This window comes from Mustelus asterias, chromosome 22 (genome assembly GCF_964213995.1).
Source record: "Mustelus asterias chromosome 22, sMusAst1.hap1.1, whole genome shotgun sequence".
Taxonomy (NCBI): Eukaryota; Metazoa; Chordata; class Chondrichthyes; order Carcharhiniformes; family Triakidae; genus Mustelus; species Mustelus asterias.
In genome coordinates, this window is record NC_135822.1 from 12,173,401 (window position 1) to 12,243,283 (window position 69,883).

The following is a 69,883-nucleotide window of genomic DNA, read 5'->3' on the forward strand; positions in this document are numbered from 1 at the left end:
CTGAAGCAGTCCATGTCCAAATACAGCAAGACATGGACAATATCCTGACTGACAAGTGACATTTAACATCTGCCTCACACAAGTACCAAGCAATGACCATCTTGAACTGAGAGAATCTAACCATTGTCCCTTTACATTCAACGCTGAATTCCCCACTATCAACATCCTGGGTGGTAACACTTAACTGGACTAGCCATATAAATACTGTGGCTACAAAAGCAAGTCATAGGCTGGGAATCCTATGGTGAGTAACTTACCTCCTGACTCCCCGAAGCCTGTCCACCATCTCCAAGGCACAAGTCAGGAGTATGATGGAATACTCTCCACTTGCCTGGGTGGGTGCAGCTCCAACAACACTCAAGAAGCTCGACACCATCAAGGACAAAGCAGCCCCGCTTGATTGGCACCTCATCCACAAACATTCACTCCCTCCACTACCGACACACAGTAGCGGTCGTGTGTACAAGATGTATTGCAAGAACTCACCAAGATTCATTAGACAGCACCTTCCAAACCCATGACTGCCACCATCTAGAAGGACAAGGGCAGCAGATACATGGGAACACCACCACCTGGAAGTTCCCTCCAAGCCACTCACCATCCTGACTTGAAAATATATCCCCATTCCTGCACTGTCGCTGAGTCAAAATCCTGGAACTCCCTCCCTAACAACACTGTGGATGTACCTACACCACATCGAATGCAGTTGGCAGCTCACCCCCACCTTCTCGAGGGCAGTTAGGGATGGGCAATAAATGCTGGTCGAGCCAGCAATGCCCACATCCCTTGAATGAAGATGGTTTCAAAGAAGTGCCAAAGGATCCAGCTGCAAACTGGGCCTGTGTTGTGATGTGAAGGAAGTAGCCTGCAGAGGCAACGTACTGGGCCCCATTCCTTACCGTCATTGTCATGTTTGTCCATGACAGCACTGCCAGAAACACTCACCACAGAGTCAGACCTCCAAAGTAAAGACAACTCTTGTTGTGTTCTGTGGCACTAACACTGTGGACAGAATAAGGACTGACGTGGGTATTGGAGGCTGTCGGCAGCAGCGTAATTGTACACCACCGCAGTCTGTGTCCTGACACATCCCCAACCCTTTGTTCAGCTTAAAGGCAGGAGACCGAGCCATGGTGCAGTGCAGAATGTGGACGGATACGACGGGGTTAAACCAAGCACTCCTTGGAATGAGTCCTTCATCTGGTGAAGCTGATGCACCGAGTTAGCTGTCTGCTAAACATCAAAAGCTGCAGGTCAGAGGTAAATTAAGTGGCCCCAAAGTTCTTGATGCCCTATTCTATCCATTTGAAACTGTGGTGGACAATGAGGCAATTCATAAGAGGAGGAGGCTCTATGCACCCTCCAATCCTCCACTATGGTGGAACCCAGTATGCAGGAGATAAGTCTTTGCAAACATCTGCTGCCAAAAGTGTAGGGTAGGTCCGGAATTTTACCTCCCACCCACCACGGGAATCGGAGCGGTTGATGGGCGGACCATGGAAAGGTCTACGATTTCGGGACAAGCAAAGCCGTAAAATCCCGCCCTTAGTGTTCAGTCCACCTCCTGCTGTAATCCTCACTATCATTGGAATCAGTATCCCATCAAGCTGAGCATCATCAAGAAACACCTATTCATCAGTCGTCAATACTCTGCTCCCACCAGTGTTCAGCTGAGTCAGTATCTGTGGAGAGAGAATAGAGCCAACATTTTGAGTCTGGATGATGTCCAAAGAGTCATCTAGACTCGAAACGTTGGCTCTATTCTCTCTCCACAGATGTTGTCAGACCGGCTGCGATTTTCCCACATTTTCTGTTTCTGTTTCAGATTCCAGCGTCTTCAGTATTTTGCTTTTATATCCATGTTCAGTTGAGGTTGTGCCAGAGCAACTTGCCTTCATTGGTTTGTGAAGTGTTTTGGAAGTTCCTGAGGTTGTGAAAGGTGCTATACCAATGCAACTCTTCCTTTCCTGGAGAGATAATGGATTGAAGGTTAGTTGATGTGAGGAGAGGGTTGAATGAGCTGATGGAGATAAATTGATCGTCTTGTTGGGCCTAATGACCCTTTCCCTTTAATGTAGTTGAAATATTAGGATTATCACCGTGGGGATGAGAAAGGCAACAAAAACTGTGGCAGAGGCAGGAATTTAGGCACTCGCAGGAGAAGGAAGTTCAGACTGGATTCTTTTTAATGCTTTGTTTTGCATCACCCCTAACGCATACGTGACCATGGAAACACTCTCTGCAGGGACCAGCCTGCATTAATGTTTTATCTTCTCCACAAACTGTTCTTGGAGACTGAACAACCCCTCCTCCGTTTTTAGACAGCATTCCCGACCCATTTCCCGATGTAACGTGTCCGTCTGGGTACGAGAGGTAACTGTGTAAAACTGACAAGAGGTCTAATCGCTGCCTGGAAACCGATGATGCTGGATAAACATGCAGCGTGAGTCTAGAATCGGATATTAACGCTGCACATCTTCCTTCCTCAGCTATGGTTTTATTTTAAGAATTAGCTGGCAGCCCAGCCTTCGGCTGAATTGAGCTTCCCACTGCTGGAGACAAACATTTGAGTTTTATTTTTCCTCCTGAAATAATTCACACACAGAAATTTCCTTTTCTGTTTTTTTTTTCCAGTTGGGGTGCACGAAGAGGATGAAAGCGTTTTGTCTGCGATGCAGGTAGGAGCTGCGCTGAATGTTTTTTAGCAGTTTTGTTCTCAGTTTCTTGCCTGCTTCTCTCCAGCAGGGGAGGAGGGCACTGGGATCCATTATAGTACGAGGTTGAACAGTCAAGTCTCAGGCTGACACCCTAGGCTTCAGGTGGGAGTAGATTCCAGTTTGTGATTCCGATGGATGTTCAGGAATCTGGAGTAGGTGACGGAGAAGGGGGGGGGGGGGGGGGGGGGCGCGGTTGGTGGGGTGGGGGGAATCTCCTCTCTGAATAGGGAGATGTGCCGACCAGGTATCACCATTACTGACGCTGGCAACATTTCTGGGGTCGGGGGAAAAGCAGGTGGTGAGGGGGGTTGGGTGTCGATACATAACATTTGGTGAGATGAAATGGTATTGACAGCACTGAAGGTGGGGGAGGGGGGAGTGCAGCGGCTGGAGGGGGGAGTGCAGGGGCTGGAGGGGGGAGTGCAGGGGCTGGAGGGGGGAGTGCAGGGGCTGGAGAGGGGAGTGCAGGGGCTGGTGGGGGGAGTGCAGGGGCTGGAGGGGGGAGTGCAGGGGCTGGAGGGGGGAGTGCAGGGGCTGGAGGGGGGAGTGCAGGGGCTGGTGGGGGGAGTGCAGGGGCTGGTGGGGGGAGTGCAGGGGCTGGAGGGGGGAGTGCAGGGGCTGGTGGGGGGAGTGCAGGGGCTGGTGGGGGGAGTGCAGGGGCTGGAGGGGGGAGTGCAGGGGCTGGAGGGGGGAGTGCAGGGGCTGGAGGGGGGAGTGCAGGGGCTGGAGGGGGGAGTGCAGGGGCTGGAGGGGGGAGTGCAGGGGCTGGAGGGGGGAGTGCAGCGGCTGGAGGGGGGAGTGCAGCAGCTGGAGGGGGGAGTGCAGGGGCTGGAGGGAGGGGGAGCAGGGAATGCCAGGCTGGGGGGATGTGGGGTGTGGGGGGAGCATGGGGCCATGGGGGGGGGGGGGGTTAGCATGGGGCCTGGGGGGAGTGTGGAACCGGAGGGGAGGTAGGGCAGGCGGGAGTGTGGGGTAGGAGGGGGTGTGGGGAGGGGTGGAGGAGAGGGGAGTGCGGGGGTGGGGTCAGAGGAGCGGGGGTATTGGGGAGGGGGAGGTGGGAGTGTGGGGACAGAAGGGGGGCAGCGGGGAGTGCGGGGCTGGAAGGTGTCTGGAGGAGGGGGAGTGTGGGGCTGGAGGGGGCTGGAGGAGGGTGGGAGTTTGGGTATGGAGGGGGGAGTGTAGGGGTGGAGGGGGGAGTGTGGGACTGGAGGGGTGGGGGGTGGGGGGAAGTGCAGGGCCGGAAGGGGGGAGTGCAGGGGAGGAGGGTGGTAGATGGACTGCAGGGCTGCAGGGAGGGGCGGGGAGGGGGGGCTGTGCAGGGCGGGGGAATGTGTCTGACCAAATCGACCTCCAGCTCCTATATAGGGTCTTGTTGAGGGCCAATGACACAGATGCCTCTGACGTATAGAGTTCTTGCTCCAGCCCCTATCCCATCCTTCCCCAATAACTATGCTGGTGCCCCATACAGTCCAATCCCAAAAGTGGAAAGATAGACCAGGAATGAGTTTGACACAAGTATTGGCCCAAAATCCTGTCTCTCTGAGACTGTCTGGTGAAGTCCCCTTAGACACAGGACAGGAAGGGCTAGGGTTGTCAGGGAGAGTTGAAGGAGAGCTGGGAGTTCACTCAGTGTCGGAGCAGAATTCGTCATGCAATTCACACCACCAACAAACAGATTCATTCATTTAATTGTGACAGCTTGCTGTGCACAAATCGTTTGCAAATTTATCCACATAACAATAATTATCTTCAAAGTAATCAATTGATGTAAGCCTATGACAACATTTCTGATAACGCACCGTGCAATTGCCACTTCTGTTTTCACCAATTGAATATGATTCCACTGGGTCAGAGAATATCCTCCATACACTGATTCCCAAGCTCCGTATACACATTCCCAAGCTCCGTACTCTGATTCCCAAGCTCCGTATACTGATTCCCAATCTCCATACACTGATTCCCAATCTCCATACACTGATTCCCAATCTCCGTACACTCATTCCCAAGCTCCGTATACACATTCCCAAGCTCCGTACACTGATTCCCAAGCTCCATACACTCATTCCCAATCTCGGTACACTCATTCCCAATCTCCGTACACTGATTCACAATCTCCGTACACTCATTCCCAAGCTCCGTACACTCATTCCCAATCTCCGTACACTCATTCCCAATCTCCGTATACTTATTCCCAAGCTCCGTACTCTGATTCCCAATCTCCGTACACTCATTCCCAAGCTCCGTACACACATTCCCAAGCTCCGTACACTGATTCCCAATCTCTGTACACTCATTCCCAAGCTCCGTACACTGATTCCCAAGCTCCGTATACTCATTCCCAAGCTCCGTACATGCATTCCCAAGCTCCGTACACTGATACCCAAGTCGCTATTCCTCAGCATTGAGCCGATCTGCCAAATATCAGCATTCTATCTGACCACAGAGTATCAAAGTTGAGCACATTCCTGTTTTTACACGTGGCACACAATCACACATACACTGTGTGTGTGCACTCCCACACACATGTGCACACAGACACACACACATAGACACAGACACATGGGTGTGCGCGCACATGCACACATGAGCATATGTACACACTGGCGCACACAGGTGCAGGCACGCATACAGATATGCGCACATTGCACACGGACATGTTCACATACAGACACACAAGATAAGTGCAGTGAGAGGTGGGAGGAGTCAGTCAGCAATTAGGGGTGGCCACTGACACTCTCTGTCCTCCAGGGACACTGAGGCTAGTTGGAGATCTCCCACTGCTATTGACTAAATCAGCACAGACTGGAGGACCAGTCTGGGACCTTCAGGTTTAATACAATATCAGATGGTATCTTATGTCTTTGAGAGAAGCTCAGAGGAACAGGACTAGGGCCATTCAGCCCCTCGAGCCTGTTCTGCCATTAAACACTTGTGTAATATGTATTACATGTTTTTAATCTGCAGGTGATGATGAGATATCGTGTCTGTGCAATATTCCTCCGTGTGGGATGAAGGGGCTCGAGGCTTCATTGGCTACCTTCTCGCTGGAACAGATTCAATCCTAGGATGCCTTTGCCCGCTCACACACTTGCACACAATCTGCTACAGGTCCCATGCGATGGGAGCTCCACGATCCGCCATGAGTGAGAACACAGACGAGCAGAGCTTGTACAACAACGCGTTGGCTTGGCTAATCTGCTCGGGCGTCTCGCTGCTGGCCAACACCTGGGGAATCCTGAGCGTCAGCGCCAAGCAGAAGAAATGGAAACCGCTGGAGTTCCTCATCTGCACGCTGGCTGGGACACACATCCTTAACGTGGGTATCCCCATCACGATGTACTCCGTCATCCAACTCCGGAGGCAACACTCGGACTATGAATGGAACGAGGGGCTGTGCAAAGTCTTTGTTTCCACTTTCTACACTCTGACGCTGGTGACGTGCTTCTCCGTGACCTCGCTGTCCTATCACCGCATGTGGATGGTACGGTGGCCCGTCAATTACAGGTAAGGGGGTGGATCCAATCAAATGGCACTCAGCGATGTGGCCAATGGGCTTTCCCATGGCTTCAGCTTCTCCGTGTGTTCCCCTGACTTTGCCCACAATCCCGTTTCCGTGTTCCTGGAATGTGCCGCACATGTACATTCCCTCCTGGTCCCTGGGACATCTGAAACCCACTGAGGCTCAGGTTCCCATTCTGGTTTTCCGATGTACTTCTCTCTTCAGCATTGACACACCAATCTGGCTATCAAAATGGAATACCGCTAACTGCACTCGCATATCACTCAATGCAGATGCTCAAGCACCAGGTTGTAGCAAAGCCACAATCTAAATGAACGATGGAACAGAGGCTGAATGGCCTATTCCTGTTCCTAAACGGGACAAGACCTATATGCATTTAAAGGGGTTTTGGAGAGATGGTTCACCCAAATCATTAAAAAAATCAGTACAGCTCAAGAGCTAAGGGCGTAGCTGTGGAAACCTTTTATAATTTGGAATCGGAATAAAGGGTTAATTCTGCCACTTGGCACTTCCAGTGGGGATCAATGCTTTGCTTGTCAGGAATGTTTCTGGGCATTTAACTGGTTGTTTCTGCACCATTTCCCGAGATACACACCTACAAAGTGGGATAGATGGGAGACGGTAGCCAGCACACACCTATATTTGATGATGAGCACAAAATTCCTCTACTAAAGGGCAAGGAAATTTGTTGAGCTTCTCAGATTCAATTTCTTCCTAACAGATCCCAAATGCAATCAGTCGACTTTCCAAATTATGATGCTGCCAGTTTAGATTTTCCATGGCACGGTGGCACAGTGGTTAGCACTGCTGCCTCACAGCTCCAGGGACCTAGGTTCGATTCCCGGCTTGGGTCACTGTCTGTGTGGAGTTAGCACATTCTCCCCGTGTCTGCGTGGATTTCTTCCGGGTGCTCCGCTTCCCTCCCCCACTCCAAAGATCATAGAATCCCTACAGAAGGAGGCCATTCGGCCCATCGAGTCTGCACTGACCACAATACCACCCAGGCCCTATTCCTGTAACCCTCATTTACCCTGCTTGACACTAGGGACAATTTAGCATGGCCAATTAGCCTAACCCACACATCTGTGGACTGTGGGAGGAAACCGGAGCACCCGGAGGAAACCCATGCAGACACGGGGAGAACGTGCATAACTCCGCACAGACAATGACCCAAGTCGGGAATCAAACCTGGGTCCCTGGTGCTGTGAGGCAGCAGTGCGAACCAGTGTGCTACCGTATCACATAGATGTGCGGGTTAAGTGCATTGGCCATGCTAAATTGCCCCTTAGTATCCCTGGATGCGTAGATTAGAAGGATTAGCGGGGCAAATGTGTGGAGTTGTTGGGATGGGGCCTGGGTAGGGTTGTTGTCAGTGCAGACTCAATGGGCTGAATGGCCTCCTTCTGCACTGTCAGGATTCTATGAGATTGATTTCAGGTTGGAACAGGAACAAGGTCTGAATGATTGGAGAGGGTATCTCGATATTGGGGGAACAGATTCCCCTGTTCCTGTGTGTGCGTGTATTGGATCAGTAAGACATAGCGAGGTCAGAATGATTGGGTAGAGAGCTAAACATCTGGTCCAGGAGCAGGAATGGAAATTCTGCCTTAGGGTTAGCACCTCAGTTTTACTTAAATATGAATAGAAAGAGTAAATCAATCGGTAAACATTTTGAGACATTTCTACGTATTCTTTGAAGAATAGAGAGGATTGATGAGGGCAATACTGTTGATGTGCTGTGCTTGGATATCCAAAAACCCCTTGATAACAAGGGCAGGGGAGTGTCATGCCTGGTTTCCTCATATGTGATTCTGTTGAATTCTGTTGGGGCGGCACAATGGCACAGTGCGCAGCACTGCTGCCTCACAGTGCCACAGACCCAGGTTCAATTTCAGCCATGGATGACTGTCTGTGTGGAGTTAGCACATTCTCCCCGTGTCTGCGTGGGTTTCCTCCGGGTGCTCCAATTTCCTCCCACAGTCCAAAGATGTGCAGGTTAGGTGGATTGGCCATGCTAAATTGCCCCCTGGTATCCTAAGATGTGAGGTTAGATGGATTAGCCATGGGGAACGTGTGGAGTTACAGGGATAGGGTGGGGGAGATGGCCTGGGTAAAACATTCTGTCAGACTTGATGGGCCAAGTGGCCTCCTTCTGCACTGTATGGATTTTATGATGTTCTTCTGAGGATGAGGATATGAGCCCATGGTTTCCATATAAATCAGGGCAGTTCCTTTGAATGATGCCCAGCTGCATCTGGGCTAGATACAATCTTGATTGCTGTAGCTTCTCTATGAGAGTTGAAGGGTGTGAGGCCCAAGTTTTTGGTTAAAAGTACAGGCTTGACTTGCTTGGTATATTTCTTCCCTTTTTGTAACCTGACTATGGTCTTCCACCGTGACATTGTCTATCTACGTGTGAGGAAGGAAAGGAAGTTGGGTTCTAGTCCTGTAGCCCATTAGGAGTTTGCACAGTGCAAATCCATTCTGCAACAGTGTGGCGGGATAATCTGTTCAATGTTGTCATTCTTCGTTAGTAAGTCTTTTACAGCATGTACTTCTTGCTCAGCCCCCTCGTTAGACTGAGTTTACTTTGTAAACTCGTGATGTGAGCAAATCCAGATGATGCTGTAAAGGATTGGAAACATTCGTTGGCAAATTGTGGTCTGTTATCAGAGACAACAATCTCTGGAATGCCGTGGAGAATGTGGAGAACATCTTCTTCAAAAAGGTAATAACGGCTTCGGGGTGAAGCCATGTTGCTATTGTACCTCTACCCAGTGAGAATAATTTACCACTGTGAGAAATACTATCTCTTTGAATACAAACAAGCCCTCGCCAGACAATCCTGAGGCCTGGATGGGAAGGAGGAGGGCGGAAGTGGCTCTTCTACTCCTTTCTGTGAATGGCACAGGTGACCTAGTCAGAGACCATCTCTTCAGTGGTGCGTGAAATACCTGGCCATCATATAGACTGTTGTGCCCTGGCTCAACACTTGCTGATAGCAAGATGTCCACAGTGAATCTTTGGAGGACTTCCAGGCAGAGAGCTCATGGTACTGCCAATCGTTCATCATATACCAGGAGGTCATAGAATCCCTACAATGCAGAAGGAGGCCATTCAGACCACCAAGTCTGCACCGACCACAATCTCACCTAGGCCCTATCCCCATAACCCCATCTATTTACCCTACTGGCCCTCCTGACACTATGTGGCCATTTAGCATAGCCAATCAACCTAATCTGCACATCTTTGGATTGTGGGAGGAAACTGGAGCACCCGGAGGAAACCCATGCAAAAACAGGGAGAACGTGCAGACTCCGCACAGACAGTGACCCGAGCTGGGAATCGAACCCGGGTCCTTGGCGCTGTGAGGTACTAACCACTGTGCCACCGTGCTGCCCCATCTACAACACTAATGTGGTGACGTTGTTCAAAGAATTGCCCCAAGACGGGATTGCTTGGAATGTACTGTGGCCATCCGTCCAGGCAGTATGTCCACTCTCCAATCTTGCTTTCGAGCCTCGCAAAGTTCTGACAACTTCTGCTCTATTTCCGAGTAGTTACGGTCGTGAAGCCTTCAACTTCCTCAGTGCAGGATTTTTTCCCTCTTGTTTGTTGACCTCACCAACTTTAATGAGCGAGTTCAGAAATATACAGGCCTTTCGTCTCAACAAAGAGTACCCTTGATTCTGAATAATGTATAATGTTTCAGAAATGTCCCTCTCTTTGTTCTTTAGTGTTGCATCAAGCTGACCTGTAACATTTAGCTGGATTCCTCCTGGACCTTGGAGTTGAATAGAGAAAGGTTGCTATTTTGTTCAGCCATAAAACTCTGTCGGATAAAATTGAGACTCCGTGTCCAATCTGAATTCAGTAGGATGCCGGTTGACTTCAATGTTAGCACTTCAGTATTGTCCTTTATTTCTCTTTATTTCTTCTAATGAAGGTGATTTCCTAGCTGTCAGTATCTTGAATTTCTTGAGTAGATTTCTCTCCGCCTTGTCAGCACAGATTTCCTGGATCTGCAGCCCACATTAAAATGGTCTGTTGTGCCACACTTATATTGGGTGGAGCATCTGTAGACCTTCTTGCTGACAAAGCGGGGGCATTGGAAGATGCCAGTTGATGCTTTTTCAAGGCGCCTCCCTGGTTGCTGGCACTCCACACCTTCGGTCTTACAACCCACAAACTGAACAAGGAGGTCATGTTAAACTTGTCTCAGACACTAGTTTGGCCTCAGTTGAAGTATTGCGCCCAGTTCCGGAGAGCGCACTTAAGGACTGATGTCAGGCCTTATGGCTAAGACCAACCTTCAGTCAGATCAAGCCCAAGATGGGGTGCAATGCCTTATCTTGTCAACTTGGGTCTTGTTTGTCTCCCTTGTGGGGACCTTGAATTGAATTCAATTGGATTTTGAATTTGGTTTTTGGAGCAAGCAAGCAATGGATTTGGGTTTGCCCAGTCCATTCTGAGCATTGGCTTTGTAACTCTAAGAATGGAGTAAAAAATTTAAAAAGATGTGAAGGCATTGGAGAGAGTGCAGAAAAAATTCCTATGAATAATTCCACGTATAAGAATCATAGAATCCTACAGTGCAGAAGGAGGCCATTCAGCCCATCGAGTCTGCACCATTCACAATCCTACCCAGGCCCTATTCCCATAACTCCATGCATTTATGCTAGCTAGTCCCCCTGACACTAAGGGACAATTTAGCATGGCCGATCCACCTAACCCGCACATCTTTGGACTGTGGGAGGAAACCGCAGCACCCGGAGGAAACCCACGCAGATACAGGGAAATGTGCAAATTCCACACAGACATAACCCAAGCTGGGAATCGAACCCGGGTCCTTGGTGCTGTGAGGCAGCAGTGCTAACCACTGTGCCACCAGTTTTAAAAGAAGGCAAAATCATGAGGGGTCTGGTCAGAACCGACAGGAAGTCACAGAATTGGTATAGCATGGGTGGCCATTCAGCCCGTCGTGTTTGCACTAGCTCTCCACATGAACAATTCACCTAGCATCATTCTCCGGTCTTCTCCCCATAACCCTGCAGATTCTTCCTTTTCAGATAACAGCCCGATACCCTTCTGAATACTTCAGTTGAAACCTGCCTGCCCCGCACTCTCCGGCAGGGCATACCAGACTTCAACCATTCACTGCATGAAAAAGATCTTCCTCATGTTATTTTTCCTTCACTTGCCAGTTACTTTTTGGGCCCTCTCTATCTTGATCCTTTCACCAGTGGGAACAGTTGCTCCCTGTCGGCTCCGACCAGACCCCTCATGATTCGATCTCGAATGCTGTATAAATATAAATATCGTAACATTATCGGAATTTCAGTGTGGGCCCCTTGTACGTTTTTAATACAAATATTGCACTGGCCAATCTACATTAAATCTTAACTAGAACAGAGAATGCTGGAAAATCTCAGCAGGTCTGGCTTCCGCCATTCTCTTCTTCCAGATTCCAGCATCCGCGATATTTTGCTAACATTAAATTGGTGTTTTTTTGTTTAAATTCATTTTGAGGTTATTATGTCACTAGCAAAGACCAGTATCTATTGCCCCGTCTCCAGTTTCCTTCGAGAAGGTGATGGTGAGCTGCCTTCTTGACCCAAGGCAGTACTGGCAGTGAAGGAACTTCACAGCGCTGTATCACAGCCAAATGTGAACATCCCAGACTCGGAACGTTGGTTCTATTCTCTCTCCACAGATGCTGTCAGACCTGCTGAGATTTTCCAGCATTTTCTGTTTTTGTTTCAGTTTCCAGCATCTGCAGTAATTTGCTTTAATCAAAGTATAACTTTTACCTTCTTTCTTTCAAAAGAATTCAATTTTTAAAAAAGTATCTGGAATTAAGAATCTACTCATGACTATGAAACCATTGTTGATTGTCGGAAAAACCCATCTGGTTCACTAATGCCCTTTCGGGAAGGAAATCTGCCATCCTTACCTGATCTGGCCTACATGTAACTCCAGAGCCACAGCAATGTGGTTGACTCTCAAATGCCCTCTGAAATAGCCAAGCAAGACACTCAGTTCAAAGGGCAATCAGGGATGGGCAATAAATCCATAGAATCCATAGAAACCCTACAGTATAGAAGGAGGCCATTCAGCCCATCGAGACCACAATCGCACCGAAGCCCTATTCCCGTTACCCTCATTTACCCTGCTAATCCCGCTGACACTAGGGACAATTTAGCACGGCCAATCAACCTAACCCGCACATCTTTGGAGTGTGGGAGGAAACCGGAGCATCCAGAGGAAACCCACGCAGACACGGGGAGAACATCCAAACTCCACACAGACAGTGACCCGAGGCCGGAATTGAACCTGGATCCCTGGCGCTGTGAGGTAGCAGTGCTAACCGCTGTGTCACCGTGTCGCCCAATGCTGGCCAACCAGTAACATCCATGTTCCACAAATGAATTTTTAAAAAAATCTAATTTCCTCTTAAATACATGGACTATTATTATTAGACCGGCAGACTACGTTCTGTGTATCTAACTTCTCCAATTTATTGGCTGTTTCCCGGTGTTTATAATTCAAATCCCAGTCCTGCGTTTGCCAGCCCAGTAAAGTGAATGGACAGAAAAACAAGCGGCTCAATCAGAATTTCTATCCCACCCTTTTAACTGTGCAAAAAACATTTGCAGTGACTGTACACAACTGTCTGTGAATAGTAAACTCCCCTTATCTCATATCATTCCATTTCTGGGTTTGAATGCTTCAGTGCGGAATCTTTTTTAAAGTTTAAAGTTTATTTATTAGGGTCACAAGTAGGCTTACTTTAACACGGGGCGGCACGATAGCACAGTGGTTAGCGCTGCTGCTTCACAGCTCCAGGGTCCCGGGTTCGATTCCTGGCTCGGGTCGCTGTCTGTGTGGAGTTTGCACATTCTCCTCGTGTCTGCGTGGGTTTCCTCCGGGTGCTCCGGTTTCCTCCCACATCCAAAGATGTGCGGGTTAGGTTGATTGGCCAGGTTAAAAATTGCCCCTTAGAATCCTGGGATGCGTAGGTTAGAGGGATTAGCGGGTAAATATGTGGGGGTAGGGCCTGGGTGGGATTGTGGTCGGTGCAGACTCGATGGGCCGAATGGCCTCCTTCTGCGCTGTAGGGTTTCTATGATTTCTATGAACACTGCAATGAAGTTCCTGTGAACATCCCTTAGTCGCCACATTCCAGCACCTGTTCGGGTACACTGAGGGAGAATTTAGCATGGCCACCGCACCTAACCAGCACGTCTTTCAGAGTGTGGGGGGGGAAACTGGAGCACCTGTAGGAAACCCACGCAGACGCGGGGAGAACGTGCAGACTCCACACAGACAGTGACCCAAGACAGGAATCGAAGCCGGGTCTCTGGTGCTGTGAGGCAGCAGTGCTAACCACTGTGCCACCGTGCCGCCCTAAAGTTTATTTATTTGTGTCACTCGTAGGCTTACATTAACTATATTAATTCTCCGGTGTGGTGCTGTGGGAGCGTCACCATTTGGAGAAGATCCTCATTGAAGTTGCAGTCAGTGTGTAAGTGGATGTTCCAGCTGCAATGGGAAGATGGTAGGGCATGTGCTGTGGAAAGGAAGGGATCAAAATAGATTAAAGGGCCTTGTTCTTTTAAGCCTATTCAATTTGGTTGGTTCTAATTATCAAAATATCCCCAGGGGTGGGTACTTAACTTCACTGCAGGGAGGAACCTTTGCTTTCGGCCTAGCTTTGTGCTTTATCTGTGGCAGTGTTGTGGGTGCAACCTGTTTCCATAGCGACCAAGCATTTATTTTTGTTTGTGCTAAGTAATCCGTAATGTGTGTGGTCAAATTCTATGTCTCTTTACTGGCAGATTGCAGACTCAACCTGATCGTTATATTCTCTTTGTCACAAGTGAGGTCTCAGTCAGACAGCTCCGCCAGCAGCAAACAGCACAATGTTTCATAGAGTATTTGTGTTGAATTAATGCAACAAATCTCCATTGAAATGAGGTTCGAAAGTTGCCCGAGGCTTTCCCTTATTCAAGGGGCAATCAGTGGGAGCGAGTGCCTCTTTTCTTTCTATGGGGCTGGGCGGAAGGTCTTCAACTCCTACAGTTTTCCCACCAGGATCACATTAACGGACAAGCTCTTTCTCAGCAGTTACTCAGGTAGAAACTTTAGGTGGTAGGGGGAGGGTGTAAGATGACTTTAATGGGAAGGAAAGTGGCGGAGAGAGAGACCACAGAATTGGTATGGTGTAAAAGGAGGCTATTCAGCCCATCTTGTCTGCACCAGCTCTCCAAATGACTTAGTGCCATTCCCCCGCCTTCTCCCCGTACCCTTGCACATTTTTTCCATTTAATGCCATCGTCGAATGCCCTCTTGAATGCCTCGAACGAACCTGCCTTCACCACACTTCCAGACAGTGCATTCCAGACCCTACTACTTGCTGTGAAAAAGCTTTTTCTTGCATCACTTTTGTTTCTTTTGTAAATCACATTGAGTCTGTGCCCTCTCATTCTTGATCCTTATACGAGTGGGAAGTTTCTCCCTACCTGCTCTATCTAGCCCCCTCATGATTTTGAACTGCTCTATCAAATCTCCTCTTAGCCTTTTTATCTCCAAGGAGAATAGTCACAACCTCTACAATCTATCTTCATCACTGAAGTTTCTCATCCCTGGAATCATTCTTGTAAACCTCTGCTGCACTCTCTCCATGAATTCACATCCTTCCTATAGTGTGGCACTCAGAATTGTAAAGAATACTCCAGTTGAGGTCTAACTAGTGTCTTGAATAAGTTCACCATAACTTTGTTGTTCTTGTACTCTATGTCCCTATTAAAAAAGCCTAGAATACTCTGGGCTTCATTAACTGCTCTCCCCACCTGTCCTGCCACCTTCAATGATCTAACATGGACATAGAAACATAGATCTATGGACATATACACCCAAGTCTCTCTGCTCCTGCACCCCCTTAAGAATTTTACCCCTTATTCTAAATTGTCTCTTCTACCAAGATGCATCACCTCATACTTCTCCGCATTGAACTTCATCTGCCATCTATCTGCCCACTCCACCAACTTGCCTATGTCCTTTTGAAGTTCTACACTGTCCTCCTCACAGTTTACAATACTTCCAAGTTTAGTATCAACAGCAAACTTCAAATATGTTCCATAGAATCATAGAATCCCTACAGTGCAGAAGGAGGCCATTGAGCCCATTGAGTCTGCACTGACAACAATCCCACCCAGGCCCTATTCCCGTAACCCTGCATATTTACCCTGCTACTCCCCCCGACACTGGGGTCAATTTAGCATGGCCAATCAACCTTACCTGCACATCTTTGGACTGTGGGAGGAAACCGGAGCACCCGGAGGAAACCCCCGCAGACACGGGGAGAAAGTGCAGACTCCACATAGACAGTGACCTGAGGCCAGAATTGAACCTGGGACCCTGGCGCTGAGAGGCAGCAGTGCTAACCACTGGGCCACCATGCCACCATGATCCCCTTCATTCTCTCTTAATTTTAAAGAAACATAACAACCTTATAAACCTCAGACATCCAAACCTGGGAGAAAAACGATTAGGGGCTTTATAAAATCGATGTGTTCTTTTTTCATTCTTTCAACACTTTTTACTATTTGTAGAAATGGTGGAGAGGGTGGGGATGTGGAACAAGGGAAGGCTGGTCGAGTTTGCAAGATGTGGAGATGCCAGCGCTGGACTGGGGTAAACACAGTAAGGAGTCTAACAACACCAGGTTAAAGTCCAACAGGTTTATTTGGTTGCAAACGCCATTAGCTTTCGGAGCGCTGCTCCTTCATCAGGTGAGTGGGAGATCACCTCAGGGAAGAGTTTGCAAGGACAGTGGAGGTGGGAGGGAGGCCTCTAGAAATATGTCCACTAGGAGCTGGCAATCCAACTCATCCTTCATGGCAACATTTCCCTTGATGTGGAGATGCCGGCATTGGACTGGGGTAAACACAGTAAGAAGTTTAACAACACCAGGTTAAAGTCCAACAGGTTTATTTGGTAGCAAAAGCCACACAAGCTTTCGGAGCTCCAAGCCCCTTCTTCAGGTGAGCATTTCCCTTCCCAATGCCAGCTCATTGTATTACCGCCCTCATCAGATCGTAGCACTTGTCCCATTGATGAGGTTGCTTCCCTCAAGTTAGCTTATATCTGAGCAACAACGCTTCTGCTCATTAACAGCTGAGATCTAACACACCCTTATTTAAGATGCTAAACTAGCCTATGAATAATTGAACGGGGAGCGTGACTCAATTCTGTTTGGCTGGGAGGAGCTATTGATGAATATTTAATTCAGACCCTGGGGCACAGTTGTAGTGAATCATTAAGTCAGTGTCTTGAAATGCTAAACCCAGGAGAGCAAGGCGAGTATAAAGTTAATTTTATTTTCAAAATTGAAGACTTTTCTGCAGGGACTAGGCCAACGCTTAGAAGAGAAAAATAATTATTAAATAGGCTTTTGTGTATCTAAACATGAACCTCATTAGGAACCTGAAACTCGCTACCAAGTGCTTGTCTGCATTTTGTTTGCTGTATGTCTCTGTTCCTCTTTAGGCTATGATTCCTTGTCTGGCTATCATTTCACTGGCTACTCATCTGTTTGAATTGACCATACCTCCCGAGGGCTGGATTTTACAGGACGCCGCAGTCCTTGCCCTCCCCCCACCTCCCCCTTTCCAGCTAAAATATCAGGGGCAGCCCACCCGCAATCGCCGCTGCCCTGCAGCGATTTAACATCACGAGCAATGTTGATTACTTTAAGTTGTGACCTCCGCTCCTTTCTCAAGGGACGGTCCTGCCTCAGAAAGCTGCTGTTCAATTAATTTGTTTGTTCGTTTATTTATTAGTGTCACAAATAGGCTTACGTTAACACTGCAATGATGTTACTATGAAAATCCCCCAGTCGCCACACTCCAGCACCTGTTCGGGTACACTGAGGGGGAATTTAGCACGGCCAATGCACCCGAACCAGCACGTCTTTCGGACTGTGGGAGGAAACCGGAGCACCCAGAGGAAACCCACACAGACACGAGGAGAACATGCAGACTCCACGCAGACAGTGACCCAAACCAGGAATGGAACCCAGGTCCCTGGCGCTGTGAGGCGGCAGTGCTAACCACTGTGCCACCGTCCCATCCCTGGATGGCCAGTGCTGCGTCTGCGGGCAGCCCCAACATGTCCAGGAGCCCACGGACATCCAGATCCCAGCGAGGTGGTGGGGACTGAGTTCAAGAGGCTTGGGACAGGGTAAAGGAGGAAGTATAATGTGGAGAAAGGGAAGTGCAAATGCCTTCAATGGGCCGAGGGGATCCAGGAAGGTGGCTCCCCCGACCTTGGCAGACACCAATCTGCTGGGGCTTCCTGTGTGGCAGAGTTTAACTTTTGGTTGTCCATTCATCATACTTCTGGATTCACCAATTTCAACTTCACCTCCATTTATAGCTCTTTCCTCAGTGAAGCTCTTCCTTGCTTCCATTCCTGCAGTTGTAAGACTCCAGTCTCCTCTCTGTGAAGGCCAGGAGGCGCAGACCTGAACATACACAATTTACCATTTCAATGCCAGTTCTGGCTTAAAAGCATCAAAGCCTATCAGACCTTGCTCTCACTGCCAAACTGTTCACTACTACAGAATCACCCTGGAATGCAAAGATTTTCCAAGTACCAGCCATCTATTTGAACCCTTCTTCCCTGGCCTCTTAGCTTCAATAGCAAGTTCTCTGAAGATAAGCTGCCTACTTGCAACCCATCTGTCTCCATTCCTCTAATACCTCTGGGGTGACATGGTGGTACAGTGGTCAGCACTGCTGTCTCACAGCACCAAGGACCTGGGTTCAATTCCTGGCTTGGGCCACTGTCTGTGCGGAGTCTGCACGTTCTCCCCGTGTCTGCGTGGGTTTCCTCCTGGTGCTCCGGTTTCCTCCCACAGACTGAAAGACGTGCTGGTTAGGTGCATTGGCCATGCTAAATTCTCCCTCAGTGTACCCGAACAGGTGCCGGGCTAAGGGATTTTCACTAACTTCATTGCAGTGTTAATGTAGCCATGATGTGGAGCTGCCAGCGTTGGACTGAGATGGGCACAGTAAGAAGTCTCACAACACCAGGTCACGAGCTTTTGGAGCACTGCTCCTTCATCACCTGGTCACCTGATGAAGGAGCAGCGCTCCGAAAGCTCGTGATACCAAATAAACCTGTTGGACTTTAACCTGGTGTTGTGAGACTTCTTACAGTGTTAATGTAAGCCTATTTGTGACACTAATAAATAAAAAAAACCTCAGGTTGTTACAATTCAAACTCAAAAGCTAATCCTAGATGAGATGTGATTGTCTGCAGTTAAATATTAAGATCAAATCCGTTCAATGTCATCGCCCTTCACCACAAGCTCTGTTCCCTCCCTCCCCACTGATTCCATTCTTCTCGCAGGCTGAACTACACTGTTCTCAAACGTGGTTTCCTATCTGACCTTGTGCTGAGCTTCCAAACCTGAAACCTTCTCCATTATTAAGACAGCCTAATTCCTCTTCCATAACATAGCTCCTCCCTCAGCTTATCCTAGAATCCCTACAGTGCAGAAGGGATTTGGCCCATCGAGTCTACACCGACCACAATTCCACCCAGGCCCTATTCCCATAACCCTGCTAATCCCCTGACACGAGGGTCAATTTATCATATCCAATCAACCTAACCCGCCCATCTTTGGACTCTGAGAGGAAACCCATGCAGACATGGGGATGATGGGCAAACTCCACACAGACAGTGACCCGAGGCCGGAATTGAACCCAGGTCCCTGGGGCTGTGAGGCAGCGGTGCTAACCACTGTGCCACCATGCCGCCCCAAACCGTATGCTGACGCCATCATCTATGTTCTTGTTACCTCCAGATTGGAATATTCTGATGCTCTGCAGGCTCTGAAATCATGAACTTATCCAACCCTCTACTGCCCATATCCCAGCACACGGCAAGTCACGCTCACCTTTCCTGCACTGTGGACTTAACTTGGCATCCAGCACACGAATGCCTCAAGTTAAAAATCCTCATCCTCCTGTTCAAATCCCTCCGTGGCCTCAATCCTCATTATACCTGTCACCTCGTCCAGCCCTGTCATCATCCAAGAATTCTCCAGTTCTGGCTGCACTTTCCCCAGATCAGTTGTCTGAACTCTGGCATTCTCTCCCTACAACTCGCGGTCTCTCTCCAGCTTTGACAAAGGGTCATCTGGACTCGAAACGTCAGCTCTTTTCTCTCCTTACAGATGCTGCCAGACCTGCTGAGATTTTCCAGCATTTTCTCTTTTGGTCTCGATCTCTCTCCTCTGTTCTGGTATTTTTGAAAACCCATCTCTTTGACCAGACATTTGATCCCTGGCCTAATGACTCCTAACTTTAGGTTCATTATCAGTATTTTGTCTGATTTGTTCCTGTGAAGTGCTTTGGGTCATTTTTCCCCATTAAAAGTGCTAATAAATGCAAGGTGGTGTTTTTGGTCTGGAAGGCTCCTGCTTCTGTTGGGCAAGCTTTGCTTCACCTCCCTCCTGATGATCTATGATTCTCTTCCCCTGCCACCCACAACAATTACTTTCCAGTATTGCACTCTTTCCCTTTGCTCAACTCCTCCGAGAAACATCAAACAGATGATCCACAGTCTGTTACTTATTTGTTGCTGGGCTGTTGTTTTTTTTTATTTATTGCCCATCCCAATTGCTGGTGTTAAGTCCTCTCCTTGGACTGTTGCAGTCTTTGTAACCATGGTATGATTTGATTTGATTTATTATTGTCACATGGATTGGGATACAGTGAAAAGTATTGTTTCTTGTGCGCTATACAGACAAAACATACCATACATAGAGAAGGAAAGGAGAGAGTGCAGAATGTAGTGTTACAGTCATAGCCAGGGTGTAGAGAAAGATCAACTTAATGCGAGGAAGGTCCATTCAAAAGCCTAATGGCAGCAGGGAAGTTGTTTTTGAGTCAGTTTGGTACGTGATCTCAGACTTTTGTATCTTTTTCCCAATGGAACTTGATTTGTTCTCACTGGAATGACGGAGGTTGAGGGGCGACCTGATAGAAGTCTACAAGATTATGAGGGGCATGGACAGAGTGGGTGGTCAGAAGCTTTTTCCCAGGGTGGAAGAGTCAATTACTAGGGGACATAGGTTTACAGTGCGAGGGGCAAAGTTTAAAGGAGATGGACGAGGCAAGATTTTTACACAGAGGATGGTGGGTGCATAGAACTCTGCGGGGGGAGGTAATGGAAGCAGATATGATAGTGACTTTTAAGGGGCATCTTGACAAATATATGAATAGGAAGGGAATAGAGAGATATGATCCCCGGAAGAGTAATGGGTTTTAGTTCAGTCGGGCAGCATGGTCGGTGCAGGCTTGGCGGGCCGAAGGGCCTGTTCTTGTGCTGTAATTTTCTTTGTTCTTTGTTCTTCGGAAGAAGGTGGAAGAGGGTATGTCCGGGGTGCGTGGGATCCTTGATTATGCTGGCTGCTTTACCAAGGCAGCAGGAAGTATAGACAGTATCAATGGATGGGAGGCTGGTTTGAGTGATGGACTGGGCTTCATTCACGATCCTTTTTAGTTTCTTGACATAGCAGGAGCCATACCAAGTTGTGATACAACCAGAAAGAATGCTTTCTATGGTGAATCTGTAGAAGTTGGTGAGAGTCATAGCTGACCTGCCAAATTGCCTTAGTCTCCTGAGAAAGTAGAGGCATTGGTGGGCTTTCTTAACTATAGTGTCCATACGGGGGGACCAGGACAGGTTGTTGGTGATCTGGACACCTAAAAAGTTGAAGCTGTCGACCATTTCTACTTTGTCCCCATTGATGTAGACAGGACCATGCCCTCCACTACACTTCCTGAAGTCGATGACTTTGTCCTTCATTTTGTTGACATTGAGGGAGAGATTATTGTTGCCGCACCAACTTACCAGATTCCCTATCTCTTTCTTCCTCTGCAGATGTGGGATGCAGATAGGCATTTTGATGTGTTGTTTTATCTACCTGTTTAGCTGCGGGAGCAAGATGCTTTGCATTACTTCAGGCCAGGGGTTTAAATGAGTATAGGAGGGATTATGATAAATTTAATGTGTTCTGTGGGAGAAGCAGGGTTGAAGGCCCTGTTTGCATTCCATGTTATTTCCATGTTCCGTCTGTAACTGACTTTTACCTTACCCACTGTTATTAAACATGGGCAACAGCATTTTGCACATGTAGGTTTACTGGGGTGGGCAGAAGTTAATAAACACAGGCATATATAGATCTGATGGGCTGAATGGCCTGTAAATTCCATACAATACAATCCTTTTATATGCAGCGCCTAGAAAATAGTGTTATTGAGCATTATGCAGTAACAATGACTGGACAGTACATTGTAAGTGGTGGTTAATCTGCATTTAGAATGGGGCAGATGTGTAACTGTTTTTATTAACTGTTCCAGGTTGAGTAACACCAAGAAGCAAGCTGTCCACACAGTGATGGGGATCTGGATGGTATCCTTTATCCTGTCTACGTTGCCTGCAGTAGGCTGGCATGACACCACAGAACGTTTCTACGCCAAGGACTGTCGCTTCATTGTCACGGAGATAGGCCTTGGTTTTGGGGTCTGCTTCCTGCTGTTGATTAGTGGGAGTGTAGTGATGGGGGTGGTATGCATTGGCATTGCCCTCTTTCAAACTTTCACCATTCAAGCCGGGAACAACGCCAATAAGAACAAGTTCAATGTACCCACAATAGTGGTGGAAGATGCGCAGGGTAACCGGAGATCATCCATCGATGGCTCGGAACCATTGAAAACCTCTCTCCAGATAACTTACCTGATCAGTGGAATAGTTTTTATCTACGACTTTTTGACCGGATTTCCTGTCTTGGTAAGTCACTGGCTATTTTTTCTGTTAATACAACAAAAAGATCGACATGCTGGGGAATGTTGCATTTGTGTGGTAAAATTGCAAACACAATTATAAAGCGTGGGTTTAAGGTTTCCCAACATGTAGCGGCCAGAAGGGCCGGAATTTTACCGGCATGCCTGTCCGAGGCTCATAAGATTGCGCCGTTCCATGAGGGCCGGTAAAATCAGGGCCAAGGAATCTTCCCCACTTGCTACCCAGGAATTATGCTGGTGAAATTAAAATAATTCAATGGGGCAAAAAGGAAATGAAGACGAGTTGTTCCATGATGTGCGGGTTAGGTTGATTGGCCAGGTTAAAAATTGCCCCTTTGAGCCCTGGGATGTGTAGGTTAGAGGGATTAGCGGGTAAATATGTGGGGGTAGGGCCTGGGTGGGATTGAGGTCGGTGCAGACTCGATGGGCCGAATGGCCTCCTTCTGCACTGTAGGGTGTCTATGTCTATGAGGGAAATCTTCTTGGGTCAATCCTACAAATTTATTTTGGAGATAGATATCAGCAACTTCACACTTCTCCCACCTCATTTGAGTTTCTTTCTGATTTGAATCATTTATTTGTTCAAGAATTTTAAATGTGCACAAACATAAAATATTTGCATCTTTATTACGAGGCGACAGGGAAAGGATGGGGCATTGGAAACAAACTGAATCACTTTCCGAATGCTGGCATGGTCGTGAGGGTTCAGATGGCCTTCTGTGCTGCAGCCATTGTGTGGGTGTATGACATAGCTAGCTATGACATCTCTCAAATACAACTCAAAGTACTTAACACAATGACGTATTCAAAAGTGCAGCGACTGCTATTCAGTGAACAGACATGGTGGCCATTTTCCACACTTGAAGTTGGCTATAAGATGAGGGACAGGTTCTTCTGTGTTTGTGACACTGGTTTAGAGAATAGTGACCTCCTTCCCCTCTTTATAATAATGCTAGGGGATCTATACCATACAAGAAAACCATGTGAACAAACAGACAGGCGGCATGGGAGCACAGTGGTTAGCACTGCTGCCTCACAGCGCCAGGGACCCAGGTTCGATTCGCAGCTTGGGTCAATGTCTGTGTGGAGTTTGCACGTTCTCCCCGTGTCTGCGTGGGTTTCCTCCCACAGTCTGAAAGACGTGCTGGTTAGATGCATTGACCCGAACAAGTGCCGGAGTTTGGCAACTAGGGGAATTTCACAATAACTTCATTGCAGTGTTAATGTGAGCCTTACTTGTGACTAATAAATAAACTTAAACTCTTTAAAGATAGGGCGTCTGTTGAATTTTTCATTTGGTGGTCACCACCTCTGACAGTGCAGCACTCCTTTAGTACTGCTCTGGAGTATTAGTCTCCATTATGTGCCCAGATCCTGGGAGTGGGAGTTAACCCCATGACCTTTTGACCAGAGCAAGAGTGTAACTAACTAAGCCATGTTTCAATAATTTTATAAGGCATGGCAGCGGATAAGTTCTTTATTCTTGTACTATCTGCAACCAAGATTATTAAAGCTTTCTCATAAATATGTTTATTTCAATAATAGGTATCTTTCAAAGAATGCAAAAGTTTGTGTGGTTATTGTGTTAGGTCAGTTGCAGTACAGTTTCAAGGCTGAAAATATGAATGACTTTTTTTTGAAATGAACATTTCCCATTTTTTATTTGATTTGATTTATTATTGTCACATGTATTCATTTACAGTGAAAAGTATTGTTTCTTGCGCGCTATACAGACAAGGCATACCATTCATAGAGAAGAAAAGGAGAGGATGCAGAATGTAGTGTTGCCATCATAGCTAGGGCCCAGAGAAAGATCAACTTAATGTGAGGTAGATACATTCAAAAATCTGATGGCAGCAGGGAAGAAGCTGTTTTTAAGTTGGTTGGTAAATGACCTCAGACTTTTGTATCTTTTTCCCGATGGAAGAAGGTGGAAGGGAGAATGTCCGGGGTGTGTGGGGTCCTTCATTATGCTGGCTGCTTTGCCGAGGCAGCGGGAAGTGTAGACAGAGTCAATGGGTGGCAATGCATTCAATTAAAAAATATTTGATGTTCTCAGCTATTCATTCATGGTCCCAGTATGGAAAGTAGTTAATTTTATTGTAAAAGTTATTTTCTGGAATTTATGAACATTTATAAAATGACTCCAGCATGAAAATAAATTAAATTACAGTTAAGTTGTCAGGCACAATTTCACTTCTTCCTGTTTGTGGGTTGTCAGTAGAGATATTTTTCTCTCTCAGCGCTGCCAAGTCCTGGAATTGCTGAGGTACGCCATGCTGGGCTTGAATAGTACGGTCGCTGAGTGATAGTGTGGCATGGGAGAGTTGAGGAATCATAGAATCATAGAATCCCTACAGTGCAGAAGGAGGCTATTCAGCCCATCGAGTCTGCACCGACCACAATCCCAGCCAGGCCCTATCCCCATGACCCCATGCATTCACCCTAGCTAATCCCCCCCCCGACACTAAGGGTCAGTTTAGCATGGCCAATCCACCTAACCCGCACATCTTTGGACTGTGGGAGGAAACCGGAGCACCTGGAGGAAACCCACACAGACACGGGGAGAGCTCCACACAGACAGTGACCCAAGCCGGGATTCAAACCTGGGTCCCTGGTGAGGCAGCAGTGCTAACCACTGTGCCACTGTGCTGCCCCCTGCCATAGACTGCCATGGCCTTGGATCATTGAGCTCTGATATGGCAGGAAAAGGTAAATGTTGTACAAATGCCAGGCATGGCTCTGAGTCAGAACGTTTCAAGTTCCAATCCAGAGACTCAAGCGCATACGCTAGGTTGACACATCAGTGCGGAACTGAGGGAATACACACTGTCAGTAACACAATCTTTCAGATGAGATGTTAAACCGAGGCCCTGCCTAACCCCTCAATTGGACGTAAAAGATCCCACTGCATTATTCAATATCGCTGAAACAGATTATCTGATCATTATCACATTGCTGTTTGAGTGATGTTGCTGTGCATAAATGGATAGTTGTGATTCACTACATTGCAACACTAACTGTACTTGCAATATATTTAATTCTCTGTAAACTGCTTTGGATGTTATGGAACATAGAATCCCTACAGTGCAGAAGGAGGCCATTCGGCCCATTGAGTCTGCACCGACGACAATTCCACCCAGGCCCTATCCCTGTAACCCCATATTTACCCTGCTAATCCCCCTGACACTGGGGTCAATTTATCATGGCCAATCAACCTAACCCGCACATCTTTGGACTGTGGGAGGAAACCGGAGCACTCGGAGGAAACCCACGCAGACAGGGGGAGAACGTACAAACTCCACACAGACAGTGACCCGAGGCCAGAACTGAACCCGGGTCCCTGACGCTGTGAAGCAGCAGTGCTAACCACTGTGCCACCGTGCCGCCCAATGAAAGATGCTACATAAATGCCAATTCCTTTGTTCGTTGAAATTAGACACGACTGGAACCTGCTCAGGTTAATTTCCATTCATACTTTCATAGTAGGTGGAGAGATTCTAAATTTAGAATAATTTCTTTGTTGAAATGGTATATGTTTCAATGTGAGAAACCGCCAACAAAAATTTCACAAGCATTAACTCGCAGTTAACAAGCTTTCAACACGCTCTTTTAGTTGGTCTTTGCACGATGGAAATCTACAGCAAGGATATTTAGCCCGTCATATTTGCGTTGGTTTGTTTCTGAAATAACTAATTACACTGGTGTGCTGACCCTGGTACAGTTTTACATTTTGTTCTGCCTCAACTATTTATCCAAGTTTTCTTCAAATAGATTCTGTGCCCTGTGGCATATTGTTCCAACAACCTTTTCTGCAGAAAAATCATATTTACAATCAGCACTTTAAGAATGGGCGATACGGGTTAATGCAGTGGTAAAGGAATTGGTAAATATTTGCAGGAGTTAAGCAGCAGTTAACGAGCTCCTGACAAATTTTACTGTTTGCCGATTTTACCTTTACATTTTTCATATATGAACATTTGCAGTGCAGTCACAGCCAAATTTGATTTTATTTAGTATTGTCACATACAGAGTGATAGAGGGATAGAGAGATAGGAGAGAGTGAAAAGTATTGTTTCTTGCGCGTTGTACAGACAAAGGGCAGCGCAGTGTCACAGTGGTTAGCACTGCTGACCACTAGGGGACCTGGGTTTGATTCCCGGCCTGGGTCACTGTCTGTGTGGAGTTTGCACGCTCTCCCTGTGTCTGCGTGGGTTTCCTCCAGGTGCTCTGGTTTCCTCCCACACTCCAAAGATGTGTGGGTTCGGTGGATTGGCCATGCTAAATTGCCCCTTAGCCTCGGGGGACTAGCTAGGGTAAATGCATGGGGTTATGGGGATAGGGCCTGGGTGGGATTGTGGTCGGTGCAGGCTTGATGGGCCGAATGGCCTCCTTCTGCACTGTAGGAATTCTATTTTTTCTATTCTTCTATTCTATGAGAAAGCATACCATTCATAGAGTACATAGGAGAGGATGAAAGGATATGGTGCAGAGTACAGTGCTGCAGTTACATATAGGGTGAAGAGAAAGATCAACTTCATATAAAGAGCATTATTCCAAAGTTTAGAAGATTTGGAGTTCAATTTTAAGAGCGTAAGAATGGGAGTAAAAGATGGAGTTGAAGGGTGTGCTGCGGACAGCTCGCAAGAAGCCTCCTCGTTCCGGAACCATCTTGTCCAAGTTGCACCCACTTTCCTAGTGTGTGATGCACAGTTAGACTGACGCTCCCCTTGGTTAAAGTCAGGGCACCCGTTGGATTGACAAATCCTTTATTCAGGCTTATAAGTTTTGTGGAGGCAGGGATTGCCACGAGTGTAGGCAATACCTGGAACGTCTGCAAATAATTATTAGTCTTCAGATCCGATGAAGGGTCACTGAGCTGAGCATTCATTGAAATTCTACCGCCCCGACTGCCACGGAATCGGAGCGGGTGAGGGGCGGACAACAGAAATGTCCGTTGAGCCCGGGTGGAAATTTCCGGTCTCACTCGAGCGAGGCTGTAGAATCCCGCCCATTAACCCTGTTTCTCTCCACAGATGCTGCCTGACCTGCTGAGATTTCTAGCATTTTTTGTTTTTAGTTCAGATTCCCGGCGTCTGCAGTATTTTGCTTTCACAGTAGTCTTTTCTATTGCTTCTGATCGTGGAGCTGCATGTCACTCTAGCTCTCACAATTAGTGCAACTCTCCTCTTCCCCCTTAGCCTCACAATCTTTGCCCCTTTTAAGAGTTTATCCAATTCCCTTTTTTTGGAAGTTCCTGTTGAATCTGCCCTTTCAGGCAGCGTCTTCCAGATCACAATAGTGCACCCCCCCCCCCCCCCCCCCACTGGTTCTTTGGTCAATCGCCTTAAATCTGTGTCCTCCCTTTACTGACCCTGCTGTCAATAGAAGCACTGTCCCCTAGTTACTCTGTCAAAGTCACTTGTAGTGTTGACATCATTGCAATATTGCACACCGACTCTGTTGTTCGGGGACCCTATCTATATTCCTCGGGCCAGTTCTGTTTTAGTGTCATTTTATTTCTGATTTACAGGATTATTTCTTAACCCCACCTCCATTTTCCCATCCAAGACCCCTCCCCTCTCCTTATGTTTCCATAATTAGAGATCACTATTTACTATGTCCTCTCGCACTTGTGCATTCTGTGTTAGTTGTCTGCGATGAATACTTCAACCATGCAAGAACAGTCCAGAGCATTGCAACATTCTTTGTGTATTTACGTGTTTGAAACAGTCTTTGTAACACAACAAAGGTGATTCCAAACCTCAGGAGTTAAAATTATGAGGAAATATTGAGGTGATTGCTTTGGAAAAGAGAGGTCACTGGGGGCTACCAAACTGGAATTTTCAAGATTAGAACAAAGACCTACACTTTTCACCCAGCGAAATTCTTCTTCTATGTTTCAAAAATCTAACATTTAAATTACAGGTGAGGAAGATGGGGGAACACAAGATCACAAGAAATAGAAGCAGGAGTAGGCCACCACGTCCTTCAAGCCTGCCCCACCATTCAATACAATCCTGTCTGATCTATGCCGGCCTCAACTCCTTTTCCGTGCAATTTCCCCAGAGCCCTCTATCCCTCGATCTATCAAATATTTATCCACCTCCACTTTAAATACTTTGAGGGTGGGATTTTCCAGCCACGCTTATTCCAAAACTGGAGAATCCCGTCTGAAGTCAACAGACCTTTGCATGGTCCGCCCCCTTGCCCGCTATGCTTCCCATGGCGGGCGAGACGGGAAAAATTCCCCCCCTTAATGATCCAGCCTCCACTATCCTTTGGGGCAGAGAATTCCTGAGATTCACCACCCACTGCGAGAAGAAATTTCCACGCACCTCAGTTTCAAATGACCTGGCCTTTATCTTGTAGCCATGTCCCCTTGTTCAAAATTCTCCACTAGTGAAAACATCTCAGCATCTACCCTGTTAAGTGCCCTCAGGATCTAATATGTTTGAATAAGGTCACCCCTCACTCTTCTAAACTCCCAGGAATACAGACCCAGATTATTTAGTCTCTCTAGTCAGGGAAGTCAGGCAAAGCTTTAACATCCAATGGTTAAGAGACCTTTAAGTTTTACAGACAGATGATTCATGCCTTCCAGGCTCAACTATTACAACGCTGGCTGATCTCCCATATTCTACCATCATTAAACTTGAGGTCATCCAAAACCTACTGCCTATATCTTAACTCATATCAAGTCCCGTTCATCACACAATCCTTTACTCTTACCTGCATTGCCTCCTGGTTAAGCAATGTCTTGACTTCAAAATGCCCTTCCTTGTTTTTAAATCCTCCTGTGGCCTTGTCCCTCCGTTTCTTTAGAACTCTGGTCTCCTTCAGCTCCACAGCTGTCTAAAGACATCTGTACTATCATATTTCCAGCTTCCTAGGCATCCTCAGTTTTAATCCATGCTGTCAGTTGCCTCTGTCCCAAGCCCCGGAATTCCCTCCCTAAACCTTGCCCTCCTACTTCACTTTGCTGCTTTAAGACAATCCTTAAAACTACCTCTTTGGCCAAACTTTTGCTCATCCAACTCTATATCTCCTCACATGGCTTGGTGCCATACCTTGTTTTATTAATGTGTCTGGTGAAGCATCTTGGGATGTTTTATTATGTTAAGAAAGCTTTATCAATATATCATGTTATAAGAGACAATTAGTTTCAAGTCTGCAGAGAGAAGGAATAAAGGGTGAGAAGGTGAATAGGTATGGTTAGAATATAATAATTGGTAAGAAGTGAAGGAGGAAGCAGTTAGCTCAGTTGACTAGACAACTAGCATGCAGATCAGATGAGTACCATTGCAAAGGGTTCGATCCTCATTTCAGCCGAGGCAGACCCGGGGCCTGCCTCCTCATCTGACCCATAGTATTGTCATGATTTGGGCAGCACAGTGGATAGCACTGCTGCCTCACAGCGCCAGGGACCCGGGTTCGATTCCGGCCTTGGGTCATTGTCGGTATGGAATTTGCACATTCTCATCGTGTCTGCATGGGTTTCCTCCGGGTGCTCCAGTTTCCTCCCACAGTCCAAAGATGTGTGAGTTAGGTGGATTGGCCATGCTAAATCGCTCCTTAGTGTCAGGGGGATTAGCAGGGTAAATACATGGGGTTACTGGGTGGGATTGCTGTCAATGCAGGCTCGATGGACTGACTGGCCTCCTTCTGCACTGTAGGGATTCTATGATTCTATGAAATAATAGCCAATAGCCTGTAGACAAAGAACTCAGGTGAAGATGATCATTGGACTGAACAAGGTCATCCTTTTCATCGATCGGCCCACCTCCCTGAGTGGATCAATTGAACACGTCGGGGCTAATGGCCTTATCTTTTTACTGCTTTTGGTTTCTGCTTCCCGTTGGCTTCTAATGATGATGGATCATCGGGTCAGTTCTGTGTTACTTTCTTTTCTGCCCTTGTTTATTTTTAGTCCTCTGACTTTTCAATGTTGCTCGTGATTTGAAGATTTGAAAAGAGTATCTGTCTGAAATGGTGTCCCACTGAAGTCATTCAGCAAATAACAATACTGCCCAATATTTGCTATACCACATGCGTACGGCATTTCTATAACCTCACTTCTTTTTAACCACGACAAAGCGTGACAAAAGAATGACATTTATTATTTAGCTTCTGCTTAAAAAAATATGTTGAATGTCATACTTGTGACTTACAGAAAACTGCGTGAAATAATTGGGGAATACCTATTAAATAGCAGTCCAATTCATATGATATAAATAGGTAAATGAAGTATATTACTTACGAATATCGGGGTTGATTCCTGATTGGGGCCAAGCTGCTATTATTTGAGAAAGCATTATTGTTCCAGAACTGAGTTCAGAACCCATGGTCCAGGAAAGAGAATATTCATCCAAGCTCCATCCCTGAGTGCCATCAAATAACCCTACCTGGGTAGGATATGTGACCATTAGCAAGGAACAGATAGTTAGCCAAAGTCACCGCTACTGTTGTGCAGAACTTTCAACATTTAGCATTCAGTCTCACGCTTGAAGAAAGACCGCTACGATGAGGTATCTGATGCCTCTAACACTGGGTGAATCTGCATCTCCAACAAGAGAGGATCTAACCACCATCCCTTGACATTCAATGATATTACCATGGCTTAATCCTCCATTATCAACATCCTGGGAGTTACCATTAACCAGAAACTTAACCGGACTAGCCATATAACTACTGTGGTTACAAGAGCAGGTCAAATGCTAGAAATCCTGCTGCGAGTAATTTGCCTCTTAACTCCCCAAAGCCTGTCTGCCATCTACACGGAACAAGTCAGGAGTGTGGTGAAATACTCTCCTCTTGCCTGGATGAGTGCAGCTCCAACAACATTCAAGAGGTTTGACACCATCCAAGACAAAGCAGCAAGTTCGATCGCTACCCCTTCCATAAACATTCACTTCCTCCACCACCGACAAAAAATGGCAACTGTTTGTACCACCTCCAAGATGCACTGCAGGAACTCACCAAGATTCCTTAAGCAACACCTTCTAAACCCACAATCACTACCAGCTAGAAAGACAAGAGCAGCAGATACATGGGAACACCATCACCTGGAGGTTACCCTCAAGCCACTCATCATCCTGACTTGGAAATATATCACCATTCCTTCATTGTCACTGGGTCAAAGTCCTGGAACTCTCTCCCTAACAGCACTGTGGGCGTACCGAAATCTCAGGTACTGCAATGATTCAAAAAGGCAGCTCACCACCACTTCCTCAAGGACAACTGGGAATGGACAATAAATGCTGGCCTAGCCAGTGACGCCCACATCCCATAAATGAATAAAAAGAAATCTCGGCAAGAGTCAGTGCCTGCAGGAAAGGAGGGGAAAGTGGAAGAAAGCTACATTTTCTTCCCCCCCTGCATCTTAAATCTCCTCCATTGCCCACCATCAGGGGAGAATGGTGAAGTGGCTCTTCCCAAATGACTGCCAGTGCTACTTGGGTTGCTGCCATGGTTTGCTCATCCTCAACCTGCAAACCCCTTCCCTGTTCTCCTTCCATCCTGAGTGCTGAGAACCTGCAGAACTCGGTTTAGATGCACCTTGGAACCTGGAAAGATACATCGAAACTGCAAAGCCCTCCTGTCCTTTGTGAGGCAGACTGTTAGTGATCTGGGTGCACGTGGAGGCTGTTTTTGTGGGTGCAATGCATCACCTGTCATCAGTCATCCAGTCTGAACATCGCAGCATCTGATTGACATGCTGTCAAACATGCGTTGTGTACTTATCAAGTGTCTTGATGTGCAACTTAAGTTGATTTGTTCGTGTCACAAGCAGGCTTACATTAACACTGCAATGAAAGTTACTGTGAAAATCCCCTAGTCGCCACACTCCGGCACCTGTTTGGGTACACTGAGGGAGAATTTAGCATGGCCAATGCACATAACCAACATGTCTCTTGGACTGTAGGAGGGAACCAGAGGAAACCCATGCAGACACAGGGAGAACGTGCAGACTCCACACAGAGTGACCCAAGCCGGGAATCGAACCTGGGTCCCTGCTGCTGTGAGGCAGCAGTGCTAACCACCGTGCCACCGTGCGACCCAACAAACAAGTCAAAATTTTGCTGCGTTCAGAATTATGAAAGGTTTTGGGATGAACGAGTAGCGAGAAACTGATACCCTGCTGACAAAAGACTCAGCCATAAAACACAAAATACAAGACTAAAGAACCAGGAGGGAAATGAGAATGTTTTCATGCAGTGTGTTATGATCTGACACTGCCTGAAAGGGTCATGGAGGTGGATTCAATAGTTAGATATCTACTTGAAAAGGGAAAATAAAATAGCAAGCGATGAGGAAAGGGCAGGGCCGTGTGATTACTTGAATGTCTCTTCCAAAAGAGCTGGCACATACACACCATGCTCTGATTGATCTCATTCTGTGTTGCTGCATTCTGCGATTCCCAGTGCCCTATCCAATATTCCTCCCTCATCCACAACCATTTAATAAAAACAGATTGATTGATTACTCATCTTCACATGGTTGGCAGGATCATACCATGTGTCAAATGGCTGCCTCCTTTGTCTAAGCAACAACAAACTTCAAAGCAATTGATTGTGAATCTCCCTCGAATTGTTTCTGCGATGTGATGAAGGTGAATACAAACCTTTCTTTTAGTCCACAACAGACTCTTTATATTCTATGTGAAAAGGGCTTGTCTCGCAAAGGTCATACAGCATTGCCCTGCCAACCTGTTCACCCATTCTGTTCTTCATTCTCTCTCCATTTCTCCCAGATTCTCTGTCTCACTTGTTATCTTTGGCCTTCGCTCATTCTCTCCACTCTTTTGGCCAAGTTTGTGCTTAAGAAGGAATGCTGGCACTGGGAAATGGAACACTCTTTCCATTTTCAGCAGAGTCACACTGCGCAAGATGCTTCCAATGTGAGGCACAGAGTCAGTTTTCAGTACTCTGACCAAACATTGCATAAGACCATAAGATGTAGGGACAGCAGCAGGTCATTAGGCCCCTTGAGTCTGCTCCACTATTCAGTGAGATCATGACTGATTTGATGTAATCTTCAACTCCACTTTCCTGCCTTATCCACGTAACCCTTGATACCCTTACTGAATAAAAAGCTATCTACTTCAGCTTTGAACATACTTAACAACCCAGCCTCTACAGCCCTCTGTGGTATAAATTCACTACCCTCTAAGTGAAGAAATTCCTCCTCATCTCTGGCTTAAATGGGCGAACTTTTATTCTGAGAGTATGCCCTCTGGTCCTAGACTCTTCTACAAGGGGGGAAACATCCTCTCAGTATTTGCCCTTCAAGCCCCCTGAGAATCTGGTATGTCTCAACAAGGTCGCCTCTCAATCTTCTAAATTCCAAAGAGCATAGGCCCAACCTGTACTCAATCTCTCCTCCACTAGAAAATCCCTCCTTACCCAGGATCAACCTAGTGAACCTTCTCTGGACTGCCTCCAATGCCAAAGCGGACCAAAACTGTTCGCAGTATTCCAGATGTTTCTGATTTCTCTAAGCAGAACAGTGGTAAATGTTGTAAGAAGTTCCTTTTGTTACTCAAACTGAGCATTCTCCTTAGCACCGACGGGAACCTTGTGGTGCTTTGGGCCCATGTCCACTTCGAATTACCCCAAACACAAGTCTTGTAAGACTTTTAACAGTTCAGAAGAGACTGTTGTCCCATCAATCTGAACTGTTTGTTGGGGTGCATTTTGAGCTTACATTGTGGTTAGAAACTGCCTGTGATTTGATTCAATCGGAATACAAGTTGACCACTTTTCTTGTGTATATATATCGATAGATTTTAGATCAGTAAGGAATCCAGGGTTACTGGGAAAGGGTAGGAAAGTGGACATGAGAAATGTTGTTGGATCAGCTATGAGCCTATTGAGTGGCGGAGCAGGCTCAAGGGGCCGAATGGCCTACTCCTGTTCCTATCTTATGGTGTGACATGCGCCACTCTTCAAAACTCTGAGGGCAAGTGGAAAATGTACGCTGGTGAAACTCTTGGAAACCCAGCTCTCAGAGGTCGAAGTTCAGCAGCTACCATCCAGAGTGTTTTTATTATCAGCAGTGGCGCGGTAGCACACTGGTCAGCGCTGCTGCTTCACAGCGCCAAGGATCTAGGTTCGATTCCTGGCTTGGGTTACTGTCTGCGTGGAGTTTGCACGTTCTCCCCGTGTCTGCATGGGTTTCCTCCGGATGCTCCGGTTTCCTCCCACCTTTTGAAAGATGTGCTGGTTAGGTCCATTGACCCGAACAGGCACCGGACTGTGGTGACTCGGGGAATTTCACAGCAACTTCATTGCAGTGTTAATGTAAGCCTTACTTGTGACTAATAAATAAGCTTTAACTTCTGGTTTGAACATGTTTTTATCGACCTTTGATGCTAGTGTGTCAATTTTGGGGAGTCTACTATTTTGGATGGCTAAAAATTACTCCAAAATGGGGACACACAGCAGGAAAAATAGGAGATTGGAAACTTTTGAACATATAAAAGAAAAATAAAGCAGACCTTACCTGTTAGAAAAAGAATAACGATAAAATAAGATGAATAAAAAGTTGAAGCTAAGCTAAGCATTTCAACGCACTTATTTTAATTGAAAATTAAATTTTTGATGATTACCAAAAAATGAGCTTCTATTATTAATGTCAAGGCGACCACATTCTGTATAATGGCTGCTACTCTGACTCCCTCTCAACCATCTCCTGGTCCTGCACAGTTTTCAAAGCTAACTTTTTTTTGGCCACGCATTCTACCAATTTTGAACAGTTTCTCCCTTCCTTTCTGCTGGAGTTTGTCTTGCAAAGTATCTCGGGGTGTTGCCAAAAGTGAAAGATGGTTTATAACTGGTTTATAGTTTATAGGAGGAGGCGATGGCCTACTGGTATTACTATTAATCCAGAAACTCAGCTAATGCTCTGGGGACCCGGTTTCGAATCCCGCCCCCCACAGCAGATAGCGGAATTTAACTTCGATAAAAAATACCTGGAATTTAGAATCTACTGATGACCGTGAAACCATTGTCAATGGTTGGGAAAAAAAACATCTGGTTCACTAATGTCCTTTAGGGAAGGAAATCTGCCACCCTTACCTGGTCTGGCCTACACGCAATGTGGTTGACGCTCAACTGCCCTCAGGCAATTAAGGATGGGCAATAAATGCTGGCCAGCCAGCGACACCTATGTCATACAAATGGATAAAGAAAAACATTTATTGTGGAAAAGAAAAGGAAAAGTCTGCTCAGGGAAACTGTAGTGTTAATGTAAGCCTACTTGTGACTAATAACTAAACTTTAAACTTTACTTTTTACTTTTAGGTAAGTTTAAAGTCATCTCTTAAAGGAAATCAGCAAGGTAAAGAGACAGAGGCCTCAGGAGGGAATTCCAGAGCGTAGAGCCCTGGCAACTGAAGGCATGACCACTAATGGTGGTGTGATTGGTTAGGAGGCCATAACTAAAGAGTGCAGATATATGGGAGGGTTGTGGGGCTGGATGAGATGACGGGGATAGGGAGGGGCAAGGCCTCTCTATAAACAGTTTTGGTTCCCTTATCTAAGGGAAGATATCCTGGCATTGGAGGCAGTCCAGAGAAGGTTCACTAGGCTGATTCTGGGTATGGACGGATTTTCTTATGAGGAGAGGTTGCATAGGTTGGAACTGTACTCATTGGAGTTTAGAAGAATGAGAGGTGAACTTATTCAGACATAACAAATTCTCAGGGGGATTGACAGGGTTGATGCTGAGAGGATGTTTCCCCTTGTGGGAGAGTCTAGGTGCCAGGGAGCATAATCTCAGAGTAAGGGGATCACTCATTTAAGACAAAGCTGAGGAAGAACTTCTTCTCTGAGGCTGGTGAATCTGTTTTATTCTTTACTGTAGAGAGCTGAAGAGGTTGGGTCATTAAGTATGTTCAAGGCTGAGATGGGTATTTTTAATCAGTGAGGGAATCAAGGGTTATGGGGTAAGGAAGGAAGTTGGAGCTGAAGATGAGACCAGATCAGTTATGATTTCATTGAATGGCGAAGCAGAAGAGATGGACCGAATGGCCTACTTCTGCTACTGTGTCTTACGGTCTAAGGCTATTGAGGTATTTGAGAACTAGGGTGAAAATTTTAAAATCAAGATGTTGTTTGACCAGGAACCAACGTGGGTCAGTTAGCACGGGGGTGATCAGCGAACTGCTGCGAGTTTAGGCGTGAGCGGCAGAGATTTGGACGGCCTCAAGTTTATGAAGGATCTATTTCCACCCCCATAACATCACCGAATTCCACCCTGCCTCAACACCTCTGCTGAAAACCTGTCCATGCCTATGTTATCTCTAGTCTTAATTATTCCAACACACTTCAGGTTGGTCTCCCATGATTTACATTGTTTAAATTTAAGGTGATCCAAAATGCTGCTGTCTGCGTGCCCTGACTTGCATATGTTCCACTCACAAATCATCTCTGTGCCCATTGGCCTAGATTGGCTCTTGATTAATCAACACCTTGATTTTAAAATGCTTATCCTTGTTTTCAAATCCCTTCAAAGCTTTCTCCTCCCCGCCCCCCCCCCCCCCGCTACTTTATAATCTCTCCCAGCCCCACAACCCTCCAAGGTATCTGCGATCTGCGCTCTCAATTATGTCCTCTTGACTGTCTCCTATTTTAATCGCATCACCACTGGCAGCTATAGACCCTGAGTTCTGGAATTCTCTGCCCCACGCTCTGGTCGGAATTTTACCGCTCCGTCCACCACAGGAATCAGAGCGGGCGAGGGCCGGGCAATGGAAAGGTCTGTTGACCTCGGGTGGGATTTTATGGTTTTGGGACGAGTGAGGCTGTAAAATCCCGCCCATAATCTTTCTTTCCTCCCCGAAGACGCTCACACAGGAGCCAAAGGAAACACTTCAAAAGACAATCTCAAAGCCTTCATGAAGATCTACGCTATTAACATTGACACCTGTGAAGCAGATGCCCGATCATTGCCAAAATGGCGATCCATCACCATAATGCTGTCAAGGCCTTTCACTGAACAAGAACCACCACCGGAATACAAGAGTGGGAAAGATGGATAGAGAGGCAGCTGCTTATGACCACAATCCACCTCCATCTCTACCAGTCACCAATGTCCTCATTGTGAGAGAATCTGCAAGGTTAAGATAGGACATCTGTGAATCAAGCAGCCAACACCAACATCTCATTTCCATTCCTCCGTGAGGGAGAGCCATCCTCAACATGAGGGATTGCCGATGAAAACTTGTCTTTTTAACCAAGTGGCCAATTATTGCATCCCAGCAGGTTGTTGCTGGAGTTCCTCCATGTCGTATCCTTAGCCAAATTCTTTTCACTTCCTGACCACTCAACACCAGCCCATTCCCAAAGGGTTGGGGTCAGAAGTGCGATGGAATGCTCATTATTTGCTTAGATAGGTGCAGATGCAACAAAAGCTCGATGCCATCCAGGTAAAGCCAGTTTGCCTGTTTAACACCCACAAACTGATTTCAATTCCAACCACTCTACTAGGGCACTCTGTCACCCTGCGGGGTGGGACGGGGGAGACAGAGGACCTCCTCATGAACCGGCTCCTAGGCCTAGCCAAACAAGCTGTAAACAGGTCCAGATAATAGGCAACCAAGGGGTCGTCTGACACGACTGCCTGCCCCTCTACTGCAGTTATATTCACAATGTGGAGATGCCGGCGTTGGACTGGGGTAAACACAGTAAGAAGTTTAACAACACCAGGTTAAAGTCCAACAGGTTTATTTGGTAGCCAATTTATTTGGCTGCCAATTTATTTGGCTACCAAATAAACCTGTTGGACTTTAACCTGGTGTTGTTAAACTTCTTACTGTGTTATATTCACAGCCAGGTGTCCCTGGAGAGGGGGCATATGGTGTCCACGGACATCATCAAGGCCTTCCTTGCTCATTGGCCATAGCAGGAACTGGGGTGTATTATCGACCCCTTTAACCACCTTTTGCTTTCATGTTTTAAGTTTCCTGTCTTCTTTGTTATTTGTTTCAGGTGGCTCCCTTTTTGGGGGCTGCCCTTCTTGCTTTGTCCCCGAGTTTGTTTAATTTAGTTTATTTGATTGGCCGGCACTTTGTGACTGCGCTTTGCTTTAGCTGAAGGCTACATTGCAGCAACTTGCAAACCCTACCACAGGAAAGGCAAGAGCAGTAAGATCTTGGAAACTGTATCTCCTCCAAGGCCACAACTGTTGTGATGTTTACCACTGTTTCGTTATTGTTGCTGGGATATAATTCTGGAATTCCGTGTCCTTCACCATCCTGGGAACACGACTACCACATGGACCGCAGCGGTTGAAGAAGTAGACCACCTTCTCAGGTCAACGAGGATGGACAGCAAATGAGATGATTAATATTAGGAGCAGGAATAGGCCATTCAGCCCCTTGAGCCTGCTCCACATTTCAATAAAATCACGCCTGATTTGATTGTGATCTTAACTCCACTTTTTCATAGAATCCCGACAGTGCAGAAAGAGGCCATTTGGCCCATCTGCACCAACTCTCTCTGACAGAGTATCTTAGCCAGGCCCTCTCCCCCACCCTATCCCCATAGCCCTGCACATTTACCATGGCTAATCCATCTAACCTACACATCTTGGGACACTAAGGAGCAATTTAGCGTGGCCAATCCACCGAACCTGTGCATCTTTGGACTGTGGGAGGAAACCAGAGCATCCGGAGGAAACCCACGCAGACATGGGGAGAACATGCAAGCTCCACACAGACAGTGACCCAAGGCCGGAATAGAACCCGGGTCCCTGGCACTGTGAGACAGTAGTGCTAACCACTGTGCCACCGTGCAGCCCTTTTTCTGCCTAAGTCAACTTTGAATACAGCTCAATGACCCAGCCTCCACTGCTGTCTGGCAAAGAGGATTCCAAAAACCCTCTGAGAAGAAATTTCCCCTCATTTCAGTCTAAAATGGGGAAAACTTTATTTTTAAACAGTGACCCTTGGTTCTATATTTCCCCTACGTCCTGAAAACCAACAAAAAGAACTTTGGAAGCTTTCAAATACAAATTGCAGTATCACCATAACATCCCACCCTCCTCCCACTCACCTTGTCAATCAGAGCTTCATGTATCCCAGCCCCACACCTATCAACATCATGTTCTAAGCTGCTATCACGGCACTTGCGTCTGGGTGAGATTATCTTGTGTCTTTTCCTGAGGCTGTATCGTGCTGCTAACTAGTAGCAGCATGAGATGTGCACTGCAACCTTAGACAGACTGAGAGATCCATTTATTCAGCTTGTCATCGAGGCTGAAAACAGCAGCAGAGACGACCAGATAAAATAATTCAGTTTATCATCGAATCCCTACAGTGCAGAAGGAAACCATTTGGCCCATCAAGTCTGCACCAACCACAATCCCACCCAGACCCTATCCCCGAAACCCCACTTATTTACACTACTAGTTCCCCAACACTAAAGGGCAATTTAGCATGGCCAATCCACCTAACCCGCACATCTTTGGAGTGTGGGACGAAACTGGAGCACCCAATGGAAACCCACACAGACAAGGTGCAAACTCCACACGGACAGTGACCCGAGGCCAGAATCGAACCCGGTCCCTGATGTTGTGAGGCTGCAGTGCTAACCACTGTGCCACCGTGCTGTCTGCCTTGCGTTTTCAGGGAGGGCAGTCTCTGTCAATGAATCGAGCTGGGGGTCAGGAACTATACTACTGTCACCTTGTATTTTTGAAACAGTGCTTTGTTGTTCCGTGACTCACTGATATGCTTTGATACTTAATCCAATATTATCCTCATTGGTTTCACTGCACGCAACAGTAAGGTCCCAGATCATGAAGGGATGAGTCACTTGTTGCTACGAAGGGCATGGCACTGTGAGCTGTGATCTTGGCATGGCTTTTATTATTGGATTGATTCTAAAATCAAGTCTTCCAAGTAATAATTTTAAGTAACTCTTTGAACAGCTATTCTGCAAATTCAACATGAAAGCCTTTGTAAATAAACAGAATCCATTAGTGTAATAGGAATCAATTTCTTCTTCAGGCCAATGAAGCTGTGCTGGCAGCTCCCTTCATCAATCCTGCATTAAATGGGGGTAATGGACACTTCAGTTGACTTCTGGGATCGAACAAGTTGAGGCGTTTCTCCAGTCGAACTAGGCTGGCAAACTTTATTGCCAATCTTCGTGAATGAACGATGGCGACTTGGCCAATGTACTGAATGGTCATGCAGTATCTGTGCTGCATGATAAGGAGAGGGGAGAAAATTGTTAGTGTGAGTGCTGCAATGGGTATGATGAGTTGCCAGTGTCAAATTGTTCTGGACACTGGGAGGGGCAGAGAGAATTCCGGGTTCCTTTCTCATTAGGAGAGAGAGAAAATCTCGAGCCATCCCAGGCCATGGGGGGGCGCCACTCATAGCTTGTCGAATGAGAGTTCTGCTATTGGCCATTTACAAAACAGTTTCGAAAGAGATTAAAGATCACAAGATCCTGGGATAAATACTGATCACCAATAAACTGCATGATCACAATCCTGCACATTAGCCTGGAGGTCATGTGGGCCGGGTCAGCCCCTTTACGTTACCATGCATACACTGCTACCCATGCACTTGAATAAATCACCCGCACACTCAAAATGCTCCATCCACCCATCACTCCAAGTAAAAGGTCTTCACCATTCCCCATCAACATCTAAGAGAAGCTTGAATGACTTTATGATTTTTGCTTTCATTCCGCTACCCAGAAACCCATTCCAAATGTTGCTTGATCTCTCAATTCCACCCTGACATTGGTCCTAAATCTGTCTCTCAGCAGTTTGAGCCTGTAGCCCTTATTCTGCGCTCTTAGATTATCTGAAGATAGTATTATGGAATTCCAGGGATTGTCTGATGAAAAAGGGGAAATGGTGAGAAAGTTAAATGCCTTAAAGATAGAACTCCTTGTTCAAAGGCGGTTAGAAACAAAATTGATCACAGCCTCCGTTTTCAAACCATCATTCATTCTATTCTTAATGAGAGAAATAGCTGGGGAAAGGAATTATTTTAGCATCATGACCATTTTGGCACATCCTTGCTACAATCCGATTGTTTTCAACTGGAGTTACAATTGCATTATTGCCGTCATAATAAGGAGAGGCCCTAATTACCTCAATCAATAACATAGAAACTAGAAGCAGGAGGAGGCCATCAGCCCTTCGAGTCCGCTCCACCATTCATTTTGATCATGGCTGATCATCAAATTCAATACCCCGACCCCCCACTTCCCCACATATCCCTTGATCTCTTTAATGCCAAGAGCTATATCTAATTTCTTCTTGAAATCACATAACCTTTTGGTCTTAACTACTTTGTGGTAGTGAATTCCACCACTCTCAGATGAAGAAATTTCCCCTCACCTCAGTCCTAAAAGGTTTACCCCTTATCCTCGAACTATGATCCCCAGCTCTGGACTCCCCCACCCTGAGGAATATACTTTCTGAGTCTACCCTGCCTAATTCTGTGATAGAAACGATTATAGAAATAAGGTCCAGAGGGGAGGGCTTTTATATTCTAGTTTAGATTAAGGAGTTCCCAGGTGCGAGAGAAGATATACTAGGAGATGTATATTAAAAAGTGTGATTTATTTTGAAAGGAGTCAGTTTGGGAAGCTAGGTGTCATCATCATTGCAAATCATACCTGTCTCCAGCAAATCATTTCCATCTTTGTGTTAAATATAAAGTTTGCGGTTTGTGCTGTACCCCTGTGGGTGAATTATGAAATTGAGTATGTAACTGGAATCCCCAGCCAGGACAGAGTTAGTAACAATTGGCTGCTATTTCCGAAGGAGGGGAATTCAGCCAGGATCTCCTGTTTCCAGTTCCTACTGGGTGTGGATATTAGAATGGGGGACAGGCCAGCCTCACCTCCTGGATCATACTCAACCATGTTTGAAAGATTTTCCCCATTTAAAGTCTTTGTCCCCAATTCATCTGAGGAGCTTGTGTGATATGCACTCAACCCATGAAGTACCACTGAGTACACCCAATTTGCGTGTTACCACTGTGCAGTGCCACTGTTTAGTACATGGCCTAGTGTGGACATCTCTGTCTCGTGTGCAATACATCTCACAGGTTAGATTCATTCATGATTGGCCGTCTTGGGTGAAATACCAGGATGTGGTCAAGATCTTGCAGGCCTGCACCCCAAGAGAGCTTTTGGTAAAGGAGGGGTGACGGTGGGGAGAGTGTGAAGAGGTAACAAGATAAAAGATAAGTTTGCAATGGAAGATGTGTTTTGGATTGATCCTGAGCTATTCAGATTTCAAGTAAACTTCTTCTTGTTGTTTTGCAGGTGGTGAGTTTTGCAAGCCTCAAGTATGACACCTCTTACACTTGGATGGTGTTGTGTTTCCTGTGGTGTTCCATCGTCCAGTCCATCCTCCTCCCATTGTTCCTTTGGGCTTGTGACCGCTACAGAGCTGATGTAAAAAGCGTCTGGGAAAAATGTGTAGCTATCATGTCCAATGATGAAATCGATGAAGGTAATCTTCCTCCTTTAATGAATTCTGTTCCTGGTTAACATCAATTAATGTCTTGAATTTATCTTTGTGCTGAGTTTGAAAGTGCCATATCATAAGTAGCATCAGGCTCAGCCAGGTGTTGTAGATTTTGCCCATTTAAAGTCTTTGCCCCCAATTCATCTGAGGAGCTTGTGTGACATACACTCAACCCATGAAGGACCACTGTGTACACCCAATTTGAGTACTACCACTGTGTAGACCCAGCCTGTACAGTGCTGTTGTTTAGTACATTGCCCAGTGTAGACATTTTTGCTCTCTCGTGTGCAATGCAATATTTGCAGTACCTCGATGTGGTAGCACATGATCCTATCTCTGGTGTTTCTGTACATAGGACATGATGCAGCTTCCTACAAGACTGCAGACAGGGGGGCAAAAATGTAGGGGGCGATTCTCCCATCCCCGTTGCGCTGCTTTTTTAGCGCAGCAGGTAAAGAGACTCCAGCAGCAGCTGATTCACGTTGGGCGTCCGTGCCTCCGCATGTCTCCCAGCGCCGGATTTCCGGTGCTAATGCAGCAGGTAATTTTAATATAACTTAAATCCCATTGGTGGGCCAGGGACTGAAGTCTCCGGGCCCACTTGCCTCTCCCCCCCTCCAGCAGGGATTACTATAGCTCCCCACTTGCAGGGACCAAAAGAGAAAATGATGGAAAATCTCAGCAGGTTTGGCAGCATCCGTAAGGAGAGAAAAGAGCTGACGTTTCGAGTCCAGATGACCCTTTGTCAAAGCCCTTTGTTTTACCCACTTGCAGGGAGCTGGCGGCCTGACCCCATTGGAGTGAAGGGGGGACAATTGGGGCCCCCCATAGGGTCAGGCAATGGATGGGGCTGCCCCCCTGGGCATTGCCACCTTGGCAATGCCAGCCTGGTCCGCTGGCACTGCCAAAGGGGCAAAGTGCCAATGCCCGGGGGCATGGGGCAGTGCCAAGGGGGCAGGCCGGAATGGGGGCTGATGGGGCAGAGCCTCTAGGGGGCGATCTGTGGGGGTGAGGGGTCCCGCTACCACTCTTCACTCAAGATCGGTGGGTCGGGGGAGGGAGGCCAGCGACTGGAGCTAGCCATCAGGGTGGGGGGGCGGGAGGAGGCAGTCTGCTTTGGGGGGGGGGAGGATTGGTGCTGCAGGGGGGGCAGTCGGCACTGCGTGGGGGGGGGGCGGTGTTGGGACTGTTGGTGGTGTGGATTGGGTGGGCGGTGGGAGATTGAGGCTCGCGGGGAGGTGGGGGGAGGGTCGGGGTCCAGACATGCTCGGGGGGCTAGCGATCGGGCCGTGGGGGGGTCGGTAGGGCAGCGGTGCAGGACCACGGGGCTGGCCAGTGATTGTGCAGAGGCCGATCTCAGCGCTGACAGATCAGTGCATGCGCAGTGGCCCGCTCAGCACTCAGCCGGCTTCTCCAGCGGGAATAGGTCCCAGCCTCTGATTTTCAGTGTGATTCACGCTAGGGCACTCAGCAGTGCACAGAGTGTTGGAGATTCATATTGAAAATCCTACTGAAAAAACCAACAGGATTTACTCTAGTTTTTCCACGAATTCGACACCGTGAATGCTTTTGGGAGAATCGCCCCCCTCGTATATTTACAAGGTCTGAGCAAAGAACAAAGAACAATACAGCACAGGAACAGGCCCTTCGGCCTCCAAGCCCGCGCCGCTCCCTGGTCCAAACTAGACCATTCTTTTGTATCCCTCCATTCCCACTCCGTTCATATGGCTGTCTAGATAAGTCTTAAACGTTCCCAGTGTGTCTGCCTCCATCACCTTGCCTGGCAGCGCATTCCAGGCCCCCACCACCCTCTGTGTAAAATATGTCCTTCTGATATCTGTGTTAAACCTCCCCCCCTTCACCTTGAACCTATGACCCCTCGTGAACGTCACCACCGACCTGGGGAAAAGCTTCCCACCGTTCACCCTATCTATGCCTTTCATAATTTTATACACCTCTATTAAGTCTCCCCTCATCCTCCGTCTTTCCAGGGAGAACAACCCCAGTTTACCCAATCTCTCCTCATAACTAAGCCCCTCCATACCAGGCAACATCCTGGTAAACCTCCTCTGTACTCTCTCCAAAGCCTCCACGTCCTTCTGGTAGTGTGGCGACCAGAACTGGATGCAGTATTCCAAATGCGGCCGAACCAACGTTCTATACATCTGCAACATCAGACCCCAACTTTTCTACTCTATGCCCCGTCCTATAAAGGCAAGCATGCCATATGCCTTCTTCACCACCTTCTCCACCTGTGACGTCACCTTCAAGGATCTGTGGACTTGCACACCCAGGTCCCTCTGCGTATCTACACCCTTTATGGTTCTGCCATTTATCGTATAGCTCCTCCCTACATTATTTCTACCAAAATGCATCACTTTGCATTTATCAGGATTGAACTCCATCTGCCATTTCTTTGCCCAAATTTCCAGCCTATCGATATCCTTCTGTAGCTTCTGACAATGCTCCTCACTATCTGCAAGTCCTGCCAATTTTGTGTCGTCCGCAAACTTACTGATCACCCCAGTTACACCTTCTTCCAGATCATTTATATAAATCACAAACAGCAGAGGTCCCAATACAGAGCCCTGCGGAACACCACTAGTCACAGGCCTCCAGCCGGAAAAAGACCCTTCCACTACCACCCTCGGTCTTCTGTGACATTTTGTTATATTGCCCTCTCTGCTGCCCTCTCTGTTGGGGAAGTGTAAATAAAGTTAGTTCAATAGTGGCTGCCAGCAGCTAAGTATGTGTTGGTTTTATTCAGTGCAGTACACCACAGAAGACATTTATATGGTGCCTTTCATGACCACATGATGCTACAAAGTGCTTTACAATCAATTAAATACTTTTAAACTGCAACTCTTGTACTGGAGAAAACACAACAACAAATTTGCACACAGCAAGATCCCACCAACATTAACGTGGTAATGAACACAGATCTATTCTTGTGACGTTGATTGAGGGATAAATATTGATTAGTATATGATCTATTGCTCTAAAGAGAGATGTGGGGATACCGGCATTGGACTGGGGTGGGCACAGTAAGAAGTCTCACAACACCAGGTTAAAGTCCAACAGGTTTATTTGGAATCATGAGCTTTCAGAGTGCTGCTCCTTCATCAGGAACCTACCTCCACTCATCTGATGAAGGAACAGCGCTCCGAAAGCTCATGATTCCAAATAAACCTGTTGGACGTTAACCTGGTGTTGTGAGACTTCTTCCTGTTCTAAAGAGTGCCACGGGATCTTTTACAAAATCCCACCAACATTAATGTGGTAATGAACACAGATCTATTCTTGTGACATTGATTGAGGGATAAATATTGGTCAGGACAGTGGATATAATTTGCACTGTCTGTTTTAAAAATTGCCATGGGATCTTTTACAAGATCATTGATGAGACCTTGGTTTAGCATCTCACCGAAAAGACAGCACCTCTAACAGTGCAACACTTCCTCAGTAGTGCACTGGAGTGCCTTTCAGCTTTGAGTTTTGTGCTCAAGCCTTCGGAGTGGATCTTGAACCACAAGCTTCAGTTGATGATTCACCCTGGGCTGTGCTCCTGTGCATATGATCCGATCCATGGAAAATCCCTATTTTGTGTATAGTTTAGGGTGTACAAAGTCCCTAACATGGTGCATAACTTCCTTACTGAACATTACCTCACTCATGATGTGGAGAGGCCGGCGTTGGATTGGGGTGGGCACAGTAAGACATCTCACAACACCAGATTAAAGTCCAACAGGTTTATTTGGAATCACGAGCTTTCGGAGTGCTGTTCTTTCACCAGGTGATGAAGGAGCAGCGCTCCGAAAGTTCGTGATTCCAAATAAACCTGTTGGACTTTAACCTGGTGTTGTGAGATTTCTTACTATTACCCCACTCATGCAGCACTTCTACAAATTGCACAATCTAGTCCATCCTGCGTCTGTACATTAAGATGTCCTTGTGAATTTAATTGCTACATCGGCTGATTTCCTACCATGTAGAATGCACTGTTACATTTCCTTGTAGTGTAAAGGGCGACATTTATTTTGCAATTGCTTTTTAATTTAATTTCAAGCTTGATTAAAGTTGCCTCCTCGAAGAAGACATGTCGCAGGTTGGGCTTTACACAAATTTGAATCAAAAGCAACTCACCAAATGATTTTTCCTTTTTGTTGCTGCAGAAAACAGCCAGGACGGAGCGATTCACCCTGAATCTTTCTACGAGAGGCCCTATGATTATAACTGCACCACTGAAATCCTCACAGTGGATCGCATTGCCAAGTATGACTTCTCAGCTTTGGAAAGGGGTGTACCGCAGGTGTACCCAATGAGAGAGATGCAAGAGGATAAAATGCAGTATTTGCAGGTATCTGTCTCGACAAGGATTCCCGAATTCCTGTTTGCATTATTCAGGCTTGAATGTTCACTCCGAGCTAATGAATCGAAACCCCATTTGCCTTCAGTTCTCCTCATTCTGCTTGCTGGCTACATGCACCTCTCTATGATTCATAGAGATTAGGATTTTGATCCCAGTTGTTCTCTGAGTTCCTTTTATTCACCCATTCCCTTGCAACCCCCAGCCCCAAGGTGTTCCTCCTCCTTCCCTGGAGATGTTGACATGTCTTGGACGCAGTTCCATGGACAGTAGCTGCCAATCTTCCATTCTTCACATGTGAGCATAGGCGTTCGGTCTCAGCAGGCTTATTGGTTATGACATCCGGAGAAGGTAGAAGTGGTGGTCAAGTCTGACCCTGTCCAGCCACGCGCACCCTCCAGCAAAGGGTCACTGGATGGTTTCAGAATCTCGGTTGGCTTTTCCCTCCCTCAAAATCAAGTTGCCATCCTAGTTCCGGACTCACTTAGCACAGATCTCAGAGAGTGAACCTATGATGTTAATGGCCCATGTAGCCCACTATTAATGACCCATCAGGGGATCATTTTCCTTTAAGGTTATAATAACTCCAGGAGTCGGCTGTAAAGGAACAGTGCTTTATTGCACAAAATAAAGTAAAGTAAAACCACAAGCCTGTGGTGAACACAAACAGGTCCCATCTGGGACAGCACAATAATGGACCCACTCAGGAGCCTGCTTTATAAAGGGCTTGGTATATGAGCTCCACCTGGTATGGTAATTACCAATCACCAGGAAGCTCATATTCTCCGAGTCCTACAGGGAGGTGAATCAGTGATTCCCCATGTAAGCCCCGGGGGTTATCACAAAGGCCTATAAACATTGCCTCTATCTCACTGAAAAGTAATGCAACAACAATTATCTATAAACCGCCGCATTGTAAATTGATCAATCATACATTAATCAAAGATTTACTTCATTCTTCAGGATTATTTTACAATGATATAATTATGCATATGTATAGAATCCTGCTGAAAAATTACTTCAGTGGACATATTTTCACAATCCTGCAAGAAGGAAGCTTAAGACACGAGGGAGTAGGATATATTGATTCTGTTTCACAGATCTTCAGGCAAAGATATCTGGACTAATTAGGATTAGCAGAGGGAACAAACATAGAGAGACGTTAAAAGAAGGCTCAAGAGTTCCTGTCTCTGATGGTCTTGAAAGAATAGGCATTGATTTTTCCCACTTGCACCACTTCCCTGTCATTTTGAAGTTTAAATTCTATTTCAGGAGCAATGGCTGTCATTGTTAGGGCTGAGTAATCCATCTTATAGCAATTACATTAAGTGTTGGGAATCGACTGCTTGCTTTCTGAGCACAGAGTTCATTTCCGAGGGAAGAGATGGTGACCGCCACTTTCTGGTGATGTTGAAGTGATGCGGTTTTCTGGAAGTGGAGTCTATCATTTCGAGTAATTATTGATACCCGCAGTGAGAATTCAAATGAAAATCATTGCTGTTATTCCAGGCTTCCATTATCGACATTTTCAAATGTCTGTTCTTACTACATTTCATCGGCCTTAGTCACATCCACCATTTTGAAAACTTAAGAGGCTTTCAAAATGGCGGCTATGAATTCAACCTCCTGGAATAGGGTTTTGTGGGCTGTGGCCTCAGAATTTAAGTTCTTCAATAAGAATGAATATCTCTTGAATCTTTAATCTAATACAAAGCAAACTGAAATGCGACCTTCCCAGTGGCTAGAAAGTTACATCAATCCAGGCTTCCTCCTGCAGCTTTGCTATATTGAACTTCCTTCACATGCTTCCTGGGCTGCCTTTTATGTTGCTGCTTTACTTGCTGACACCCTTCATCATAATCTATTGGCAGACACTTGCATCTCCTCTGGTGTCTAATGGAACCTCCTCATCTCCTCCAATACTTCCCTCCTTCACGCCAAGCATTCCCTGCCCCCAAAAATCCACTCTTACTTCCCAATTCAATCCAATTCCCACAGAGATTTGAATACTGCCCCTGCCCTTCAACTTTTACTCCCTCATAAGCTCTCCCTCCCTACCCCCCCAAATAATTTCTCCTCTGACCCACCATCCTCCACTCCAGATACACTCTCGCGTGTTCTGTCTCATGTCTATGTCTTCGCTCTGTTGAGAGCGAGATACTCCGGCCTCCCAGCCACGGGAGGTGGCACGTCATTTGCTAGCGGTGGGATTCTCTGGTCCCGCATCTGTCGATGGGAATTCCCATTGACCCCACCTCATGCCGGCGGGGAAACCCGCGGGCGGGGGTGCGCTGCCGGTGGGAGCGGAGAATCTGGCCGGCGTGAACGCCTGGAGAATTCCGGCCAAAGTCCGTTTTTGTAACCAATATTTCCTCAGAATCTCAAAACGGTGGAACTGCATTTCCCCTTTTCCTGCAACCTATGGACTTTTGATTGCAAATATTTCTTGATTAACCTCATCTTGCCTTCTGTTCTTTCAGCCTTCCCATTCACCGGGGCTTCTCATTTTTTTAAAAAAAAGCTTAATTCCAAAATATCATTCAAATAAACGATGCAGAAATAGAACAATGGCACTCATTAGGGTACAACCATCTGAGATTTAATCCATTGCCCATGAAACCTGATGGGCCTCACTCCTACTGCTTTGGTGACCTGAGAAGGGGGATTATTTCGCACGGCGTTTCGCAGCTCACTCATCATTTATTTTTCTTTATTTTTCTGTGCCCTCGGCACCGTCCAGGTCTGAAAGGGTCAGTGTCACCCTAAACAAACGGGGGCTATTGGCTATAATATTTTGGAATTGTTTTCTGCTTGAGCTGGCTTCTCCAATTGTATTTTGGATGCAGAAAAGATTAAAAATATGCTTTTATACTGTTTTTACAGATGTTAAGACAAACAGGAATTTCAAAACTGCCAGCAAAATGAATTCCCCAGTGGGCCAATGAGATACTCCCACTGTGCCTGGACTTGGCGTTTGACACATTATCACGGAGCTAAGCTAAATCCGTCGGGTGCTCCCTAACTCAGTTGCCACCTAGGACTGTCTGTTTTTGTGGAAAATTGGAATTGCAGCAAAAAGCTTTGGACATGATTGACCTCATTTTTCTCCTATAAATGTCCTTAGCTGCCTTATATCATTAATGGATTGCCACATGATGAGAAGCAGCCCCGTACCATGTAATGGACTGTCGAATGCCCAGGAGTGCTGCTTTGGTACAATTCCAGGCAGCTGACTTTGTTATAGGCTCTTTCATACCCAGGAGTGGTGCTATAAATGCATTCGCTTTCCTCCTTTGCTATTGAGAAGCTAGTGTAGGATTCCATCAAGATTGACAAGAAGAGGAAAGAAGTCGAGATAAATTAGGAAGTAGGCGAGTAGGTGAAGTGATGCTAAGGTAAGGAGTTTCCGCAGCTGACACACCCAACTCCCCACCCGGGCCCCCCATATTAGCCGATATTGTAAGCGGTTCCTGTACCTCAGGTACTAGCCTCCTCCCATTTTAGATCTGTCAACCGCAACCCATTCCTCAACCCCCTCCCCCCCCCCCCCCCCCCCAACCAACCACCGCCCTCGACACCTCTGTCCCTGCAAACAACTGGCCCCGCCCTCCCCCATCTCCAACCTGAAATAAATGCCCATCGAGACACACGGACTGACAATAAAGGAAGACACAGCCAGAGCAGCTCACAGTACATGTGAACACCACATCAGTCAACAAGTAAGCCAAGGGGTGCTTGGTTCAGTCAAGAAGAGCTGGAAAATATAGACAGATTTGCTCTCCTGCCCCTCAACTTGTGTGTTAATGAAGAGATGGAATATGTCGGAATCTTGATTTCTCTCGAGTGGTTTTGTTTGGAAGATAATCTGTGCTTTAAAGTCAAGTATTTTATCACAAGTGGCCAGCACACAGACAAAGATTATTTACCAGAATCACTGGTTTCTACGTCATATCATTTGTTATCAATAATTATTATATATCCTCTATAAAAATGAACGTTCTACAGGAAAGGAAACCGTTTTGATTCTGACAGCTCTCTCTCTCTCTCGTGCTTGGTTTGTTTCAACTTTGCCCTGCTGTATATTATGATAATTGTTTGCCTATCTCTTTCATGTCGATTGCATTATACCCAGTGATTCTGTTGTGCTGATTTGTTTTGAGTTAATGGATTGCATTGTTCTTGCAGACACTGCAATAAATGGGCATGTTTTACAGGGAAGGTGCTGACTTGCCACTAATTTGAACCTGATCTGAGCTTCCAATTACACATACTCTCCATCACCAAGATAGCCCACTACCCTGACATCAACCATCTCCACCTTTGCATTTATTGATCTGCTGCTGAAATCCTGGGCAGAGTTTTATGGTCCCCGGTAGGAAGAGGTGTCTGTAAGCAAGCCCGGTGGGTTTCCCCCCTTTGTGCCTCATATGGGTAAGCCTCCTGGGGTTGCCTCCCTCAGGGCCCCCTTTTGACATTGGGCACCTCCTCCTAAGGTGATTCACTCAGGGATGCTCCCACCCACCTGGCTTCTCCAGGACCCCTCTGCCCACCAACGCTGGGCCTTACCTCCCTGCCCCGCAATAAGATCCCACTCCCAGCACTTGCCTGGCCCCAGACTCTGGGACTTAGAACCTGGGGACTGCTTGTAGTTGCAATCCTAGTCACTGCTGGTGCTACTGGAATGACATCTAATTGGCCATTAGCTCTCTGAGATGGGAAGGCAGCAATCTCGTCTCCAACCAGATAATGCTCCATAAATGGCTGCCTGGCAACCGTGAGTGGTGTGGATGCTTTTCCCACTGACTCTTCGAGTGGCAGGGTGCCTTCCGAAAATCCTGCCACCACATTCAGGCATTTGTCACTGCCAGACTTGACTATTCCAATGCTGTCCTGGCTGCTCCCTTACCTTCCGCACTCCAGAATCCTTAACACATCCAAAACTCTGGTGTCGGTATCCTAAACTGCACTGTCCAGTTGAAGCATTTTTCTCCCCCAGCTGCTAATGGATCTGAAAATTGATTAACTGGAAAATCTAAAGTTCACAAAGTAATTGCCATTGAACTCCAGATAAAACAAGAGTGTTATTAACCGCACAAACAATCCAAACAAAAACAGAAAATGCTGGAAAATCTCAGCAGGTCTGACAGCATCTGTGGAGAGAGAATAGAGCCAACGTTTCGAGTCTAGATGACCCTTCAGACCCTTCGTCTGAAGGGTCATCTAGTCTCGAAACGTTGGCTCTGTTCTCTCCCCACAGATGCTGTCAGACCTGCTGAGATTTTTCAGCACTTTCTGTTTCTGTTTCAGATTCCAGCATCTGCAGTATTTTGCTTTTAAACAATCCAAAAGCTGTTCCTGAATTGGTTAAAAAAAATACTCCTTATGAATATTTTGCTTGCTATCATTAAAATACCATTAAACTATTTAGGCTGTAGTCGCGGAATTGATTTGCTTTGTTTTTCAGTCTAAAACTATTCTAAAATGTAATTTTCTTGTGGGACATACCTTGCATGCTAACTCATGTCCCTCCTCAGTCTATACGTTCCATGCTAGCTCCATAGCAACGCACTCAGTCTCCACCATGGACAGCCTTGTGGAGATTTTTAAAATAAACTTCTAACGATCTAATGCAGTTCTCACTCTTACACACTTGATAGTGAAAAAAAAACCTCAAGTGGTGAATTTCTTATAAAAATAAATTAACTTCTATTCAGAGCTCATATCAAAGACACTTAATCCTTTAATAGACTCTAGTGCCTTGGGTCACTGTCTGTGTGGAATTTGCATATTCTCCCCATGTCTGTGTGGGTTTCCTCTGGGTGCTCCGGTTTCCTCCCACAGTCCAAAGATGTGCGGGTTAGGTTGAGTGGCCATGTTAAATTTGACCCTAGGGGGATTAGCAGGGTAAATATGAGGGGTTATGGGAATAGGGCCTGGGTGGGATTGTGGTCCGTGCAGACTCAATGGGCTGAATGGCCTCCTTCTACACTGTAGAGATTCTATGAAACTGTGAATCAAACTTTGAACTCAAAACCCCCTGCTGAGATAACTGTAGCTTCTGAAATTCGCCAAATATTCATTACAACATAATGATAGCCTTTGGGGAAATGTCAAAAAAGAGCTATTCAAACTGCACCATAGATGCCACTTTGTATTCCTAATTTCCACCAAATGGCCTGTCAATCAACGTAGTCCAGTAGTGGGTTTTTTGATGGCTACAGCTGTTTTTTTAAATATAAATTTAAAGAGCAGGGCATTTAATAAACTTTAGATCATGACAGTTATACAGAACTTATCCATCCTATAGGTGAGCTTACATCTTACTCCATCAACTCCTGACTCTCCCACTTTGAGTGTAGGCCTTTGCAACAGTCAAAATGGGGTTGGTTTGAACTCCACACTCTTTCCCCTATTGGTAAAAATTGAATGTCATAAGTGGAGGCAGGACTTCCTCATCTGGGTCCTGCACACCATTTTTTACAGGTCTGATTTGTGAAAATCCCTCCCTGAGTATCCATAACTTTCTTATGCAGCAAATCCCAATCCTCTGATGAAAGAAATTTCTATTCATCTCAGCCCTAAAATAGCTGATCACTTATCTTGAAACCATCCCCCTGGTTCAAAGGTGTGATCCCCTCTCCAGCCAAGGGGATCCCCCTCTCAGCATCTGTCAAGAGCTCCCAGAATTTTATCCGTTTCCATGAGATTACCCTTCATTCTCCTGAACGCCAGAGTATATCAGCTCATTCTACTCAATCCCACCTCATTGGGTAGCCTTCTCATCCCAGGAATCATCAAGTGCACCTCAACCACCATGCCCGCACTTCATATATCACCAAAACAAACTGTAACCTCGTGGGCCAGTATGGCCCTCGCTCTGCCGTTATTATCAAGCCAGGGGGTCAACCCTTGGTTGACTGAGGAGTGTAAGAGAGCATGCCAGGAGCTGCATACCTGAAAGTAAGATGAACCTAGTGAAGCTACGACACAGTGCATGCGAAATGGTAGAGATGGCAAACTGCAGGCTGAGCTAAGTGATTCAATAGCCAACCGAGCAGATCAAAGCTCTGCAGTCCTGCAACATCCAGTTGTGAATGGTGCTGAAAAATTAAACAACCAATGAGAGGAGGTGGCTCCATAAATATGTCCACCCTCGATGGGGGAGCCCAGTACTTCAGTGCAAAAGACAAAACTCCATTGCAGTCTTTTTCAGACAGAGGTGCTGAGTAAATGATCCACCTTGGCCGCATTCTGAGGACCTACCTTCACAGTCAATTCAATTCACATCACATGACATCAACCAATGCCCTGAGTTACATTGGACACAACAAAGGTTATGGGCCCTGGCAACGTTCCAGCTGTAGTGTTGAAGGCTTCGGAACTAACCATGCGTCTGTGAGGCCAGTATAGCTAAAACTATACATCTATCAGACAATGTGGAAAATTGCCCGGGTATATCCCATCTACAAATATCAGGATGAATCCAGTCTAGCCAATTTCCACCCCATCAGTCTATTCTCATCCTCAGGACAGTGTCATGAAGTGACAGGTACTCAGCTGCTCACGGGTGCCCCCAGTTTGAGTTCCACCAGGAACGCTCAGCTTCTGACCTCGGTCCAAACATGGACTAAAGAGTTGAATTCCAGAGGTGAGATGAGACTGACTGCCCTTGAGGTCAAGGCAGCATTTGTCCAAGTGTGGTGTCAAGGTGCCTAGCAAAATTGCAGTCAATGAAAATCAGGGGAACTCTCCACTGGTTGAAGTCATAGCAGCACAGACGAAGATTATTGTGGTGATTGGACATCGCAACCCCAGAACATCACTGCAGGGGTTCCTTAGGTCAATGTCCTAGGCTCAACCAGCTTCAGCTGCTTCATCAATTACCTTGCCTCCATCATAAATTCAGAAGTGGGGATGTTTGCTGATGACTGCAATATTCAGTATTATTTGAGACTCCTTAGACAACGAAGCAATCCATGCTCATTTGCAGCAAGGCTCAGACAACATTCAGGCTTGGGCTGACAAGCAGCAAGTAACATTTGTGCCACACAAATGCTAGGCAAGGACTATTTCCAACAAGAGAAAGTCTAACCACCTCTGCTAGACATTCAATAGCATTACCAACGCTGAATTCCTCACTATTAATATGCTGGGAGTCACCATTAACTGGGCTAGCCGCCTAAATACAGTAGCTATAACAATAGGCCAGAAGCTGAGTATTTTGTGGTAAATAACACACCTCCTGACTTCCCTAAGGTTGTCCACCTATCTACAAGGTACTAGCCAGGGATATGATGGAATATTCCCCATGTGCCTGAAAGAGTGCAGCTTTTTTTTATTCATTCACGGGATGTGGGCATCACTGGCTGGGCCAGCATCCCTAATTGCTCTTGAGAAGGCAGTGGGGAGCTGCCTTCCCGAACCACCGTAGACCATTTGGTGTAGGTACACCTACAGTGCTGTTAAGGAAAAGTTCGCGGATTTTGACTGAGCGAAAGTGAAGGAAAGGCGATATATTTCCAAGTCAGGATGGTGAGTCACTTGGAAGGGAACTTCCAGGTGGTGGTATTCCCAAGTATCTGCTGCTCTTGTCCATCTCTTGTACCACCTAAAGATGCTAAAGATGTTTGGAAGGTGCTGCTTAAGGAATCTTGTTGAGTTCCTGTAGTGCATCTTGTAGGTGGCACACACTGCTGCCACTGGAGGAGGGTGTGAATATTTGTGGATGGGGTACCAATTAAGTGAGATGCTTTGTCCTGGATGGTGCCAAGTTTCTTGAGTGCTGGAGCTGCACTGATCCAAGCAAGTAGAAATTATTCCATCACACTCCTGATTTGTACCTTGTAGGTGGTGGACAGACTTAGGGGAGTCAGGAGGTGAGTTACTCACCACAGGATTCCTAGCCTTTGACATGCCCTTTCAGCCACAGTTTAGTTTCTGGTCAGTGCTCACTACAAGAATGTTAATAGCTCCAACAACACTCAGGAAGCTTGACATTTTCTAGGACAAAGCACTATGATTTACCAGCATCCCATCCACTAACTTAAACATTCGCTCCCTCCATAGTGGTAGGAGTGTGGACCATCTACAAGATGCACTGCTGTAACTCAACGAGGCTCCTTAGAAAGCATCTTCCAAACCCACGACATATACCACATAGAAGGATAAGGGCAGCGGGTACATGGGAAAACTTTCACCTGCAAGTTCTCCTCCAAGCCACACACCATTCCAATTTGGAACCATATCATTGTTCCTTAACTGTTGCTGGGTCATAATTCTGGAACTCCCTCCCTAACTGTGTTGAATCTAGCTAGACCACAAGGATTGCAACAGTTCAATAAGACAGCTCACCACCACCTTCTGAAGGGCAATAAAGCTGGCTTTGTCATCAACACCCACAGTGTGTGAATGAATAAATAGGAAAGAAGACACTTCTATCCTTCCTGAGGAAAGGAGATCAAAAGATCACTGTTCTCCATGTGTGGTCTCACGGGATCCTTATACAATTGCTGCAACATGTCCTGACACTAATACTCCAACCTCCTAGCGATAAAGGTTAGCATACCACTTGCCTTTCTAATTATTTGTTGTTCCTGTAGTCTGTGCCCAAATGCCCATTGTTCACTTTATAGCCTTGACAGTAAGCATTGACTATTTGATCAAGGGCTGGACGTTACATTGTGGCCATTATTGTGGAGACTTGAAAAATGCACACATCAAGTAGGTGACTGGTTAGTGACTAGGAGTAAGGCTCCTGACCAATTTTCCCTTCCTTGAGGGTGCTTTGGTCAAGACGATTGCTCCGACAGCTGAGATCAGCTCATTTAGTACAGATCAGTATTCGAAACTTGAACCATTCTGGTCTGCATAGCTCAGTTCAAGAGTGAATCTTCTGAAAGCTTATCATCTCAACAACAGCAACTTAATTTATATAGTCCCTTTGGCAAAGTAAGACATCATGAGACACTTGACAGGAATAACATCGAAGAAAATTTGACACTGCGCCATAAAAGAAGACATTAGGACAGGCAACCGATAGCTTGGCCAAAGAGGTAGGTTTTAAGGAGTGTTATAAGAAAGTGGTGGAGAAAGTTAGGGAGGGAATTCAAACGTGAAGGCTCATCCGCCAATGGTGGGGAGATGAAAATTAGTGATGCACAAGAGGCTAGAATCGGGGGAGAATCATAGAATCTTTATAGTGCAGAAGGAGGCCCATCGAGCCTGCACCGACCACAATCCCACCCAGACCCTATGCCCGTAACCCCACATATCTACCCTGCTAGTCCCCCTCACAATAAGGGGCAATTTTCCATGGCCCATCAATCTAACCCACACATCTTTGGAGCTCAGAGATCTGGGAGAGTTGTAGGGCTGGAGAAGGTTTCAGAGTAAGAGTTTTAACAACACCAGGTTAAAGTCCAACAGGTTTATTTGGTGGCGAATGCCATTAGCTTTTGGAGCGCTGCTCCTTCGTCAGATGGAGTGGAAATCTGCTCTCAAAAACAGGTTTCAGAAACAGAGATGGGTGAGGTCATTGAGAGATTTGAACACAAAGGCCCATTCCCGACACATCTTGCATTCCCATGGCTTCCTCTGACTTTTCTGAGCGCCTGCCTTCGGATTTTCCAGGATGTTTTCGAAGTGCGTGCTTTCACTGAGCAGAGGGAACTCAGAGGATTGTGGGCTGGAGGAGGTTACAGAGATAGTGATGCACAAAGCCATGGAGGATTTTAAAAAGCAGGATGAGAATATCAAAATGAAAGCACTGTTGTGCCAGAGGTCAAAGTAGGTCAGGCAGCATGAGGGCGATGATCGAATGGGATTTGATGCAAGTTTGGATGTGGGCAGCAGATCCCCCCCGAATCAACTCTACCTTGTGTCAGCAGTGGCCTCTGGGTCAGAAGGTTCTGGTTTCAAGTCCCACTCCAGGCACAAAATCCAGATTGACACATCATTGAGGTACTGAGGGAGTGCTGCAGTGTCAAAGGTGCCACCTTTTGGAAGAGATATTAAATGCAGACACTCTCTGCCTCACCGATGGATGTGATAGATCCCAGAGCACTACATTGAAGAAAAACTAGGCAGTTATTCCTGGTATCCAGTACTTATCCTTCAACTGAGGTCATAAAAATATATAACTTGTCATTGTCAAGTTGTAGCTTGTGGGTTCTTGCTGTGTACAAAATGGCTGCTGCACTTCCTACAATACAACAGCTAAGTACACTTCAAAAATAATTCATTGGCAGTAAAGTTTTTTAGAATGTCCCGAGGTTGTGAAAGCTGCTATATAAATGTAAGTCCTCCCTTCTGATTTTTGGACTCAATGCCAAGCACATACTAGTTGACGAAATTTCCTTTATATCTCCACTTATCACATCCTGAGAATGACCCAAAATGCTTGATAAGTTATTTATTTTTGAAATGCAATCATCGTTGACATGTACGGCCTCGCTCAACTCGAAACCGGAAAATCCCACCCAAGGTTAATGGAGCTTCCCACTGTCCGCCCCTCGCCGGCTCCGATTCCCATGGCAGGCGGGGTGGAAGAATTCCAGCAGTAGTCTGTGTTCCTCCAACTCTGGTCTCTCTCATGTTCCCCAATCCCTTTGCTTCAGAGGTCAGCCAGCCCGTCTAAATCTTCCAGTCTGGAATTCCTTCCCTTAACCTTTACCACCCACCTCTCTTTCTTAAAACTTAACCTTCTTTCGTGACCCTTTTTCACATCTTCTTTGGCTTCGTATCAGAGTTGTCAGCCTGTGTAGTATTTTATTTCCTGTCTCTGGTGTGTTGATTTTTGCTTGTTTTATTCTCATGCTAAGTCAATATACAATGCAGTGGCAGCTACAAGTGGCATAATGAGTTTGCGGGCTGATAGGATCTAAGTATTGGAAAATAGAATAGGCATTCAGGAGCAAGAGAAATTATCTAATTGTTGTTGATATACAGAGTGTTGTCTTTTTATAATCAGCACGGTACATTCTTTCTGAGAAACTTTCTCAGCTGCATTGCTTGTCAGAGAAAAAAGACTATGGTATGACAATGCCCGTGTTTGGAGATTAAGGAAGTACATTCACATTCCTGTCATTTCCCTGTTGGTACATCCTGTGCTACCTTGATTCAACCTAATGCTGCATTTTACATCAAACGACTATTACCAGAGGTAGCCCAGGCACAACTCTCATATAAATTTGGGGTGGCACAGTGGAACAGTTAGCACTGTTGACCCGTGTTCAATTCCAGCATTAGGTCACTGTCTGTGTGGAGTTTGTACGTGTGTGTGTCCCCCCCCCCCCCGTCCCCCCCGCCCCCCAACCCCGCCCCTCCCCCGTGTCCATGTGGGTTTCCTCCGGGTGCTCCGGTTTCCTCCCACAGTTCAAAGACATGCAGATTAGATGGATGGGCCATGCTAACAAATTGCCCCTTAGTGTCAGGGGGACAAACAGGGTTAATACGTGGGGTTATGGGGATAGGGCCTGGGTGGGATTGTTGTTGGTGCGGGCTCGATGGGCTGAATGGCCTCCACGTACTGTAGGGATTCTATGAAACGCGATGGTCCCCTTACCTCCCACGTCATCTCAAGCTACCCACCTGCAAATGGAAAGGATAAAGTCTTTGTGGGTGAGTTGCGCTATCTTGTGGCTGCCCTGGAAATGATGGGGGAAGGTGGCAGGGCTAATTTTGCGGGGCAAATGGATTGCTGCCTTTGGGAGTTACGATTGACTCTCTGTCGACTTGGCTGTATATTAGATGGGAGAAAGTGTTCAAGTTTACCAAGTCACCCGCTTAAGTGGGAGAGAACGTTAAGATTGCTTCAGACTGTTTATTCTTTTTCATGTCTCTTAGGTTCCTCCAACCAGACGCTACTCCCATGATGAGTCAGATATGTGGGCAACAAACCCAATCCCTTCATATCTTCACAGATGGGGGTCTTCAGAGGACATCACAGGAGTGTTGCACTACAGCTCGCCCAGGCACGAGAGGAGACGAAGCAGCCTGATCTCCCAGCATGATGAATGTGCTGCTTTCCATAAAAGAAGGAAGTCCGTGGATAGCATCATATCTCTGAAACAGCAATCCCAAGAGGAATATTTTGCTGGTGACTTAAAATGTTTCAGCCGTGACGAAATAATCAATTACATTGACGAAACTCCACTCCCCAGCCCAATGAAGACCCCACTGAGGTCATCTTCCATATCCCTAATCCCAGAAAAATATGAACAATATTCGGTTGCGTTTTCCCATTTTCCGTTAACCAATTTTGAGAAGGAGCCTCACGTTCTCCGTCGGTTATCGGAGGGCAAGGAATGCATCTTCACAGGGGTCACTAGGCCCAAGGAGTACTTGGTGAACACTTTTCCCAGTGACCCTCCCACGGCTCAAAAGAATGCCTACATTCGGGCCCACGACAATCTGGTCACATGTGCCAACCCCAGCATGAAGGAGAATCCTTCCAGAAACTGCCGGACAGATCTATGCGTCTCGTGGGACAATCAGGAAAAGCTCATCAAAGTGGAAAGCAAAGGAAGCACGAACAGTTTTCTAAGCTCGCCTTCCGCCTCTTCGGGTTATGTGACTTTTCATTCTGATTCCATCGGATCTACTTCCTAGGAATGAGTCTGGAGCCTCCACCCACTCACCTCCCCGCCCCCCCCACAAAAAAAAACAAAAAAAATATGGTGTTTCTACCTTTGTTTTGTACCACGGGAATTTTGTAATTCACCCACAAGGCAATGAGTCACGCACCAAAGAATCGGGCAAATATTTCCATGTCCCTTGACAACAGAAAAACAAATCTCCTTGCAGAGAATAGAGAGGGAATTGTCTGGAAACATATGACATTAAGTAAGGTCTGAATTTCAATACTACTGACTGTTGCTTTCTATTTTATTAAATTTTTAAAATAAATGATTTTTAAGAGGCAAATCTAATAGCAGGCATTCCTGTTAGACCGAGCGTGGTTGGTGGCGGTTTAGGTTGGGGATTGGGTAGGAAGGGAAGAGAAAGTGATTCTAAGATTAATTATATTTTTTAGAACAGCCAAACTGTAAAATGGATTCTCCACCGGGGCGGGGGGGAGGGGGGGGGGGGGGAGGGGGGTAATACCAGGTCATATTTGTCTATTTATGCACTTTGGGGATTTGGTGTGTTCAGTTGGTATTTTGTTACAAATGATGATTTTCTTAACAAATGCAAGAGAATAAAAATTATCTGTGTGGAAAGGTGGGGGCGGGGGGTAGGGGGGGGAGGGGGCGGAGTGGGGGGGGAAGGGGATAGAAGGTCACCTTTGCGATTGTTTTTCCTGTGTATTTTGCGTTTGTAACATTGATGTCATATATTGGCAACATTGCTGTTGCCTCACAAAAATGGACATTAGTTTCTCTTGGTAAAGTGGTCCTCAAATTTAATAGTAACAAATGTTTTCTTAACAGTATTTGCAATGGCCCTTGTCCTTGAACGGAACTAGGGCCTGTGTTCGTTTATATTAAAAACCAACTTCAATACCTGATCTCGACCTGCATTGATTAGAAAGGTGACTTATATCGAACTCTTCATCGCCAATCGTTTGCTGCGAAATTTGAGGTCCAAAGGCTACATTCCTTTCATAAATACACGCAACAGCTTGGATTTTGGGGTTGGTGTTAAAGTGGCAGCCCCACTGCCGACCTCACAGAAAGCGGCCACAAGGATCTAGCAATTTCTATGGCATGGATTTTGTCTTTGCCAACATTACTGTAATTTGATCTGGGCACTAACTATTGCAGCTCTCTTGCTTTCAGCAATAGAGATGCCATTAAGCTAGCTAAGCAGTCAATCACATGAAGAATTCAGCACACCGGAAGGTAAAATGAATCAATTCTCCTCCATTTTTTTAATTATTGTACCAGGAAAGAAAAGAAAATTGAGACATTCGCAAGGGATTAAGGTGGAAGCTGAAATATAATTAAAACATATATTACAAACTCCTATATCAAAAAACCTATGCTATTTTTATCATAATGGAGAAATTTGCCATTCCGCAAATGTAAAATTAGCTTTTCAGGGTCAAAGAGGTTGTTTAGCAGTAATTACGGCGTGGTACACTGTTCAAAATCTAGTTACACCTCACTCAACAAGGAGCAATACTTTTGGGTGATTTCACTGTGCAATAAGGGTATAAAAAAGTAACATTTCACATCATCAATTCGTGTGATTTCTAAAGATTTCTGTCAGATAAAGAATTCAGCAGTGCACTTCCTCGAGAAGCAGGCCAATCACAGACAGCAACTTATGATTTCTGCATTGAATTGGGCATGTGCGGATGCGAGAAGTTGTAATGATGTCGAACACTGACAGTTCCTCCATCTTGATGACCTCACAATCTGGGACAACAGACAGTTTTTAGCACCTCAGGTAATGGAGTGTTTTGGAACGCAACATTTCGTACACAGAACCATCGAAAAGTTACAGCACAGAAGGAGGCCGTTAGGCCCATCTTGTCCATGCCAGCCTGAGGGTGCACAGGTGCACAGGAACCTGTGCGATTTTTCATCCCCCTCAGACTCACCTTGTTCCAGCAGTCTCCAAATCAGGTTTGGAGTCACCTACGCACTGCTTCCTCAGTTGCTCCCTTAGCTCCCCTATTCTATTCAAACTGGGTGCTATCCTACACAATGAGCCTCCATCTTTTTCCAACATTTCTCAATAAAATTAATATGCCCCAGTTAAGTCCTGATTGATTTGGTACCACCCATTCCATAAAAGTTCAGATTAATATGAAATGTACTCCAAGGCTCATTGGTCTAGGGGAATAATTCTCACTTCGGGTCTTTCATTGAGTTAGTTTGCGAGATGTCCCAGGTTCAAATCCCAGAGGAGCCTTCATTTACTGTTTGAGCCTCTGTTAGTGTTCTTTCTTAAATATCATTTCTCCACAAGGCGGGATTGACTGAAATTGGAAGTGGGTTTGAGAACCCGAAAGATCATGTCAGCAAATGTATCTCAACAACACATGGAGAAATAAAAAAGATAATTTTGGTGGTTAGCACTGCTGCCTCACAGCTCCAGGGACCTGGGTTCAATTTCGGCCTTGGGTGACTGTCTGTTTGGAGTTTGCACATTCTCCCCGTGTCTGCGTGGGTTTCCTCCGGGTGCTCTGGTTTCCTCCCATAGTCCAAAGATGTGCAGGTTAGGTGGATTGGCCATGCTAAATTGACCCCTAGTGTCCCAGGATGTGTGGGTGAGATGAAATAGCCATGGTAAATGTGTGAGATTACAGGGAGAGTCAGTGCAGACTCGATGGGCCAAATGCCCTCTTCTGCACTGTAGAGATTCTATGATTCAATTGATGGGATCTTAAATTGAGGCCATGTCTGCTCTCTCCAGCTGAGGTGAAATATTTCACAGTGCTATATTGAAGAAGAGCAAGTTCTCCCTGAAATACTGGCCAATATTTATCCTCATTATATGGGGTAGCTCGTGCTACCAAATAAACCTGTTGGACTTTAACCTGATGTTGTGAGACTTCTTACTGATCCTTCAGCCAACATCACTATAACAGACTGCTCTGGCCATAATAACATTGCTGTTTGCTGTATCCTACTGGGTGGCACTTTGTGCTTGACGTGAGTAGCGTTGATGCATTTAAGGATTATCGAGATACATGGGAGAGAACGAAATAGAAGGTCATGCTAATAGGATCAGATGAAATAGGTTGGGGGAGCATAAGCATTAGCTGATAAGTGGTCACTACCTGAAATGTTAACTGTCTTTCTCTTTCCACAGGTGCTGCCTGTGTGCTGAGTATTTCCAGCATTTTCTGTTTTTATTTCAGATTTCCGGCATCCGCAGCGTTTTGCTTTTGCACCGTCATTGAGCATCTGGGCCCCTGGATTCCATGTAAATCTATGAATCCGTATCTGAAATGAAATAAAATTAAAGGTTACGGGAGCAAGGCAGGAAAGTTGTTCAGATGTCAAGTCCAGTTGATGATGAGCCAGAACCAGCACAGACACGATGGCCCGAATGGCCTCTTGTACACAAAGGAAAAAGTTCACACAAAAAAAAATAAGAACCGGAAGAATAAATGGAAATTGTCACCCTGTGTACTGGCATTTCCTCAGCTCTTTCTTGTTGCTAAAACAGTGAATCATCTGCTATCACACATCAACTTCTTCTGTTAAATCACATGCTCTGTGCATCATCCACACTCAACACATTCACTACTGATACCATCTGGTGTCTCTCTGTCTGTGTCCAGGTACTGTTATAATGATGGGGCGTTTCTTTATGATCTAAAACACTGCTATTTATTTTTTACTTATCTTTCAAAGCACAAAGAAAGAACAAAGAAACTTACAGCGCAGGAACAGGCCCTTCGGCCCTCCAAGCCTGCACTGACCATGCTGCCCGACTGAACTAAAACCCCCTACCCTTCCGGGGACCATATCCCTCTATTCCCATCCTATTCATTTACTTGTCAAGATGCCCCTTAAAAGTCATTATCGTATCTGCTTCCACTACCTCCCACGACAACGGGTTCCAGGCACCCACCACCTCTGTGTAAAAAATCTGCCTCGTACATCTCCTTTAAACCTTGCCCCTCGCACCTTAAATCTATGCCTTTAAGTGATTGACTCTTCAATCCTGGGAAAAAAGCTTCTGACTATCCACTCTGTCTGTGCTTCTCATAATCTTGTAAACTTCTATCAACCTCCGTCGTTTCAGTGAGAACAAACCAAGTTTCATTTTGGCTTTTTTTCAAACTGGAAAGTATTGCAACCATTTATCAGAGAAGATCATAGAATCCCTACAGTGCAGAAGAGGCCATTCGGCCCATCGAGTCTGCAGCAACTCTCTGACAGAGTATCTTACCCAGGCCTTTTCCCCCGCCCCATCCCTGTAACCATGGCTAATCCACCACACCGACACATCTTGGGACACTAAGGGGCAATTTAGCGTGGCCAATCCACCTAACTTGCACATCTGTGGAACGTGGGAGGAATCCGGAGCATTCCAAGGAATCCCACGCAGACACGGGGAGAAGGTGCAGACTCCACGCAGACAGTGACCTAAGGCCAGAATCGAACCCGGGTCCCTGGTGCCGTGAGGCAGCAAAGCTGACCATTGTGCCACCGTTACCATGATGATTCAGCGTATTTGTGCAGTGTATGGCTAAACTGATATCAGGAAAGTTCCAGATTCAATCTTTGCTGAATTTATCCAATTCCAGCATGGATGTGATGATAAGTCTATATTTGGCTACAGTCGTCCCTTGTTATCTCAGGATCGATGAAGTGGGGGAACAAATCTTGGGTCTTGATGATGATCACTCCCACTGAAAAGTGATGGAACGTATTTTGGAGTGTTGGAGGCACTGGGGAAATTAGCCTGGTCTTCAAAATAGCCATGATGTGGAGATGCCAGCGTTGGACTGGGGTAAACACAGTAAGAAGTTTAACAACACCAGGTTAAACCTGTTGGACTTTAACCTGGTGTTGTTAAACTTCTTACTGTACTTCAAAATAGCACCAGGGCAACTTCTACATCCAGCTAACAGGACAGACAGTTTAACATCTCGTCTGAAGCACTGCACTTCCAACATTGCAGCACTCCCTAAGTAACGCACTGATGTATCAGCCTGGATTTTGCGCTTCTGGAGTATTTTAATGTTCACACTTGCTCAAACAGCAGCTCCAGAGCTCCCATATTTATGGGATGGATTTTTCAGTGGTTTCTTAGACTGAGCCATGGCATTAACATCCCCCTGCCAGATTTCCTAACCAATCAGAACAGGTGTTTGTGTTGACGGCCTGCTCCTGACTGCTGAGTGCACCAATACTGAGCGGGACTCTGCAATGTCCGAATGGAACCATTGTGCGCATGTCAAGACAGAGCAAACCTTGAGAGAAATAGCACTTCAACGAGGAAAGGCTGCTACACTGAACATTGCTGCGAGCTCGCAGAGATAACCTGCTGTCAGTGGACAGGATGAGGAGGTCATAGAGTCATAGCATCATAGGGTCGTTTATGACACAGAATGAGATCATATCACATGTAAGATCCTGAGGGGTCATGGCAGGATGGATGTGAGAGAACGTTTCCTATTGGGGAGAATCGAGAACTCGGGGGTTGCTGTTTAAATTAAGGGGTTGCCTATTTAAAATGGAGATGAGGTGAAATTGTTTCCCTCAGAGCGTTGTGAGTCTTTGGAACTCTCTTCCTAAAAAGGTGGTGGAAGCAAAGACTTTGTCTATGATTTTATGAATAATTTTCAGGCAGAGGTGGATAGATTCTTGGTAAGCAAGGGGATAATAGGTTATTGAGAGTAGGCGGGATGCAGATTTGAGTTTACTGTCAGATCAGCCATGAGCATGTTACATGATGGAACAGACTCAAGGAACTGAATGGCCTACTCCTCCTTGTTCGTGTGTTCATTTAGCCCATCAGATCTATATTGGACCCTATTTGAATCTAAGTGCTGAATCTGGGCGCAATTCAGGTCCGACTTGGAAACCTGTTCTCAGGCGCCCCCATACGCACTCAGTTTGACAAAAAAGTTGCGACTCTGAATCGCACTGTCGGTGGGGGGGGGCTCAACACGTCCAAAATGCTGCAGCTCCGATCGGATTTCAACTGCGCGTGCAGTTACCATTGCGTTGCGCCCATTTTTGGGCACGAAAACTCAGTAAAATTGAAAAACGCTCCCCGTGTCACATCACTCCCAGGTCACAAAAAGCGGATAAGGTGGCCCGGGAGCGATGGCCCCCACAGATATCACCCCACCCCCACAACATAACTGTCCCCCTTATCCACCCACCCCCCCTGCTACCCAGACCGATCACGACCCCCCGCCCCCCTTCACTCCCACCAATCATCCGCAGAGTGACAGCAGACCCGCCCTCCCCCCCACCGACCCCCCCCCCTCACCAGAGAACGATCTGGCCTCCGCCCCCCCCCCCCCCGCCCCCCCGCCACAAGAGAATGATCTGGCCTCCCTTCTTCCCCCCCCCCCCCAAACCAGAGAACGATTTGGCCCTCCTCCATGCATGCAAATGCATTTAAATTGAAGTACGGGCGCGATGCCGATCGTGGCCATTTTCGGGTCTTGGTAAAGTGTGAATCTGCGCAGAGGCGGGCATGGATCGCGCTTTTCGCCTCACACACAATTTTACTGAGTTTTCACACCCAAAAATGGCGCAACGCAATGGTAAAATTGGGCCTCTTGGCTCTCTGTGTTGTTGCTGCTACATTTCTTGTTCCACATTAGAGCTGCATAAGCAATTCCTGTGATGCTGAGAAATTCAGATCAAAGTTTAGAATGGAACATGAACAAACTGTTGACTCAGAAAAAAGTTTATTTATTAGTGTCACAAACAAGTAGGCTTACATTAACACTGCAATGAAGTTACTGTGAAAATCCCCGAGTCGTCACACTCCGACACCTGTTCGGGTACACTGAGGGAGAGTTTGGCGTGGCCAATCAACCTTACCAGCACGTCTTGCAGACTGTGAGAGGAAACCGGAGCGCACGGAGGAAACCCACACAGACACGGGGAAAACGTCCAAACTCCACACAGGCAGTGACCCGAGCGGGAATCGAACCTGGGTCCCTGGCATTGTGAGGCAGCAATCCTAAACACTCAGCCACCACACCGCCCTTTAGTGGTAGTGGAAGTGGTAATGAACCATGGGACACAGCTAGTTATTAGGTGGGATCAGGCTAGTTACAAACTGACTTACAGGATCGATTGACTGACTGACGGTGCTGGCAAACTATATCCAACATCCTGCCTGCACTTCTGCCTGTGATGCAGTAAGGTGACTGCCGCCCCCTCCAGGTTGTCTGAGTAATTGCCAAAATACAATCGCAATTCTGCTTTTGCAATGATCATTGAAGGTAAAGCACAATAGTGTAAACACAGGATCGAATAAAAATAATCAAAATACAAATTATCCAATACATACCGACTCTTAAGATAATTAAAAAGCTGATATTGCAATTCAATTTTGTCCCAAGACTAGAAAAGCTTCAAAGATTACAAATTCCTTTTTCACTGGCTCTTTCACTGAAAACCTTTCCTAAAGGCTTGACGGTGATGTTATTCCCCTGGAAACCATTTGTGTCGAGTGTGAACCGCGTGAACTTAAGCTCTAATTAGCATATTAAGGAGGCTTAATGTCCAACACATTCAACTGGGATGCCTAAGAAACAGGTCCACAACTTTAACAGTGCTTTAGCCTGAGCGGATTCGATGCGGATCTTCCCACAGCTAAGTTAACATGTCTTGTCCCCGGGGGTGACTCTCCCAGCCCGCCGGGCCAGCAGACATCTGCGGAGGCCGTTCTGTGGGCTTCCCATTGGGCGCCAAGTCCTCTGCGCGTCTCTGGCTCCAGGTTGTTTGGAGTCATCATCCGGCGTGGAGCTGATTTAAATATTTAAATTCGAATTTAAATCCCATTAGCGGGCCCGGGACTGAAGTCTCCAGACCTCGAGCACCTCCCCCGCTGCCAGGAGTGGTTCACTCCAGCGGGTTTTACTACCGTTCCCCACTAATGGGGAAGAGGCAACCCAACCCTGCTGGAGGGGTCAGAGGCCAGGTAGGCCACCCCAGGAAGTCGGGGATAAGGGGGGGTGCCCCCTGGGCATTGTCAACTTGGCAGTGACAGCCTGGCCCCCTGGACCTGCCCAAGGGGCAAACTGGCAATGCCTAAGGGGCACCTTGGCACTGCCCATCGGGGTGGTACCAGAGAGGGGGTGGGGCCTATGGGGGCCACTCAGTCGGGGTGGGGGGGTCCCACTGCCACTCTGCACTGGGATCAGTGGAACGGTGGCAGAGGGAGGGAAGTGGATGATCGGGGCTAACCTTCCGGGTGGGGGGGAAGGGGGGAATCAGGGCTGTGGGGGGGCGGGGCGGTGGGGTCAGGGCTGCCGCTGGTGGGGGGGGGGGGGTGGGTCAGCGGTGACAGATTGGCTTATGTGCAGTGGCGCACTGAGTGCTATGCTCTTGGCCTCTCCAACAGGAATAGGCCCGCCCCTGACTTTCAGTCTGCATCTCGCTAGGGCACTCTGCAGTGTGGGAGATTCATTCTGAAAATCACACAAAAAATCAGTGGGCATTATTCCAGTTTTTAAGTGAATTCAGCACTTAGAATTTTTTTGGGAGACTCGCCCCCTCATTTCTCACCCAAGAATAGAGGTGCAACACATACCAATTTCTATCCCTCCATCGGCTTATGGAAAATGTGATGATACCGAGCCTTTAAGAAATGTGTTTATATCATATTTCTTGTGAGGGGTATGCTTAAAATTCAGCTCAGTTTTACACGGTGCCAGTTTGTCTGCATGAGACAGCTCATATGCTGATAATGCAGTCTAACGATTGATTTTAGCCAAGGATGTGTTTGTTTTAATCTGAGTTAATGCGTTTTTGTTTATTTGGTTTTTCTCTGGGGTTTCAAAACATGGTTTCGATTAGGTTGATTGACAGAAACAGTCACCTGCTTAGGGGGAGGAGCTAAGCTTATAGGGAAAGGCAGGCAATTACTGCTGGGATTTGAAAGAAGCAAGAAGGGTCTCTCTCTCACTCTCTCTCTCTAGAGGCTGCTGTTTTGGACCTGCTCAGAGAAATAGGTCTCTCTGTCTCTCTCTCCAGAGAGAGACAGAGAGACTCTGTTCTTGAGGCTCAAGGACTGGCAACTCAAGTACAAGCACGTAAGCCTGTGTATCGCTAACTGATTTTGAAGAGGAGTTTAAGTCTATAAGAGGAATATTGCTTGAATTGGGACTAATACAGATAGGTTAGCATTGTATCTTGTCATGTTTAAGTATTTCAATTGGTAACGGTTAAGCTAAGTCATTTGTTATAGTTAAACTGTATTGTTAAATAAAGTTTGTTTTGATAAAAGCTTCCTAGTG

At 46.4% G+C, this 69,883-nt stretch overlaps 1 protein-coding gene across 1 annotated transcript; it reads left to right on the plus strand.

The window, feature by feature from the left end:
- Positions 1 to 5,835: 5,835 nt before the first annotated feature.
- Positions 5,836 to 60,597, plus strand: gpr153 (G protein-coupled receptor 153). The gene is made up of 5 exons (XM_078238519.1): positions 5,836 to 6,221; positions 21,675 to 22,104; positions 42,419 to 42,608; positions 46,796 to 46,980; positions 59,833 to 60,597. The coding sequence occupies exons 1-5, from the start codon at positions 5,836 to 5,838 to the stop codon at positions 60,595 to 60,597; spliced, it is 1,956 nt and encodes a 651-aa protein (XP_078094645.1).
- The last annotated feature ends 9,286 nt before the right edge of the window (positions 60,598 to 69,883 follow it).

Bases quoted from the DNA above. Each gene is read 5' to 3' on its own strand.
- gpr153 (XM_078238519.1), top strand. From the start codon at position 5,836: ATGGGAGCTCCACGATCCGCCATGAGTGAGAACACAGACGAGCAGAGC. The intron at 6,222-21,674 runs GTAAGGGGGTGG...TAACTGTTCCAG, and splicing joins CGGTGGCCCGTCAATTACAG to GTTGAGTAACACCAAGAAGC. The intron at 42,609-46,795 runs GTAATCTTCCTC...TTGTTGCTGCAG, and splicing joins CAATGATGAAATCGATGAAG to AAAACAGCCAGGACGGAGCG.